This window comes from Bubalus bubalis, chromosome 22 (genome assembly GCF_019923935.1).
Source record: "Bubalus bubalis isolate 160015118507 breed Murrah chromosome 22, NDDB_SH_1, whole genome shotgun sequence".
Lineage (NCBI taxonomy): Eukaryota > Metazoa > Chordata > Mammalia > Artiodactyla > Bovidae > Bubalus > Bubalus bubalis.
The window spans coordinates 34,284,598-34,356,686 of record NC_059178.1 but is presented as its reverse complement, the minus strand read 5'-3'; positions in this window follow the sequence as shown (position 1 = coordinate 34,356,686).

Here is a 72,089-nt window from a genome sequence, read left to right as displayed (position 1 = left end):
TAAAATAAAATATAGCTGTACAGTAGCCAGGCTTCCCGGGTGACACAGTGGTAAAGAATTTGCTTGCCAGTGCAGGAGACGCAGGAGATGTGGGTTTGATTCCTGGGTGGGGAAGATCCCCTGGAGGAGGACATGGCAACCCACTCCAGTATTGTTGCCTGGAGAATCCCGTGGACAGAGGAGCCTGGTGGGCTACAGTCCATGGAATCACAAAGAATCAGACGCAGCTGAAGCGACTGAGTATACAGTACATACAGTAGCCAAGAAAAATGTATTGCTTCCTTTTTATGTAAACACAGTGACATGAAAGTTACTTTTAGTCATGGACAGCGGTTTTGATTTCCATCACACGAGAAAACTTTTTCTTCCGTGGAAGGAAAAAGATCACCATTCATTCTAAGTGTGTTCCCCTATCTTTTAGCATGTTAGGTGTCCCCTAGCACCTTCCTCATCCAACTAGCCATTCTGATTTTCTCACTTAGCAATTTTGTGCAGCCAAGAGAAAAATCTCTTTTTAGTTGATAAAAATCTTTTTTCTCATCTTTGATGTTTTCTATATTTTCGGATTTAACTGATAAAGGACTGTCCTTCTAAAATCCAAACAAAAAGCTCTGTCCAAGCGGATAAGTGATCATGAACCCTGAACACGAAACTGTACAAAAACCCATTTTAGAGTCATTCTGTTGTGAACCATTCTCAGGCACATCATCCCATTGCCAAGAGCTCTGACTATTCTCTAGCTGTTATCTAACTGTATTTGTGAATGACAGGAAAACCAGACTGAGAAGCTGTAGAAAAGGAGAGTCTTGGCAAGATTAGAACAGCCAACCAGATGACAGGGAAGTAAATTGCTCCAGTTAGGTCTACATGACTTAGACTCTTATTATATTGTTTCCCTTCTTAAGTTAATTGAGCCAACTTTTTCATGTAAGAAAAAGGAAATTGTAAATATTTTCATTTCAGTTAATCAGCTAAGAACTAGATTTCAGAGTCCCAGAGAGGAAAGGAAAAGGGCATCAGATTCATCTGGGAGTCTTTGTTTCTCTGAAATTTATTGTTCTTAGACTTATGTTGGCTGCAGAAATCTAGTATCTCCTTTTTCTTTTTGAGGAAGCTGAATTTTACCTTTCTTAGTTGGAAAGTATTCCCATTTGGTGTTGACTCTTCAGAATCATTAGAAACATCACATGGTCAATCTTTGAACAATAAAGAATCTCTTTATAAATATAAATGTATATTTAACATCTTGAGTACATCCCCCAAAACTTGGGAGGTATTATTTGCCCCTGTTAATATATAAAGGAAATATAGTTGAAAGAGATAACTTATAAAGAGGAAACATTTGATAAGCAGCATCACTGAATTTGAAATCTAGTTCTCATACCATATTATTCTTGGGAATCAAAAATAGAAGGCTGCCTCAAATTTTGTTTTTTTATGTATATACAGTTCATTCTCATTATTCACAGTAGTTATATTCTTTAAAGTCAACACAAACACTGAATTAGCAAATACCAGAAATCTTATTGCTAGGAGAAACATAGGAATGCTGCAAGCCTCTGGCCACATTTCATCAACTGATCAATGTTTTACATGTGTTTCTGCTTAAATATACCTTATTCATTGATTTCTTAACACTGAATGTACAGACACCACTATAACTCAAGCCTGAATAAATCTTATCTATCACATGCAATTTCTCTGTAAGGAGTGTCACTGCTTTCTTGTACTTAGGAGCATTAAACAGCACTTCAGCAAGCACCATAGTTGAGGGCCAGATTAAACAGCAAAACCACCCACAAAAGGTACCAAACCATGAAAATCTAAACATACCACAGAAAGGACACTTGTGTGCAGTTTGAGAGCAGACACCAGGAGGCAGAGCATCACCTTGTTCAACCTTAACTGGGAGCATGTGTGTCTGACGACTGTAGTTTTTTGCCCCTCTGCACATGTTCATGAATTACCAGGAAATCACTTGTAAGACTGTTGTCTTGGGGGTTACAAGTAAATTTTAGTGAGTAGGTGGTAAATTCTACAATTAGAAATGGTAGAAGCTGAATCTTTACAAAAATCTTTAAGACTCCAAAATCCATTGGCAGAACCTCATTGTAGACAGTCTGTGTAAAACTTCACTCACTCTCTGAAATCAAATGCAAATTCAATGAGATTTTTTTATATGAATATGATTTCTAGGGCCATTCAGTCTTCAGATGTCTGGCTCAGTTTATTCAAATTCCTCAGAGTGGTAGCTCTGGGCTCACTGATGTCATTTGATGTATTTCCACATCATTTTCTCACTTCATTCTGATTGACATTTATGTTTCTGTTTAGGCCAGAGAGACCAGAATTGGAATTTAAGTCCTATTTCTTCAAACACACTATTAAATATTATCTAACTTGGTAGTGATATGATATTCCCAGAATAATACAAGTCAAATTCAATTCCATTCAAGAAATAATTATTGTGCTTTTTGTTTTAGTACATTTCATCTTCCTGATAATTTTACTTCTTCATTGATGATTCTCCGAAATATATCCCCTAAGTAATTTGTAGGCCTGCACCTTTAAAATCCTTCCATATTATGAAGTGAACACATTTAAATGACTGTCATGATATTTTTCCTTACTTCCAAAAATATTCAGCCCTTCTATAAGTGGCTATTCTAAAAACGTGTATATATTCTAACTATCTATCTTTCTTTGGGTATGTGTTCAGCCACTTAGACATGTTCAACTCTTTGCGACCCCATGGACTATAGCCCACCAGGCTCCTTGTCCATGGGATTTCCTAGGCAAGAGTACTGGAGTGGGTTGCCATTTCTTCCTCCAGGGAATCTTCCTGACCCAGTGACTGAACTCCCGTCTCCTGCGTCTCTTGCCTTGGAAGGCAGATTTTTCACTAAGCCACCTGGAAAGATCCCCTCTTTACCTACATATAATGCATACATACCTGTATATCATATATTTCAGTAATTGTCTGAGCATTTATTACAGGTCATCCCTCTCATTGAAAATATTACAAGTTCCATTTTTTTTAAAAGCCATGCTTTATATTTATATGACTGTCACAGAGAAAATACAATGAAGAACTAAGTACAAGGGAGGGGAAAATGCCCAGGCTAGAGATCTGGAAACTGTACTACCAAGGCCAAATTATCCTTTGAGGAGTGTTAATTCCTTTCTCATAGATCCTTCCTGTCTCTGATGCCCAGGACACCATTATCAATAAAGAAAAATGTCTAAATGTGGGATCCAAAATATAAGAGCTAACCCCGGGGTGTAAGTGTGAACCACTATCACTGCGATCTTTGGCATACGGTCAACAGGTTTTTTATGACAACAGTGGATAAGTAGCTGTCCTTGACTGAAAAATTCACATGGCAGCCAAGAAAGAAAGGCAAAAGACATCCACCTTCCTGTCTACTTCTTGCTCCACATGTAGGAAGTTGGGGATGAGATGATAAGGCTGTCTTGTCAGATTGTGCTGCCATAACAAATTATCACAGATCAGGTGATTTAAACAACCACCTACTCACAGTCTGCTTTGTCACAGTTCTGAAGGACAGAAATCCAACATCAAGGTGCCAGCCAGCCAATTTGGCTTCTTGTGAGGGCTCTCTTTCTGGCTTCCAGATAGCCACTTTCCCTCTGTGTCCTCACATGGCAGTAAACAACCGTGAGCTATCTAGAATTTCATCTATAGGGACCCTAATTACCTCCATAAAATTTCCATCTCCAAACATAGTCCCATTGAGTGTGAGGGATTCAACGTATTAGTTTGTGGCAGTATTGGGTTGTATATTATCAACATTTAGTATATGATAGGAAGTAAGTTAATGGATCAGAAAGGAGACTTGAAGATGAAAAGTACAGAGCTTTGTAATCACTTGGAGAAGTTGTGGCAACAGCAGTTAATTGGAGAAATCAGTTCACTATTGTATTTGTATGGCAGGCTGGTAGTATAGGTCATAGTACTAATATATAAGAAGGAAACAAAGATTTAAATACTATTACTTTATAAGTTCATGAAATTAGACTAATATTGATATACAAAAGCCCATTTGTTCATATAGATACAGAATCTTCTGAGCAATAATCAAATATTTTGATTTGCATTGAACTTTTTTTCATAGATGCACTTAAAAAATGCATGTAAGCATTTTTTAATGCTCAATTTGCATTGAGCTAGAAATAGATTCTAAAAAGGGATAGTGTCATGCATGAATAAAATGTTTTAGCATTTACTTTAACAAAAACATAATAAAAGCCCAAGGTTTATAAACTTAGGCTACTTGTTATTTATTACAGAGAGTATCTAATACAGACATATTCCCCCAGTGTTAATCTTTTCAATATAGTGTGTAATAAACTGGTCTAATGTTAATAAAGAACAGCATCTTTACAAGATTTATGCCAGTGTGCTTACTAACTAATGAGTTTACCTATAGATTCTTGGCATTTTTTATTTCCTCCATACAAGCTTTCCAGTCCCAATTGCCACAAAACTTTCATCAACAATTGTATCCTTTGAAGAGACTTTTCTTTCAGTGGGATGTATGAAAATGTAGGATGACTTCTCCAAAAGGTGGCAACTCCCTGAAATCCAATAATGAAAATGAGGTCAATGAAGAGAAAGTGAATGAAAAAATACATTTTTTATAAAATAGCTAGCTTTTTCTAAAGTATATGCAATTTCAGTTCAGTTCAGTCGCTCAGTCGTGTCCAGCTCTCTGCGATCCCATGAATTGCAACACGCCAGGCCTCCCTGTCCATCACCAACTCCCGGAGTTCACTCAGACTCACGTCCATCGAGTCAGTGATGCCATCCAGCCATCCCATCCTCTGTCGTCACCTTCTCCTCCTGCCCCCAACCCCTCCCAGCATCAGAGTCTTTTCCAATGAGTCAACTCTACGCATGAGATGACCAAAGTACTGGAGTTTCAGCTTTAGCATCATTCCTTCCAAAGAAATCCCAGGGCTGATCTCCTTCAGAGTGGACTGGTTGGATCTCCTTGCAGTCCCAGGGACTCTCAAGAGTCTTCTCCAACACCACAGTTCAAAAGCATCAATTCTTCAGTGCCCAGTTTTCTTCATAGTCCAACTCTCACATCCATACATGACCACTGGAAAAACCATAGCCTTGACTAGATGGACCTTTGTTGGCAAAGTAATGTCTCTGCTTTTGAATATGCTATCTAGGTTGGTCATAACTTTTCTTCCAAGGAGTAAGCATCTTTTAATTTCATGGTTGCAGTCACAATCTGCAGTGATTTTGGAGTCCCAAAAAATAAAGTCTGCCACTGTTTCCACTGTTTCCCCATCTATTTCCCATGAAGTGATGGGACCAGATGCCATGATCTTCATTTTCTGAATGTTGAGTTTTAAGCCAACTTTTTCACTCTCCTCTTTCACCTTTATCCATACAAATTTTTAAAGTGTTAAATATGCACAAATACTGGAGAAGGAAGTGGCTACCCATGCCACTTCCCAAGAATACCCAAGTATTCTTGCCTGGGAAATCCCCTGGACAGAGGCCCCTGGTGGGCTACAGTCCATGGGGCAGCAAAAGGGTCAGACACAACTTAGCGCCTTAGCACATACACAAATATATTCCATAATATTTAAAGTTAGAAAATTTTTCATCAGGCTTCATGCATCCTATTATCTTCTACATGGTCATTAAAGAGTACCACAGAATTTATCTTTGAAAACTGAAAGGAAAGTGGTATAAATGCCACTAAACTGCTGATCATGTCAATTGTTTTACAAAAACCATCACCTTTATTTAGAGAAAGCACAGAATTTCCAGTCTGTGGAAATTGTCAGTGTATCTCATGGAATTAATAAAATGATTTTAAGAGAAGCAAATATTTTTTTTCTTTCAAATATTCAAAATCGATTCAAATTTTCTTTCAAAATTTCAAATTATATTTTAGAACTCGCTTATCCTAATTTCAGTAAATGGAGCAATAATTATAGAATTTGCCTTTTGTATGCTTCAGTTTAGCTAAGCTTCATGTGTGTATCCTGCTCTGGAGCTGTATTTATAAATATATATTTCCCATTCACACTCTAAGTAACACTTGATATATCTAAAGAGCTGCTGTGTATTCTGAGGCATGAACAAAAGCAAATTTAGAATGCAAGGTAAAATTTCCATTCTATCTAGTTTAGAATAAACTTAAAAATATTTTCTAGGTGGTTTTGCAATTTTTATAAGCTGACCACAATAATGCAAAAGCTTTATTTCTTTCACTTAGCTTTGATATTTTTGAATTAAAGGATGATCAAAAAAAAAAACACCCAAAAAACCCTTTACATCCATCTGTTAAAATACTTCATAGATCATAATTGAAATATGTCTAAATAGCTATAAAAACTGATCTTAAGAGTGTATAAGTTGACAACAGATTTTTCTTAGAAAAAAAAATTAAAATTTTTGAATACATCCATAATTAAGGTAGACAACTTCTAAAATGGCTCCCCATGGTCCCTGCATGTATGGATGTGAAAGTTGGACCATAAAGAAAGCTGAGCACCAAAGAATTGATGCTTTTGAACTGTTGTGTTGGAGAAGACTCTTGAGAGTCCCTTGGACTGCAAGGAGATCCAACCAGTCCATCCTAAAGGAAATCCATCCTGAATATTCATTGGAAGGACTGATACTGAAGCAGAAGCTCTAATACTCTGGCCACCTGACAGGAAGAGCCGACTCATTGGAAAAGACCCTACTCTTTCGAAAAGACCCTGATGCTGGGAAAGACTGAAGGCAAGAGGAGAAGAGCCCAACAGAGGGAGAGATAGTTGGATGGCATCACTGACTCAATGGACATGAATTTGAGTAAACTCTGGGAGAAGGTGAAAGACAGGGAAGCCTGGTGTGCTGCAGTTCATTAGGTCACGAAGAGTTGGACACAACTGAGTGACTGAACAATAATATAATTGCAGTAGTGTTAGTCACTCAGTCATGTCCAACTCTTTGCAGCCCCACCAGCTGTAGCCATCCAGGCTCCCTTTTCCATGGAATTTTCTAGGCAAGAATACTAGAATGGATTGCCATTCCTTTCTGCAGGGGAACTTCCCAACCCAGGGATTGAACCCAGGTCTCCTGAATTGCAAGCAGATTCTTTACTGTCTAAGCTACCAGGGAAGCCCTAATTGTGGTAGACAACTTTTAAAATGGCTCACCATTGTTCCCGCCCCCTGGGTATTTATACCCTTGAGGAACCTCCCTTTGAGAGTAGACTTGCTTCCAATGAATAAAATTCTGGAAAAGTGATTGGATGCCATTTCAGATACTAGATTACAAAAGATTGTGACTTCTATCTAGTTAGAGCCCTTTCTTGCTTGTCCTGATAAAGTCAGCTGTAGTCTTCTGAACCTCCCTGTGCAAAATCTCAAGGGCAAAAAAGTGATAGAAGCTTTCAGCAATAGCTGTCAAGGAATTTGGATTCTCAGTCCAACAGCCTGAAAGACACTGAATTCTATTAACAACCCCTGAGAGAGCATCTAACCAAGTTGAACTGTGAAATGACCATGGCAGGTCAAATCTCAATTACATCATTGTAGGAGACCCTGAACCTTCAGTTCAGTTCAGTGGCTCAGTCGTATCTGACTCTGTGACCCCATGGACTGCATCAAACCAGGCCTCCCTGTCCATCACCAACTCCCACACTTTACTCAAATTCATGTCCACTGAGTCAGTGATGCCATCCAACTATCTCATCCTCTGTCATTCTCTTCTCCTTCCACCTTCAATCTTTCCTAGCATCAGGGTCTTTTCCAATATGTCAGTTCTTCCCATCAGGTGGCCAAAGTATTGGAGTTTTAGCTTTAGCATCAGTCCTTCCAATGAGTATTCAGGACTGATTTCCTTTAGGGAGACTGGTTGGATCTCCTTGCAGTCCAAGGGACTCTCAAGAGTCTTCTCCAACACTACAGTTCAAAAGCATCAATTCTTCAGTGCTCAGCTTTCTTTATAGCCTAACTCTTATGTCCATACATGACTACTGGAAAAACCATAGCTTTGACTAGATGGACCTTTGTTGGTGATGCAAAATGTCTCTGCTTTTTAATATGTTGTCTAGGTTGGTCATAGCTTTTCTTCCAAGGAGTAAGTGTCTTTTAACTTCATAGCTGTAGTCACCATCTGCAGAGATTTTGGAGCCCCAAAAAATAAAGTCTGACACTGTTTCCACTGTTTCCCCATCTACTTGCCATAAAGTGATGGGACCAGATGCCATGATGTTTGTTTTCTGAATGTTGAGTTTTATACCAACTTTTTCACTCTTCTCTTTCACCTTTATCAAGAGGTTCTTTTGTTCTTCTTTGCTTTCTGCCATTAGGGTGGTGTCATCTGCATATCTGAGGTTATTGATATTTCTCTTGGTAATCTTGATTCCAGCTTGTGCTTCTTCCAGCCCAGCATTTCTCATGATGTACTCTGCATATAAGTTAAATAAGCAGGGTGACAATATATAGCCTTGACTCACTCCTTTCCCTATTTGGAACTGGTCTGTTGTTTTATGTCCAGTTCTAACTGTTGCTTCCTGTCCTGCATACAGATTTCTCAGCAGGAAGGTCAGGTGGCCTGGTGTTCCCATCTCTTTAAGAATTTTTCAGTTTGTTGTGATCCACATGGTCAAAGACTTTGGCATAGTCAATAAAGCAGAAGTAGATGTTTTTCTGGAACTCTCTTGCTTTTTCTATGATCCAACAGATGTTGACAATTTGATCTCTGGTTCCTCTGCCTTTTCTAAATCCAGCTTGAACATGTGAAAGTTCATGGTTCACGAACTGTTGAAGCCTGACTTGGAGAATTTTGAGGAGGGTCCCATATAAACTATGCCCAGATTCCTGATCCATGGAATCTGTGAACTAATACACATGTGATGTCTTAAGCTGCTAAATTTTAAAGAGCTTGTTGTGCTGCAATACATCATTAATATGATAATTGATATAAATAATTTTTAGTTTAGGTCACTAATGAGGTTCTATTACATAAAATGGTTACAAGGTGTTATGTTTCAATGCTCTCTACTCTCCATTCTTTGTTTCCATGTCTGTGAAATGAGAAATAATATCTTGACTATTGTTTCCAGATCTAAATTTTATCTTATCTACATAATCTCATTACTAAATTCACATCTAGTCTTGATGTCAAAATAAAAGATAAGAATTGTAAAGATTACATATTATGCATGGAAAATACCTAGCTCCATGCTGTTCACTGTGAAAGTGCTCAGAACATGTGAGAAAATAGATGTTTGCCACAGGATGAAATGAAGGGAAGTAAGCCTGGCTTCCAGCTTAGCTATTTCTTTGGTTCATTTGGGTTTATCTGATTTGGTAAGTAGGAATAGTTTTGGGCTAAAGTCTTCATAGGATCGGTGAAAAAAATTCAGTCCTTCAACATCTTTCAGAGATGTTTATGTTGCGTTCACTTTTTTTTAATTTTTTTTTAAGATCAATTCTTAGACTTTCTGTAGGAAAATGTTTAGAATGTCAGAATAAAAATAAAAGTGTGAAATACACATTCTCAGTCTTACATTTTCAAGTTTAATAAGAACATGATTCTAACAGGGATATAAGTTGAAAAGCTGAAAAGGGGTGGGGAGATGAGGAAGGAGTAGTTAGTCTGTTTGATTTTTATATTTTAAGATTCAAAAGTTTAGAAGCACTGGCCTCATGATTTGCATAATTTCTCAGATGCACACTGACCAGGATTCCTCTGTAGAATAGTTATATGAAAAATTCATTTTGCAGTATTATTGATTAAAGATGGCTGCAAATTATTTTAATTATTTGCTGCTCTTTCTGTTGAGAGGTATAGGAGAAATTCATCTCTCTTTAAACCAAGGATGGACCTACTAGCTTGCTTGGCAAAAAGAACTTGGCAGAAATGATGTGGGACTTTCAAAGCCAAGAAGCCTTTCAACTTCCATTCTGACATCTTATTATACATGCTGTAGGTGAAAACGACAGTCATGTAAGAAGTCTAGCTACCTTAGACCACCATCCTGGAGAGATCACACATAAGTCCTCAATATAAGCTGAGTTCAGCTTTCTAGCTGTTTCTATCAGTAACTAGACATGTAAGTTTACCAATCTGGACCCTACTATCATTAAAAATGGAAGAATTACCCAGCTGAATTCTTCCCTGATTTTTGGTGAACTGTGGTAAAATCACAGTTATTTTATGGCAATTAATTTTGGAGTAGTTAGATATTCAGCAATCATTACCTTGAAACATCATCATACTCATCTAGTTTTAATTAAGTGTTTAACGAGCAACTAAATGCATTAGTGGTCTCAAAGTGAAAAAATATTTTGTAACATTATTTAGAAGTGATAATTTAGATTCCAAATTACATGAGTGTTATTGGACACCCAGAGAAAAAATCATACAGAAAAAGAATCAGTAAAATTGAAGGATTTTCATATTATATGACTTTATAGAATTTGTATATTTCTACTTTGAGTCACCATGGAACACAATGTAAAAATAAATAGATATACACGCATATACATGGGTTTATACTTGCATGCATATTTATATATATGCTGTGCTGTGCTTAGCCACTCAGTCATGTCTGACTCTTTGAGACCCCTTGGACTGTAGCTCACCAGGCTCCTCTGTCCATGAGGATTCTCCAGGCAAGAATATTGAAGTGGGTTGCCATGTCCTCCTCCAGGGGGATCTTCCCAACTCAAGTATCTAACCCAGGTCCCCTGTATTGCAGGGGGGTTCTTTACCATCTGAGACATCAGGGAAGCCCAAGAACACTAGAGTGGGTAGCCCATCCCTTCTCCGGGGATCTTCCTGACCCAGGAATCAACTGGGGTCTCCTGCATTGCAGGCAGTTTCTTTATCAGCTGAGCTACCTGGGAAGCCCATATTTATATATATGTATATACAAATATCGGAGAAGGCAATGGCAACCCACTCCAGTGTTCTTGCCTGGAGAATCCCAGGGATGGAGGAGCCTGGTGGGCTGCCTGCCATCTATGGGTTCGCACAGAGTTGGACACGATTGAAGCAACTTAGCAGCAGCAGTAGCACATACAAATATACACACATATAGAAGCTCAGAGTTTAGAAAGACTTTCATTTATTATTCTATGTAGATAACTAGATTGAATGAAACATATCAATGTGTTGCAGTAAAGTTTCTGATATCCAAAATAGACAAAACTGGGTAAAGAACATCCCTGAAAGAATTGTTTTAAAAAGACTAGTAATTCTTTCTGTATCACATACTTTAACAGAGAATTAATTATTCATCTCCTTCAAGGGTGGAAAAAGTACAACCCACATCTTTATTCAGGTAAATATTGAAAATAAAGACAAATGGTAGCTTGACTAACAAATACTGAATATCCTTCTCAAAAGCCCCAAGCTTACAAAGGCTCAGTCTTATATATTAGGCAGGACCCATAGATATCCTCAACTGGTAAATCCCCACTGATGATTTTCCATAGTGATGCATAAACACAATTTTCAAAAAAAAAAAAATAAAATAAAGGAAAACCAAGGCATCAAAAAGAAAATTTAATGAAAAGCATTTATCACACAGCTGTCCCAAATATAGTTCTTTTTAGAAACAAGTACACTTATTTTTTCATTTGTTAAATTTCCTTATGTTTCTTTCCAAATCCTCAATATCAAGCTTATACTGGTACTTCATTTTTATACACATCAGATACTGATAAAATTTAGATATTTTCTGTTGACATTTTTTATTGACATTTAGGCATGAGGAATAATGATTTAGTTGGGCTTCCCTGTGCTCAGCTGATAGAAAATCCGCTTGCAATACAGGAGACCTGGGTTCGACCCCCATATTCAGGCAAGAATACTGAAGTGGTTTGCCATCCCTTCTTCGAGAGATCTTCCCGAACCAGGGATCGAACCCGGATTTCCTACATTGCAAGGAAGATTTTTTACTGTCTGAGCCACCAGGGAAGCCTTCTCCTTCCTTAGTTATTCTTAATTCTGCTTCTCAAATTCAAATACTGGAAGATCCCACCCCACTATTCTGGCCTGGAGAATTCCATGGACTGTATAGTCCATGGGGCTGCAAAGAGTTGAACACGACTGAACAACTTTCTCTTTCACTTTTCACTCTCGTACCGCCCGAGACACCTTACTCTCTCCGTGAGTTGGTGTGTGTGCTAGTTGCTCAGTCGTATCAGATTCTTTGGACCCCATGCACTGTAGCCTACCAGGCTCCTATGTCCAATGGCAAGAATACTGAAGTGGTTTGCCATCCCTTCTTCAAGAGATCTTCCCGAACCAGGGATTGAACCTGGATCTCCTACATTGCAAGGAAGATTTTTTTACTGTCTGAGCCACCAGGGAAGCCTTCTCTTTCCTTAGTTATTCTTAATTCTGCTTCTCAAATTCAAAGTGCACCTTTAATTTTGAACCCTTTACACAAATCATATGTTTTTAATGCAAAGTATTTATAAAATCAAATCTCAGTTAGCTCAGTTTTGATCATTGGACATAATATATCATTTTTTTAAAGATGTGTCAGTTTACACAGTAAAGAGTTTCACATGTACTTAAAAATATTCTAAACATGTTATGACATACAGTTTCAAAAATGTACTGATCAAATATGCCTATTTCATACAAACTGTTCCCTTTCAGCCCCAGGTGTAAGTTCTTCAGGGAGATGTTTGACATATACTTTTCAGAAGACTCATATAGAAAAAAAACAATAAAAGGGATTTTACACTGAAAAAAAGTTCCTTGATATGGCTTGTTAAGAATACGGTGTCTCCTCAAATCTCAGAGGCTGACGCATCCTGGTGTGATGCCTCTTCTCCAGTTCTATGAATCAGCATGATGTCTTAGTACAGGAAATCTATAATGACATAATGTTCACTAAATGTCATCAGAAAGGTAATTGTTAAGGAAAAGAAAATAGCACATTTTTGGGGGAAGAAAAATATTTTAAACATGCTTAAATATTTATTCATCAGTTTTTATGGTAATGAATAATAGATAAAAGGCTTAAGAATATCTTTGGACAACTAAGTAGAGATAGCAGTGACAGATTTTTGTTCTGCACTCCAATTTCCATGCTTGCTGCCCTGGAGAAGCTCCAGGGCACTCTGTCTGTAAAGAGGTATTTTGCTTTCTCTTTCATTTTAAGGACAGATATTTAACTTTTAGTAACTAAGGATCATGTCATACCCATATTCCATTCCATTTGTTTCCCTCTGTGGCAAAAGATAAAAGCAAATGTGTTTCTATTTATTCATCACAAAATGAAGATGATACTCTATTGCTAAATCTCCATTCTGCAGAGTTTAATGTTCCCCTGAAGCGATTGCCATTTTGGAGAAGTTAAATGTGCTTGAATATAAAACCATTCCTTGTTTCTCTTCTGTTTTAGCTTGTAGAGCATGACCTTCCCTTAATTGTTGTTGTTACATTACAGTTTTACATATGTTTTATTAAAAAAAAGTACAATTTCTAAATTGAGTGATGGGAACTTGGTGGTGGTGGCTCAGTTGCTACATTGGGTCTGACTCCAGTTACCCTATGGATCTTCCTGATCCAGGGATAAAACCTGTGCTGCTTGTATTTCAGATAGTCTCCTGCACTTCAGGTGGATTCTGTATCAACTGAGACACCAGGGAAACCCAACTTAGTTCCTTGCGATAACATAGACTAGATGTCCTGAAAATATTGTCAATAAAACACTTGTATCAGCTTCAAAACATACAATGAAAATACTCTAAATATGTAACCGAAATTATGTCATTAGAATAGTTCTATTTGGAGAGGAACCACCAAGAGTCCAAAGAATGAGAAATACCTACTCCTCAAGACATAGTCCTAAAACTATAAAACACAAAAGGTGACAAGGAGATCTGAAACACACTCAGAGAGAAAGGAGAAATAATGAGCACTAATAACAGTCTTCTAAACAGCCGTTTTAAACAGAGATTGAAATAATAACTTTCAAACTATGATAAACAGTGGCAAATTATAATTATAACAAATGACAATCTATACATTTATACATAACTAAGGTATTATTATATGCAGGTCAGGAAGCAACAGTTAGAACTGGACATGGAACAACAGACTGGTTCCAAATAGGAAAAGGAGTACGTCAAGGCTGTATATTGTCACCCTGCTTATTTAACTTCTATGCAGAGTACATCGTGAGAAACGCTGAGCTGGAAGAAGCACAAGCTGGAATCAAGAATCCCGGGAGAAATATTAATAACCTCAGATATGCAGATGACACCACCCTATGGCAGAAAGTGAAGAGGAACTAAAAAGCCTCTTGATGAAAGTCAAAGAGGAGACTGAAAAAGTTGGCTTAAAGCTCAACATTCAGAAAACTAAGACCATGGCATCTGGTCCCATCATTTCATGGGAAAAAGATGGGGAAACAGTGTCAGACTTTATTTTGGGGGGCTCCAAAGTCACTGCAGATGGTGATTGCAGCCATGAAATTAAAAGACTCTTACTCCTTGGAAGGAAAGTTATGACCAACCTAGATAGCATATTAAAAGGCAAAGATATTACTTTGCCAACAAAGGTCTGTCTAGTCAAGGCTATGGTTTTTCCAGTGGTCATGTATGGATGTGAGAGTTGGACTATGAAGAAAGCTGAGCGCTGAAGAACTGATTCTTCTGAACTGTGGTGCTGGAAAAGACTCTTGCAAGTCCCATGGACTGCAAGGAGATCCAAGCAGTCCATCCTAAAGGAGACCAGTCCTGGGTGTTCATTGGAAGGACTGATGCTGAAGCTGAAACTCCAGTACATTGGCCACCTCATGTGAAGAGTTGACTCATTGGAAAAGGCCCTGATGCTGGGAAGGATTGGGGGCAGGAGGAGAAGGGGATGACAGAGAATGAGATGATTGGATGGCATCCCTGACTCGATGCACATGAGTTTGGGTGAACTCCAGGAGTTGGAGATGGACAGGGAGGCCAGGCATGCTGTGATTCATGGGGTTGCAAAGAGTTGGACACAACTGACTGACTGAACTGAACTGAAGGTATTATAAAAAAGCTGAATAAAGACTTTGAAAGAGAAAAATTCAAATCTCAAACAAATTTCAACAGTATCTTCATATAGAAAGAAAATTAATTTAGAAGGATTAAAAAGAGATACAGGAAGCATAATCATCAAGGAAATTAGTAAAAAGTAGCTAAACATATGAAGTATTGATTTTAAAATAATAACAGTAATAATTAATTTAGAAGTAAATGTAAAAGGAATCTAAAAGATTAGGTAACAATAAAATGTAGAAATTAAGGGGATAAAATATTTCCAATGCTTTACCATTATTGCATAGTTTTGTTGGAGGTTACAGATATTGATTTACTCTATATTTTGTTAAGTATGTATTTAAAATGTTCAGTTCAGGTCAGTCTCTCAGTTGTGTCCGACTCTTTTCGACCCCATGAATCACAGCACGCCAGGCCTCCCTGTCCATCACCAACTCCCGGAGTTCACTCAGACTCATGTCCATCGAGTCAGTGATGCCATCCAGCCATCTCATCCTCTGTTGTCCCCTTCTCCTCCTGCCCCCAATCCCTCCCAGCATCAGTCTTTTCCAATGAGTCAATTCGTTAGGTGTGATATGAAAAATTCATACATCAAATGAATATTAGAAATAAAAATGTTATGGGATTTTCCAGGCAAATGTTCTCGAATGGGTAGCCATTTCCTTTTTCAATATATTTAAGCAATCAATTTTAAAAATGTAAAAGAATAGGGTAAACTGAAATAAAGAATAAAAATGAAAATAAAATAACAATAAAAGTTAACTAAATAAAAAAACAACTATAAAAAAACAAAAGTAGAATCTATATGAAACCTGCTAACACCTCTACTAGATTGATAAAGAAAAGACAAAAAAAATTGTTAATACTGAACATTTTGGTATGGGCCTAACAGAAGCAGAAGAGATTAAGAAGTGGTGGCAAGAATACACAGAAGAACTATGCAAAAAAGATCTTCATGACCCAAATAACCATGATGGTGTGATCTCTAGACTAGAACCAGACATACTGGAATGCGAAGTCAAGTGGGCCTTAGGGAGCATCACTAAGAACAAAGCCAATGGAGGTGATGGAATTCCAGTTGAGCTATTTTAAATCCTAAAAGATGATGCTGTGAAAGTGCTGCACTTGACATCACAGTCAATTTGGAAAACTCAGCAGTGGCCACAGGACTGGAAAACATCAGTTTTCATTCCAATCCTAAAGAAAGTCAATGCTAAAGAATGTTCAAGCTATCTCACAATTGCACTCATTTCCCACACCAGCAAAGTAATTCTCACAATTCTCCAAGCCAGGCTTCCACCGTACCTGAACTGTGAACTTCCAGATGTTCAAGCTGGGTTTAGAAAATGCACAGGACCAGAAATCAAATCGCCAACATCCACTGGATCATTGAAAAAGCAAGAGAGTTCCAGAAAAACATCTATTTCTGCTTTATTGACTATGCCAAAGCCTTTGACTGTGTGAAAGTGAAGGTGAAGTCACTCAATCGTGTCCAACTCTTTATGACCCCATGGACTGTAGCCTACCAGGCTCTCCCATCCACGGAATTTCCAGGCAAGAATACTGGAGTGGGTTGCCATTTCCTTCTCCAGGGCATCTTCCCGACCCAAGGATTGAACCCATGTCTCCCACATTGCAGGCAGATGCTTTACCAACTATGGAAAATTCTTCCAGAGACGGGAATACTAAACCACCTTACCTGTCTCCTGAGAAATCTGTATGCAGATTAAGAAGTAGCAGTTAGAACTGGACGTGGAACAACAGACTGGTTCCAAATAGGGAAAGGACTACATCAAGGCTGTATATTGTCACCCTGCTTATTTAACTTAAATGCAGAGTACATCATGAGAAATGCCAGGTTGGATGTAGCACAAGCTGGTATCAAGATTGCTGGGAGAAATATCAATAACCTCAAATACGCAGATGACACCACCCTTATGGCAGAAAGTGAAGAACTAAAGAGCCTCTTGATGAAAGTGAAAGAGGAGAGTGAAAAAGTTGGCTTAAAACTCAACATTCAGATAATTAAGATCATGGCATCTGGTCCCATCATTTTATAGCAAATACATCGGGAAACAGTGACAGGCTTTATTCTGGGGGGCTCCAAAATCACTGCAGATGGTGACTGCAGCCATGAACTTAAAAGACACTTTCTCCTTGGGGAAAAAAGCTATGACTAACCTAGACCTATCAAAAAACAGAGACATTACTTTGCCAACAAAGGTCTGTCTAGTCAAAGCTATGGTTTTTCCAGTAGTCATTTATGGATGTGAGAGTTGGACTATAAAGACAGCTGAGCAGCAAAGAATTGATGCTTTTAAACTGTGGTGTTGGAGAAAACTCTTGAGAGCCCTTGGACTGCAAGGAGATCAAACCAGTCCATCCTAAAGGAAATCAGTCCTGAATATTCATTGGAAGGACTGATGCTGAAACTGAAGCTCTAATACTTTGGCCACATGATGCAAAGAACTGACTCCTTAGGAAAGACCCTGATGCTGGGAAAGATTGAAAGCAGGAAATGAAGGGGACCACAGAGGATGAGATGGTTGGATGGCATTACTGACTCAATGGACATGAGTTTGAGTAAGCTCCGAGAATTGGTGACAGAGGAAGGCCTGGCCTGCTGCAGTCCATGGGGTCACAGAGTCAGACACAACTGAGCAACTAAACTGAACGAGTGAACATTTGGTATCCAGAAAGAGGAGACTATACAGGGGAAATAGAATAGACTTGAAATGATATAAAAAAACAATGAAAATGTTTTTTCCTAATGAATATAAAAGTTAAATGATTTGGAAATTTTTGAAGGATAATTTAACACCTCAAAGAATTTTAGTGTAATACTGACTATTAGAATGTTCCATCAGAAGTTTAAAATCTATCCCAAACAAACATACCAACTTACAAATCAACCCTCAAAAATATGATTTTAAATTTAATTGCTAAACCTTTAATAAACTACTCATTTCTTTTAAAAAGACTTATGGAAATTAAAAAAAAAATTCTACCTAATATATTTCTCAACTAATATACCCTAAAATGTTGTGGTTTAGTTGCTAAGTCTTGTCTAACTCTTTTGTGACCCCATGGACTGTAGTCTGCCAGGCTCCTCTGTCCATGCGATTTTCCAGGCAAGAATACTGGAGTGGGTTGCCATTTTCTCCTCCAGGGGATCTTCCTGACCCAGGGATGGAACTTGTATCTCTTTTGTCTCCTGCATTGAGTGTGTTTTTTTTGATTACTGAGCCACCAGGGAAGCCAATGCCCTAGTGTTACTCAATTAGCCAGTCAGCTGTTTGCTATTGATTAGCAATGAGATGAGGAGTTTGCACTGGAATATAAATTAATGTGTTGCTTTCTTCATTGAGAAAATACCATATCAAAAAATATCAGGTGGATTAAAATTGTCATCCCTAGTGATGTGGTTGATTTATATTCTGGCTCAAGGTCCTTATTTTATTGTGATCCAATTAAAAGCAACTCAAAACCAAAATCACAAAACTGGTACCAGTTTGTATATCACACTTTGAACAGCATTCTTCTGGAAACCAAAACAGGACAGGATAAAATGGAAAAAATTGAACCACATTTTGGCATGTGTAGGTAGTGTCCAAAGCAAGATATTTTCAAATTAAATTTATTAAGTAATTAAAACAAAAAAGCCAAAGTTAGGTTTATCCCAAGAATTTTATTAAAATTTGACACCAATACATAACAAATGAATAGGAAAAAGAAATAAGAAGATTATGAACTTTTCTCAATCTAATATAAAATACCCAAAAAAACAAACCAAACAAAAAGCAGAGCAACTACATTGTTGTATTTACCACTTCGTCGTAAAAATCATAACCCACCCTTTAAAATATGAAAATAAGCAAAAATGATAATCATTATGTTTTACATCTAGTATGTATACTGAATATAATAATCAAGTAAGAGAAAAAAATAATGTCAGTTTGGAAATAAAGAATGACTGTGACAAATTGCATAGAACATCTAACAAACTCTAGGGAAAAATTATAGGAATTAGCAAGATTGCGATTGTACAATAAGATTTCTGTATGTTATTTCCAGGAATCATTTCTACTAGAAATTTAATTTAAAAGAATTTTAATTGTTGCCCAATATAAAGGATTCATGTAGCTAAATCTAACAAATATAAGATCTTTATAAAAATACATAAAATTTGCAAAATTACTTTAATCAAGAATTTAAAAGATATAAATGAGTCTATTAATAGTAAAGCTCAAAATCTTAAAACATGCTGCTGCTTGCTTCTCTATTAATTTTAAATTTAGTTTTAAGGAATACAGTACATTAAAGTTGGTTAAAATATGCATATAGAAAGAAAGAGATGAAGGATAGCTAAGATGATTCTGATAGATAAAAACAATAATGAAGGTTTAATTATTAACAAATGAGATATCTTATGAATATCCTATACATAAAGATATATGAAGTTATTTAGAAATAATTCAGACCGTGTTTTATTTGCCTATCCAAAGAGATGAATAGGATAGGATGGACAAGGACAGGGAGGATTCTGAATAAGGCATGATTGCAAAGATTGTTAGGATAGATAAGAGTAGGATAAAATGTGATAAGATAGGAAAGGATAGAATTTAATTGAATAGACTCTGATAACAAAGCCTTTGGTGATGTATCCATCAGTGTATAAAAAGGTATTATTTGAAATGAGTGGCTTTGCTGAGAGGGGTTAAATAGTGTCCTATTTAACTAATGGTTCTGAAAAAATATTGTCTGTTATATAGATAAATGATCAAGTCTGATGTAAAGGGTTTAATCTGAAAATCAAAACTTAAAAATTCTAAGATAAACAGAATATATTTATGACACCTGGATCAGGTGCACTTCTTTAAAAATGCACGTAAAGTACAAATCATAAAATATATTTTGTAGAAGTATTTGTATAAAATCACGCACACACACACAAAACACAACCCAGTGACTGGGAGAAACACTGGCAAGGCATAAAACAGACAAAAAAAAAAAATTGTATGCCGAATACAAAATAAACTAAAATAAACTGTGGTAAATCTGGTAGTAAAACTTTTTAAAAAAAAAAAGGAGAAAGGGAAGGTAGGGAGGAAGTAAAAAAGGAAAAAGTAAAAAAAAAAAAAAAAAAGGAAATAAAAATCCAACAAAATGGACAAAATATAGCAACAAGCAATTCAAAGGAGAGGATATATGACTAGTGTTTAAAAATGTCTACCTTCAGTATTTAAAAGGAATGTAAGTTAAAATCAAAATAAAAAATTTCACACTCAGAAATTGGCAACATTTATTCTGAAAATAACATGTTTTGACAAGGATACTGTTCAGACATTATTTTTATAACCCACAGGTGGGAATTTACATGGGTACCACCAATTTGAATGGTAATTTAACAATATACATAAAAATTGAAGATGTGCGTACTCTTAGACTTAGTGGTTTCTCTCTAGAGAGGCAATCACATACAGATACACAAGGAGATAAATAGACAAAACTGCTTATAATGAAGACAAGTTAGCAATAACTTAAATTTCCATTAAATGAAAAGCAGATATATATATATATATATATATATATGTATTATATATATATAATACATACAGTATTTATTCACTGGCTATGAGATGGATTTATGTGAATTATATGATCCAGAGTGAATTATTCTCAAAAATACATTGAACATAAACAAGCAATTTGCAAAACTATCTAGACATATCATTTGAATAGACATCAATAAAATAAAACATAATACATATTATAGGGATAAAATATGTGTGCCATAAAATGTAATACTTGCTAAAAATATAAGAATGTCAAATTTATCATAGTGATGACTTAATATTTACTTATTTATTAAGTAGGTAACAGAAAAGCAAATGTTCAAAGGATTGTTTTCTCATATTTTTTAGGTCTGAGGATTTACACAGAAATAAGTATATTATATGGTCATCAAAGTTCGCCTAACTACATACCCAGAAGGCCATTCAGGTGAAATGGAAAAGATGGTCATCTTCTAACCAGGAAACTGTTGATATTAAATGGGCTGTGAGTGTGAAAGTATCTTTTGAGAGCTTCATCTGTTTAGTAACAAGAGTATAACTACTGTGAAATGCTGCAATCCAGAATTATAGTAGTAGGACACAACCTTCACCAAAATCTAGAATCTGTTTGTGACTGAAGCTATGAGATCCTCAGGTATTAAAATGAAACATGGCTGAGATAAGGAACAGGAATACAGACTTTCAAGCTCAAATTCAGCTTCATTTACTTCATTTAAAAATATGCTGAAGTCTTTACGTTGTTGTTGTTAAGCTGCTAAGTTATGTCTGACTTTTGTGACCCCATGGACACACCCTTCCAGGCTCCTCTGTTCAGGGAATTTGCCAGGCAAGAATACTGGAGTGGGTTGCCATTTTTTTCTCCAAGAAAATCTTTACCCAGGGATTAAACCTATGTCTCATACATTGGCAGGCGGATTCTTTACTGTTGAGCCACCTGGAAAGCCATTTCTATAATATGCTATACTCTTTTTAACTTTTTTGAATTGTTTTTTCACAAAAAAGTTCCAAAGGAAAATTTATTAGTATCTATATCTGTATCTCTATATACGTATGTATGTATATATGTGTGTGTATATACATGCATTATGTATGCATATATATAAGCGTAATATATGTATTAACTTTCTAAAAATGTATGAGGGAGCAGAGTGATGTCAAAATAATGACAGCAATTAAGTTTTTGAAAAAAGTCAGTAAAATCAACTATGCTAGAGATAGAGGAATAGAATTGAAAGAATGAAGCTGGGATATTCATCACTTCTCAAATAATTTCCCTCATTTTACTTGTGTCTTAAGAGGTGGGTATTTTCTCTCAGATAACGAGCCTATCATGGTAAACTCGGATGTATTTTCAACAATCTCTAGGTCTAACTGTACCTAAAGATTGAAGTGAAGCCCAATAACCTACTTTGGCCAATAACTTCCCAGGAATAGTACTATAGCAATTGGCAATGCCAGTTTTTAGAGTAGGCACATAAAATATAATAACTCCCATAGCAAGCCAATGGTGAAGACCACATCATTCCCATTTTACAAACAATAAGACAGAAATTCAGAAAGGGCACAACATTTTCATATAAACAAAAGTATATCAAATAATTTTTTTTCAAACAATGATATCAGAGCCAGAGGTCAAAACCAGCTGTATATGAGTATCTGATTGCATACGCCATATGTTAAGTTGTCAAGTTAAGTGGGATTATTAGAATCATTGCAGGACCTCCTAGGATAGGAGCTCTATTACTGGATACAGTGAACAGACCCAATGCTGATCTGTATCAACTCAGAGGGAACTGCCAAATTCCCTATTATTTGAAACCTTACTATGATTTAGATATGGTACCTCTAAGAGGTACATAAGACATAACTGGATGGGAACTAGAATTAAGACTTTAGCCTCTATTAAAGCAGAGACATTACTTTGCCAATAAAGGTCTTTTTAGTCAAAGCTATGGTTTTTCCAGTAGACATGTATGGATATAGATCATACATGCTAAGTCACTTCAGTCATGTCCGACTCTGTGCGACCCCATAGACAGCAGCCCACCAGGCCCCCCGTCCCTGGGATTCTCCAGGCAAGAAAACTAGAGTGGGTTGCCATTTCCGTCTCCAATGCATGAAAGTGAAAAGTGAAAGTGAAGTCGCTCAGTCGTGTCAGACTCTTAGTGATCCCAAGGACTGCAGCCTACCAGGCTTCTCCATCCATGGGATTTTCCAGGCAAGAGTACTGGAGTGGGGTGCCATTGCCTTCTCCAAGATCATACATGTTGGACCATAAATAAGGGTAAACACCACAGAATTGATGCTTTTGGACTGTGATGTTGGAGTTCCTTGCCTGCAAGGAGATCCAACCAGTCAATACCAAAGGAAATCAATCCAGAATATTCATTGGAAGGACTGATGCTGAAGCTTTAATACTTTGGCCACCTGATGCGAAGAACCATCTCATTGGAAAAGACCCTGATGCTGGGAAAGATAGAGGGCAGGAGGAGAAGGGGCGACAGAGGATGAGATGGTTGGATGGCATCACTGACTCAGTGGATTTGAGTTTGAGCAAGCTTCAGGAGATGGTGAAGGACAGGGAAGCCTGGCATGCTGCAGTCCATGGGGTCGCAAAAATTTTGACACAACTAAGAGATTGAACAACAATAAAATTAATAATAATTAACTTTTTAGATTAGTTTGCCATCATTAAAGGAAAACAAAAAGAGAGAGAAAAAAAAAAAAAAAAAACTCTGTGAAAGAGAAGGAATACAGAGACTCCTCTGGACAAGAAGTGTTTGCTTCTGGAAACAAATCTGAACAGACCCTGCAAAGAGGCCTGAGAGAATAGCAAAGAGGAAATGAATATCCTCGTTGCGTATTTAAGTGAAGTTTCCAAAATCACCTGATACACTACATATTGGTGAAGATTTTAAATTTGTATTTAAACATTATAAACCTGTTATGCAGTACTTAACAGACTTTGGGATTTTTAAACAAATTCTCTCTGATAGACACAAGCCCAGTGTTGAAATAAAATGGTATCACTTACTTTTGGGTAGAAGCTAGTGCATCCTGTTTTTTAGTTGGATGAGCTTAGTGGTCCCCCAGGCTTCCCTGCTGACTCAGATGGTAAAGAATCTGCCTGCAATGTGGGAGACCTGGGTTAAATCCTTGGGTTGGAAAGATCCCCTGTAAGGGGGCATCACAACTCACTCCAGTATTCTTGCCCAGAGAATCCCCATGGAAAGAGGAGCCTCACTGGCTACAGTCAGACATGTAGTCGCAAAGAGTTGGACATGACTGAATACCTAAGCATACAGTTCACCCGTCCAAACATTTAACTGAAACATTTTCTCATCACTGTCTTCATCATCACTACTACCATTAGCATTGCCAATATGATAAAGTTCATTTACAGTTCAGAAACTATTTACATATGCTTATACAAGGCTATGGTTTTTCCAGTGGTCATGTATGGATGTGAGAGTTGGACTGTGAAGAAGGCTGAGCCCCGAAGAATTGATGCTTTTGAACTGTGGTGTTGGAGAAGACTCTTGAGAGTCTCTTGGACTGCAAGGAGATCCAACCAGTCCATTCTGAAGGAGAGCAGCCCTGGGATTTCTTTGGAAGGAATGATGCTAAAGCTGAAACTCTAGTACTTTGGCCACCTCATTCGAAGAGTTGACTCATTGGAAAAGACTCTGATGCTGGGAGGGATTGGGGTCAGGAGGAGAAGGGGACGACAGAGGATGAGATGGCTGGATGGCATCACTGACTCCATGGACTTGAGTCTGAGTGAACTCCGGGAGTTGGTGATGGACAGGGAGGCCTGGGGTGCTGCAATTCATGGGGTCACAAAGAGACATGACTGAGTGACTGAACTGAACTGAACTGAAATACATGAACATTTTAATACCATTTGTTCTTATATTTAGCAATACTATTAAACTTTAGCAAATAATATCTATCTTTTTAAAGTCATATACATACACACAAGCATGCACACAAACAAACCAGTATTGCAATGTCAATGTGTTAGCAGACAAACCACATAGGAATGCTTTATTTTGCTTGATGCTGTATGTAAATTCATACAGCTCTGAGAGAGTATCTGTTATGTAGTTACAGTTGCACATCTCCTTCAACTCATCTGACACTTTCAAATATCACTACTGTGAAGGTTGTTGTATTGTTATTGTTTAGTCGATAAGTTGTGTCCAACTCTTTTGTGACGCCATGGACTGGCCCGCCAGGCTCCTCTGTCCATGGGATTTCCCAGGCAAGAATACTGGAGTGGGTTGTCATTTCCTTCTCCAGGGGATCTTCCTGATTGAGAGATCCAACACATTGGTAGGCAGGTTCTTTACCACTGAGCCACCAGGGAAAGCAACTATACTCCATTTTTTTTTTTTTTTAAAGAGAGAAATACAGATTCAAGCATAGCATATCAAGTCATAAAAGTAACATGGAATGGTTTTAAACTATACACCTATGAAAATCAGGTGGTGGTATGAAAGACAGCAGGAAGATAATATAAGTGAAATGAATTCCTCAGCAAATAAATATAAGGAAATGTTATTTTTAATGTTACAGTGAAAGAAAGTGAAAGTGAAAGTGAATTTGTGTCCGACTCTTTGTGACCCCATGGACTGTAGCCTAACACGTTCCTCTGTCCATGGGATTTTCCAAGCACGAGTCCAGGAGTGGGTTGCCATTTCCTTCTCAAGAGGATCTTCCCAACCCAGGGATCAAACCTGGTTCTCCCACATTGTAGGCAGAAGCTTTACCATCTGAGCCACCAGGGAAGATGTTACAGTGATGACCCACAAAGAAATAAGATTTGAAATTTAGAAGTCAAGATCTCTGTGAAGTAAGTTCAAACTTGGAGAAAATGAGAGAATTGCCTCACACTGCATGGATATTTTTCCTTGCTGCTGCTACTGCTAAGTCGCTTCAGTCGTGTCTGACTCTGTGCGACCCCATAGACAGGAGCCCACTAGGCTCCTCTGTCCCTGGGATTCTCCAGGCAAGAATACTGGAGTGGGTTGCCATTTCCTTCTCCAATGCATGAAAGCGAAAAATGAAAGGGAAGTCTCTCAGTAGTGTCCGACTCTTAGTGACCCCATGGACTGCAGCCTACCAGGCTCCTCTGTCCCTGGGATTCTCCAGGCAAGAATACTGGAGTGGGTTGCCATTTCCTTCTCCAATGCATGAAAGCGAAAAATGAAAGGGAAGTCTCTCAGTAGTGTCCGACTCTTAGTGACCCCATGGACTGCAGCCTACCAGGCTCCTCTGTCCATGGGATTTTCCAGGCAAGAGTACTGGAGTGGGGTGCCATTGCCTTTTCCTATTTTTCCTTATACATGTATTAATATTGTTTACATATAACTCAGTTCAGTTCAGTCGCTCAGTCATGTCTGACTCTTTGTGACCCCATGGACTGCAGCACCCCAGAGCCTCCCTATCCTTCACCAACTCCCGGAGTTTACTCAAACTCATGTCCATTGCATCAGTGATACCATCCCACCATTTCATCCTCTGTTGCCCTCTTCTCCTCCAGTCTTTGATCTTTCCCAGCAATAGAGCATTTTCCAATGAGTTAGTTCTTCACATCAGATGGCCAAAGTATTGGAGTTTCAGCCTCAGCATCAGTCCTTCCAATGAAGATTCAGGACTGATTTCCATTAGGAGGGACTGATTGGATCTTCTTGCAGTCCAAGGGACTCTCAAGGCCTAGAGCATGCCAAAGTCAAAGCCTTTAACTGCATGGATCACAACAAACTGTGGAAAATTCTTCAAGAGATGGTATTACCAGACCACCTGACCTGCCTCTTGAGAAATCTGTATGCAGGTCAGGAAGCAACAGTTAGAACTGGACATGGAACAACAGACTGGTTCCAAATAGGGAAAGGAGTACGTCAAGGCTGTATATTGTCACCCTGCTTATTTAACTTATATGAAGAGTACATCTTGAGAAATGCTGGGCTGGATGAAGCACAAGCTGGAATCAAGATTGCTGGGAGAAATTTCAATAACCTCAGATACGCAGATGACACCACCCTTATGGCAGAAAGTGAAGAAGAACTAAAGAGTCTCTTGATGAAAGTGAAAGAGGAGAGTAAAAAAGTTGGCTTAAAACTCAACATTCAGAAAACTAAGATCATGGCATCTGGTCCCATCACTTTATGGCAAATAGACCAGGAAACAGTCGAAACAGTGACAAAATTTATTTCGGAGGGCTCCAAAATCACTGCGGATGGAGACTGCAGCAATGAAATTAAAAGATGCTTGCTCCTTGGAAGAAAAGTTATGACCAACCTAGACAGCACATTAAAAAGCAGAGACATTACTTTGCCAACAAAGGTCTGTCTAGTGAAAGCTATGGTTTTTCCAGTAGTCATGTATGGATGTGAGAGTTGGATAAAAAGAAAGCTGAGCACCGAAAATTGATTCTTTTGAACATATAGTTAATAATACATTTTATAATTTGGTAAATAGTTTTAAAGACCAGCTAAGCTTTTTCTTTAATATCAAAAGACAAAGCTCATAAGCAATAAACCGAAATGAAAAATCAGCATCTTTGGTGCACATTCTTCTCCCTCCAGATTGATAATAGTAAGCAATTCTACTCAAAGATTTAATTATCAGAGGGTGTGTTCTGTGGCTAATTCATCCTGGTGGACTCATTGGGTTGCAAGTTTGCATAGAAGTGTTCTTTAGGAACTGTATTAGGGTTTCTTTATGTGAGATGCAAGCAATTAGCTACTCCCACCTAAAATATCTCTCAGGCTAAGCAGCATCTTATATGTTTGTGATACAGAATTTTAGACTTTCATCAAAGTACTGTTTTGAAAAATAAGTATGTATCACAAAATACTTTTTAATACAAAGTCAGAAGATACTGACTAGTCCTATAGGCGTTCTTGCATTTAACCTCTATAAATCGAGTAGCTGGTGTGGACTTGAAAATATTTTTTTTAATCATATTAACAAAATATTACATTTCATAACTATATGGCTTTTATGTAAAATACACTTGCCTTTTAAACAATTACACAGAATTTTTCTAGTTTAAGATGTCTACCACCAGTTTAACCATTAATTGTGATCAGTTCATTTCTCATCAAGAATCTCCACTGAATCAAAGAATATTGGGGGGGGCACAGTATAAGATGAGACAAAGTAAACATTTATTTCTCAATTTTCTCTCCACTCATGCTTTGTACCTCACCAAATTGCTAGCAAAATGCATTGGTGATATTTTTACATGTGTATATGCGATGGAAAATACAGAACCATAGAATTTTGATTCACAGTGAATATCCTTGGTAAAGGAAACAGGTGAGGCTTAAATAACATGGGGGCTTTCCTGGTGGCTTAGACTGTAAAGATTCTGCCTGCAACACTGGAGATCCAGGTTCAATCCCTGGGTCAGGAAGATTCCCTGGAATAGGAAATGGCGCCCCACTCCAGTATTCTTGCCTGGAGAAGCCCATAGACAGTGGAGCCTGGTGGACTACAGTCCATGGAGTTGCAGAGTCAGACATGACTGAATGACTAACACATGAAACAACATAATGCAATGTCATCTTTTCAAAGTTATTTTCCCAAATAAAGACAAATATTATTCAGAAAGTCAATTTTGAAAATATAAAATTTTAAGTCATGTTTCAGACAATGGGAGAGTTAGTATAAAATGTTTTATTATTAATAAGTAAAGTTTCAAAATCCTCCCTCCTCTTTATTATTTTTCAAAAAAGAAAGAAGACACAATAACTGTCATTCTGTTATGATTTTGCATAAGTCTTGTTGATTGAAAACACCAAAACAAATTATATTCACTTAAAGTCAACTTCCCTGCCTAGTTTTTTGAACACTTCATAATCTGCCCCACCCTACCTAGTCTTTAAGTCCCCATATACACAGTTGATGAAGTCCATTTGTTCCTGGAAACCTCTTCTAATTTTCTGGTCCTGTTGCATATTTTGTTTCCAAAACTCCTATTGCATTTAAAGCCACCAATACAGTATATTAAACTAATGATCTAAAATTACATTAAAAAAAAAAAAACTTTGTTGTTGTTGTTGTTTATCCAGTGAGTATTTTTGTTACAGGAAGAATTCCATTTACTTGATAAATAAAGAAAATCTCTTAGTCTTGTCCAACTCTTTGCAACCTCGTGGACTGTAGCTTACCAGGCTCCTCTGTCCGTGAGATTTTCCAGGCAAGAGTACTCTAGTGGGTTGCCAGTTCCTTCTCCAGAGAATCTTCCCAACACAGGGATTGAACCCAGATCTCCTGCACTGTAGGCAGACGCTTTACCATCTGAGCCACCAGGGAAGTCCTAGATGTATCTATTAAAATTGACCCAGTGTCCCTACAGTGACAAGGGATTCATAAAAATCAGTGAGAAAATTCTTAAATACATATACGGGAAACAAAGAACCATTAGCATAGTAAGTTTTTCCAAGAAAAAATTAGTCCTTTTAATGTATTTACTTAGAGATGTCTGAGGCAGTCTCCAAAACATACTTTTTCTACAATGTATGTAGAAGCATTAGTTACGCAATGGGAAATCATCTTGGTTTTGGATTCTATTTATGTTATCCACTGTTAGTTACACATTTCACATAGTGTCCTAAATTACCAATCAACAATGTATCATATGTTCATATTTCCAGATTTTATTTTCATTATGCATGGCAATCCACTCTAGTACTCTTGCCTGGAGAATCCCATAAACAGAGGAGCCTGGTGGGCTACAGTCCATGGGGGTCACAAAGAGTTGGCTATGACTGAAGCAACTTAGCATGAACGCATGCATAAATATCACATAAAATTTCACAAAGTAAACACACCAAGGTAAACACCACCCCGATTAAGAAACTGAATGTTTCCCAAGCCCCAGAAGCTCCCTGTGTTCCCTTTTTTGTCACCACCTCCCTAATCACTGACTTCATATGGCAGACATGGCTTTTGTCTTTTCTGTTTTACTAAATAATGGGGTAACTCTGTAAGTACTCTCCTATGTCTGGTTATTTTTGTTGAACATTGTTTATGAGACTCATCCATATTCTTGTATATTGTTTTAGATCACCAATAGCATTGCTGTATGATATTCCATTGTGCAGATAATTTCATTTATTCATTCACTGGTTCATAGGGCATTTGGGAAATTTCAAGCTTGTGGTTACTGTAAATTGTGATGCTGAACATTTTAGAACACATTTTTACGGTAAACCTGCACACACTTCTGATATGTGCACTGACACATTTCCAGGAGTGGAGGGTATGTGATCTGTATATATTCAGCTTCAGTAGTGGTGGTGGTGGTGTAGTCGCTACATCACGTCTGACTGCGAACCCATGGACTGTAGCCCTCCAGGCTCCTCTGTCTGGGATTTCCCAGGCAAGAATACTGGAGTGGGTTGCCATTTCCTTCTCCAGGAGGTGTTCCTGACCCAGAGATCTTACCCAGGTTTCCTGCGCTGCAGGCGGTCTCTGAATTACAGGTGGATTCTTTACCAACTGAGCCACCATTCAACTTTATCAGACACTGCCTAAAAGATTCCCAAAGTGGTTGTTCTAGTATAGACTCATACCAGCAATGTATGGGAATTCCGTTTCTTCTATATTTTCACAAATATCTCATATTTTTTGTCTTTTGGATTTTAGCCATTTTAGTTAGTGTGTAATCATATTTCCATTTGTTTAGTCTGTATTTCTCTGTGATCTAGTACCTTTCACAGATTTATTAGCCATTGGGCACCTCACTTTGTAGTGTCTTTTGCCTTGTTTTATTTTTTTTCTCTATATTGTCTTTTTTTATTTATACTTCTACAAATATTCTGAATATAAACTTTTCATGGATAGGTATATTTTGATTATTTTCTTCCTGTTGGTGGATTTCCTAGTCTCTCTTTTCTTTTTCTTGATAAACAGAAATCCTCAAATTTAATACAGTACAAGTTGATAATAAAAAATTAACAGTATATCTAGAACACATAACCTCTCTACTGGAAATTATCTGTAAAAACAATGGTTACAATAAAATTATCTGTGAACAAGTTAATGATCATACAGCAAAGCCCTCATGTTAGTAGCATTCAACAGCAGAAAGATATAGGTGAGTCCTATTCACAAAATGACTTTCAGTAGGATATACTGGTTTCTCTGCATAATGAAAAAACCTGGCTTGTAGTAACTCTGGGCACCAACAAGGGGATATTCAGCCAATGCATTATGATTTACTTCAACATCTAATGTTATTTTGTTTTCACTCTTGTAGCCTGAAGAGTCACAATGACCCTGTTCCAAACAAACAGACAAACTCATATCTGTAAGACAATTCAGAACTGAGCTTAGGCATAATTTTCATAAAAACCTGACTGCAGACACATTATTACATTTCCAACTGAAGTATTCCTTTGAAATTGCTGGTTGAGAGCCAATAGAATCTCAACTGAATGACACCCAAGCCTGCTAAAAATTAAGAGTTTGGAGATTAACATATACACATTATATAACATTATATATATATAAAGTTACAACATAACATTATATATACATAATAGGTAAACACAAGGACCTACTATATAGCACAAGAAACTATTCTTGATATCCTATAATAATTTATAATGGAAAAGAATCTGAAAAAGAATATATATGTATATACATGTACATATGTATATTATAACTGAAACACTTTGCTGTACACTTGAAACTAACACACAATTGTAAATTATCTATGCTTCCCACATAGCTCAGTAGATAAAGCATCTGCCTGCGATGTGGGAGCTCTGGGTTCAATTCCTGGGTCGGGAAGTTCCCCTGGAGAAGGCAATGGCAACCCACTCCAGTATTCTTGCCTGGAGAATCCCATGGACAGAGGAACCTGGTGGGCTACAGTTCATGGGGTCTCAAGACCCGGACACGAATTAGTGCTCTTTCTTCTTTCTTTCCTCATACTTCAATTTTAAAAATTAAATAAAGTGACTGGAAAAAATTAGCTTTAATCAGAATGTCAATAGAGCTCTTAATAATCTTCCAGAAGCTCCTTCATACTTATGCAGGTAACCAGTTAGCTTCTGTAAAAAAGAGGAGTAAACTATCCCTTCTTCCCACTTCTTTGCTGTGAGGGTGTCATTCGAGTCTCGTTAATCTGCAATATCTTCGTTTGTCAGCATGCATGACAGAACTGGTTTTGTTTCCCACCCGTTTTCATTGAGCTTTATTTGTAGCACTGCTATCCACACAATCAAAGGCTTGGCCATCTTTTTAATAGGAGAAATGTAAGGACCTTCCATCAGCGGCAAAAGCAGGAAGTTGATGTCATATATCAAGCGTCACTTAGCACTTGCACTTTTCAGATAGATCAATTATTACAATATTTATTTTAAACTGCCCGAGTTGTATCTGCAATAGTAAGACATCTATCTTACCAGTTACAGTGCCTTTAATTCCTAACATTCTTAACTGGATATTGCTTACTATACAGCCAGCCAGTCTCTGAATTCTGAGAAAGCAATAATTTTAATTTCTACTTAGACATTTCTCAATTTATCTTCATCATCCTTTTCTTTGAATCCAATAAATTCTTGTTTTATGAATCTATTCTGTAAGCCCTGGCTGACTAAACTGTAATAACTGCAAAATGTTAAGTGAGAAATGGCTGTGCTGTCTCGTTTCTTAAAACTGTGCAGCAAAGATTGGGTAGAATAATCTCCATTATCTAGAACTTGAACTTCCAGAATCTCCACAGAAACTGTGTTCTATGTAACAGTCTTGTGAATAAGAACCAGTGAGGATAGGGAATGCATTTGTAAACAAAGATTAAATTTCTAGTGACCATGCTTCCAATTGAATTCCTTAATCTACTTAACCCTCCCCAAGTTTTCCTCTTTCTGTGGAAGGCTGAAATTGTGTGCCAGGGAACCGCTGGCTTTGATGTTAATAATTTATAGATGTTGGCAATAGATATAATCACTTTAAGTGTTATGGGAATAGCAGCTGTGAATAACTTAAATGTCTAGAATGAGGACTGAGGAAAGAGAAGTAACATTCCTATTATATATTCAAAGTATCTTTATTTACAGTGCAGAATTAAATTTGCTCCCCTAAATCAAACCAGAGGATGGTGATGGATTTGCATTTAACTATGCTGAGAAAATGGACAACATATGGGTTTTAAGATTAAATATCTAAATAGGGAGGAGGGGAAAGGGAAATTACAAGTATTTTGAAAAAAATAACAATCACTCATAAAATAAGGAGAGGGAAGCTATTCTGGAATTGCAATGTTCTTTGTGTTGTTATATATTACTATTAAAATGCAGTAAGGAACCTTTTGCAAGATTGCTGATTTCACAAAATTTATGTTTTATCAGTGTTCACAGCTCTTTTTCATAGCTCCTAAAAACATTAAGAGAAGATAATAATGTTTAACTTCCATCATTGAGTTTCAATTTACTTTCAAGATATTTCTATTACTAATATATAAAGTCCTCTTTGCCAAGAATAAACACTTTCTCTCCTTTAAAATATTCAAGGTGGTATCAACAACTAGATGAATTCATGTATTAATAACATAATGGCTAGCTTTATGTCACTAACCCCACCTGGCAGACTTCTTTCTCTCCTTTCTATAGCAGTGAGACATGCGTGCTCAGTCATGTCTGACCCTTGTGACCCCCTGGACTATAGCCCATCAGGCTCCTCTGTCCATGGAATTTTTTAGGCAAGAATACTGGAGTGAGCTGCCATTGCCAACTCAATCCAGGAGCTATAGAGAAGATGCCTGAAAAGTCTGAAAAGGTCTTCTATCCTAACCCAAATCTTCAATATTTTTTATTACCTGATTGTCACACCTCTATTGCTCAAATCGTTTACTTTGGTGATTGAGTATTAGTTGTGAGACCAGACTGCCTAGGCTCAAATCTTGCCTATTTGGTGTGCTGCCTTGAACAAATTACTTAAGCTGTCTGTACCTCATGTCTCCATTTATAAAATAAAGTATGAGAGAAGAGATGATACCCGTGACATTCCTAGAAAAGTGCATGCACACAGAAATCAAACAATAACAGTAATAAAATGATTTTACAACAGTCCACATTTGAGGAATTCTCTCTGCCAGGCATATTTCTAAGTTCTTTACATTTTTAACATATTTAATTCCAATGACAACCCCCTGAAACAGATAATGTTATTTCCATGCAAGAGCACTGGATTCTATGATACTTGCACAAGTCACAGGATGTTGGCTGGTCTTAGGCTTACTATAAATTCCTCTAGAGCCAGGTCTTTGGTTTCTTCTTTTGTATCTTGACAACTTGGAGATGAATTATTAATGTGATTGATGGGAAACAATTCTAACGTGTCTACATTCAAAGTGAATTAGTCTACAAAGTTTCAAGTATAAGATAGGATGTTTGGAAAAGTTCTCATAGTCATTTATTATCACTCCGTTAGGTGCAAATTACTGCCCTAAGTAACTCTTCAGTTAGTAAAGTTAGGAAGTGATCCTTACAGAAATTAAATAATTTTCCCCATTCACTAGGACAGCAAGATAGCATAATCAAGATTTTACCCCAGGAAATTCTGGCCTTTACACCCCTGACATGTCTTCCAGAAATGAATATTTAGGGCGTATGCAGAGGCATGACAATAATATGAAACCTAATGTTACTATTTCCCGGCAAAAGGCTCAGTTATACAACATGGGAATTTTGTATAGCTGGGAAAATATATATTTTATTCAAACATACTTAACTTGCAAATAGTTTTATTTGTTCTTTTTTTTTTTACTTTTTCATGCATTTCTTTGTTTATTACACAAAATCCCAAGCATGTTCTAAAATGCAGCTCACAGCTAGAAAGCAGAGAAGACCTTAGAGTGTTCAGATATGGAGACAGACCAGAATGGCATTACTGAGAAGACTGTGAGAAGGGAACTCATTCTGAAAATAATCATTATTCACATACATTTACCCCCACTTCTGAGAAGGCATAAATATGACAACACAGAAACTAGGAGAGAGGGAAAAGAGAGGGGGAAAAGTAAGACTGAATAAGCCTGCTGAAGGAATCCAAAATCCTGTAAGAGGTAGCTAAGAGTGATGAGAAAAAAAAATATGTAACTCGGCTGGCAGAAGACTAAGGTCTTCAGTTGTGCAAATCCAGTGGACAGAAAAAAGGAAAGGTTAAATTACACTGTGAAAGACAACTAAGCTGCCCAGAACAATACACACACTCTTACACAGACATATATCCACACTTACATACACTCTTATACATAGGCTCCAGCTTATGTGCAGAACTCTGAATAAATCTATGTGTGCACTTAGTCACTCAGTCCTGTCTGACTCTTTGTGACACCATGGACTGTAGCCTGTCAGGATTCTTCATCCATGGGAATTTCCAGCCAAGAATGTTGCAGTATGTTGCCATTCCCTTGCAGAATATCCCCCATTTAAAAAGGAAAGTAACAAAATAATGAATTTTTTCTGGAATATGAATGGGTCACTTCTCTGGTATATAGGACTTCCCAAGAAAGATCATCCCCTGTTGAAACACACACACACACACACACACACACACACAAACAAAGCCCAGCTGTTCATAAGTTCCACCATATAAACCCTTGCCAAGTTATTAATATTAGTTTTTTCCACACAGTAGCGTATGTGAATTAACAAGACACCCAAGATATTTGGGGAGTTCTTTGTCCGACTCTTTGCAACTCCATGGACTGTATAGTCCATGGAATTCTCCAGGGCCAGAATACTGGAGTGGGTAGCTGTTCCCTTCTCCATGGGATGTTCTCAACCCAGGGATTGAACCCAGGTCTCCCACATTGCAGGTGAATTCTTTAGGAGCTCAGCCACCAGGAAAGCCCTTTAAGTAAAAGAGACAAAGATAAACAGATACAATTACTTCCAAAGAAAGAAATGAGTGAGTGGGAAAAAAAAGTACATCCTTAAAACAAGATACACTGTAAAAGAAACAATTAAAGCATAAGTCTTTTTGTAAAAAAATATCAAATTTTTAAAATTCAATAAATAGAGTTTAGGTAGTTGGGAAACAGGTTTCACTACAAATTTATTTCAATTTCTCTATGTTAGAAATTTTTATAATAAAATATAGGTGAAAAATCAAAAGAAACATTTGAGAATAAAGTTTGATAAATTTCCCCCGAAGAGCTGAAAATGAAGAAAAAGAAATTTAAAAGTTGTGAAAAATTAAGGAACATGAAGAAACAGTTCAGCCCCGATATACAACTGATAGGTGTTTAAGAAAGTCCAGAGAAACTGTAATAAGGAATAAAGAAATATGTAAAAAGAGAAAAAAAATTCTCCCAAATAAGACATGTTTCTCTAGATTGAAAGAGTGGGGAAAATATGCACTTCTTTACAACATGGTAAACTTTCTGAATTGTAAATATGAAGAGATTTTATAAATTGAGGCCAAGAAAAGAACAGGAAAGATGCAGACCAGAATAAGACCAGATCAGCGTGACTCTCAACAGCCACGCTGAATGCCAGAAGACAAAAGAGCAATTCCCTCCAAGTTCCCAAGGGAAATTATTTTTTTGCCTCAGAATTCTATTCACACCCAAACTATCAATCATATAAAGAAGAAAAAAATTCAGCTATTTTCAAACATGTAAATTAAAAAAAAAAATCACCTCCAACACATCCTTTAGACAGTTACTTGAAAAAGGAGCTTCTTTGCTCTGGCTTCCTGGGTGGCTCAGATAGTAAAGCATCTGCCTAGAATGCAGGAGACCCGGGTTCAATCCCTGAGTCGGGAAGATCCTCCGGAGAAGGAAATGGCAACCCACTCCAGTATTCTTGCCTGGAAAATCCCATGGCAACCCACTCCAGTATTCTTGCCTGGAAAATCCCATGGACGGAAGAGCCTGTACAGTCCATGTGGTCACAAAGAGTCGGACACGACTGAGCGACTTCACTTTCTTTCTTTCTTATAGCTTTTCATTACTAAGCTGCTCTGCTTAACTCAATGACTTCCATGTTCAATAAGCACACTGGCAGAACAAACAAATAGAGCAGCTTCCCAATTTCTATTTGTTTTACACGTGGCTATTCAGCACAGGGTGCTCAGCTCTGTGCTCTGTGATGACATAGGCGGGTGGGATGAACGGATTGGTAGGAAGGAGATCCAAAAGGGAGGGGATATATGTACTTATTCACTTCATTGTACAGCAGAAACCAACACAGCATTGTAAAGAAAATGAAAAAAAAAAAAAAGGTGAAAGTCACTCAGTCATGTCTGACTCTTTTGCAACCCCATGGACTGTAGCCCACCATGCTCCTCTGCCCATGGGGTTTTCCAGGCAAGAATACTGGAGTGGATTGCCATTTCTTCCTCCAGGGGATCCTCTCAACCCAGGTATGGAACCCACTTCTCCTATGTCTCCTGCCTTGCAGGTGGATTCTTTTACCCACTGAGCCTTCAGAGATTCAGCCATATGCATACATCAGATCAGATCAGATCAGTTACTCAGTCGTGTCCGACTCTTTGCGACTCCATGAATCGCAGCACACCAGGCCTCCCTGTCCATCACCAACTCCTGGAGTTCACTCAGACTCATGTCCATCGAGTCAGTGATGCCATCCAGCCATCTCATCCTCTGTCGTCCCCTTCTCCTCCTGCCCCCAATCCCTCCCAGCATCAGAGTCTTTTCCAATGAGTCAACTCTTCACATGAGGTGGCCAAAGTACTGGAGTTTCAGCTTTAGCATCATTCCTTCCAAAGAAATCCCAGGGCTGATCTCCTTCAGAATGGACTGGTTGGATCTCCTTGCAGTCCAAGGGACTCTCAAGAGTCTTCTCCAACACCACAGTTCAAAATTCTTCGGCGCTCAGCCTTCTTCACAGTCCAACTCTCACATCCATACATGACCACAGGAAAAACCATAGCCTTGACTAGATGGACCTTTGTTGGCAAAGTAATGTCTCTGCTTTTAAATATGCTATCTAGGTTGGTCATAACTTTCCTTCCAAGGAGTAAGCGTCTTTTAATTTCATGGCTGCAGCCACCATCTGTGGTGATTTTGGAGCCCAGAAAAATAAAGTCTGACACTATTTCCACTGTTTCCCCATCTATTTCCCATGAAGCGGTGGGACCGGAGGCCATGATCTTCGTTTTCTGAATGTTGAGCTTTAAGCCAACTTTTTCACTCTCCACTTTCACTTTCATCAAGAGGCTTTTGAGTTCCTCTTCACTTTCTGCCATAAGGGTGGTGTCATCTGCATATCTGAGGTTATTGATATTTCTCCCTGCAATCTTGATTCCAGTTTGTGTTTCTTCCAGTCCAGCGTTTCTCCTGATGTACTCTGCATATAAGTTAAATAAACAGGGTGACAATATACAGCCTTGACGTACTCCTTTTCCTATTTGGAACCAGTCTGTTGTTCCATGTCCAGTTCTAACTGTTGCTTCCTGACCTGCATACAAATTTCTCAAGAGGCAGATCAGATGGTCTGGTATTCCCATCTCTTGTCCCCTCATTCTTTTTGGATATTTTGGATTTATGTCATCACAGACCATTGGGTAGAGTTCCTGGTGCTATATAGTAGGTTCTCATTAGTTATCTATTTTATACGTAGTAGTATATGTATGTCAATCCCGATCTCCCAATTCATCCCACCCCCCACTTCCGCTCCTGTTATCCATTCTTCCTAACAGTGAAATCGCTTTATAGTAAAACTGTGAGCAATGATAGATTAGAAATGAGAATAGTTACTACCAAGAATCCTCAAATTAGTAAATGACTAATCAGAGTATACAGGTATGCAAAAATAGTGTGGGACATAGAACTAGACAAGCATAGATTTAATTAAAAAAATAATATAGCATTCCTTGAGCTGTATATGGCAACCATTGACCATGTTGCTACAGAACATAAAACATGGGTGCATGGATATTATTATTATTAGATGGATTTCTTGTAATAAGTACACACTGGCTTGCCCGGTGGCTCAATGGTAAAGAATCTGCCTGCAGTGCAGGAGATCCAGGATTGATCCTTGGATCAGGAAGATCCCCTAGAGAAGAAAATGGTTACCCACTCCAGTATTCTTGCCTGGAGAATTCGAGGGACAGAGGAGCCTAGCAGGCTATGATCCATGGGGTCACAAAGAGTACAACATGACTAAGCACTAATGCTTTCACTTTTTTTTTTTTTTTTTAACATTTTTTGTCATCATTACCTAGTGCAGGACTCCAAAATGTTCTTTAGTCCTGAAGGAACATTCTTTCAGACGTCATAGGCAAATATACCTTGACCTAGAGGATCCTGTCTGAAAGCTGAGGGTAAGAATCTTGATGTCTAGGATAGATAAACCAGGGAGGAGGTGCCAGTTAGTAAACTGGCTTTATCAGGGTTATATTTGAGATATTTGTAGGAGATAAAAATTAGAAAAGTCTCCCTGCTGGTTTCATTAATAACCCAACAAAAAGAACATTCTCAGCAATAAGAAGTGTGCTACTGCTGTGTGTACTCTAAGATCTTGGAGTCTAAGAGGAAAAGAAAAAAAAAAAAGATTGCAGAATCAACCTAAAGTTTAGAAATTTTGCATTACTTTAGTAATACAAGCAGATCTGTTTTCAAACCAACATAGGGCGAAATGATTTCCAATACTCACTTTGCCATGTCTTTCATTTGTATACTACATCATTGATTTGGGGTGTAGTAATGGCCAACATCTGCAAGGTGAGAAGTACATATTCATGACTACTCTTTCTTCTTCCATGGCCTTATCGGATTATATGTAACCAGAGAAAAATTTCCAAGGGTAATGATTACTGAAACTCAGGAAACTTCTAGAGAAACAGGAATGATATGTATTCTTTCAATGCTGTTTTCTTCAAATTGTTGTTGTTGTTGTTCAGTCGCTAAGTTGTGTCCAACTCTTTGTGACCCCATGGACTGCAGCACGCCAGGCTTCCCTGTCCTTCACTATCTCCCATAGTTTGCTCAAACTCATGTCCATAGAGTGGGTGATGTCATCCAACCATCTCATCCTCTGTCATCCCCTTCTCCTCCTGCCCTCAATCTTTCCCAGCAGCAGGATCTTTTCCAATGAATCAGCTATTCGCATCAGGTGGTCAAAGTATTGGAGCTTCAGCTTTAGCATCAGTCCTTCCTATGGATATTCAGGGCTGATTTTCTTTAGGATTGATTGGTTTGATTTCCTTTTGGTCCAAGGGACTCTCAAGAGTCTTCTCCAGTACCACAGTTTGAAACCATTAATTCTTCATGTCTCAGCCTTCTTTATGGTTCCACTCTCATATCCATACATGACTACTATTCCAGCATTACTCCTAAATAGGCTTATAATTCACAATTCATGCTGCATGTCCACATTTCCAGAATATAGAAGTGATGCTATTTCAACATCGTCCTGTACAACACCAGGGCCACCCACAAGGTAGATGATAGGATATTAGGGGCAAGTTTATGTTATTTCCACAGAATATCAGAGAAAAGTAAATAAGAAATTTTAAGGAGAGTTAGCTAGAAAACATTTGTGTGCCTTTTTTAGAATTCTCCAATGTAAGTTCAACCATGTTACACCTTAGAGGAAGTCTTCCCTTAAAATATATTAATTATTTAAAGACAGTTAAGAAAATAGCCACAGTTTTCTAAGATCAGAGAGAATCATGTGATTATTAAATAAGACAAAGAAATTTTAAAAGAAAGAGTAGCTATATAACCACTTTGGAAAACAGTTTTTTTTTTTTCTGGCAGTTTTTTAAAAAAATGAAATTAAGTATAAATGTTCTATAAGACCCAACAATCCCACTCTCAGATATTTATCCAAAAGAAATGAAAATGTATTTCACAAAAAATACTTGTATGCAAAAGTTTATAGCAGCTTTATTCTCAGTAGACAAAAACTGGAAACAATTTACATGTCCTTCAATAGACATATGGATTTCCTTGTGCACATCCACAAAATGGAATATTATTCAGCAATAAAACAGAAAGGACTATTGATTCACCCAACTTATATGTGAATGTAACTCAAACATATTGCTCTAAGTGAAAGAATCAGTTTCTAAAGGTCACATACTGTGTGATTCCATTTATTCTGAAAAAGATAAAAATATAGAAACAGAGAGCAGAACAGAGGTTTCTAGGGTTTGGGATAGAGCAGGGGCTGAATATAAAGGGGCAAGAGGAGGGAGTTTGTTGGGATAATGGGATTATTCGGTATTCTGTCTGTGCTGGCTGTTACAAAAAGTCTGTTTACATCTAAGTACTCATAGACCTATATTCCAAAAGTGATGAACTTTATAGCATGCAAATTTTGAGAACAAAAGTACAATAACAAATTCTGAATGGCTACATGTATATGTGTGGCTGAGTGCCTTTGCTATTCTCCTGAAGCTGTCACAACATTGTTAATTGAGTACACCCCAACACAAAATACAAAGTTTAAAAAAAAAAAAACCTCGATCAAGTTGGAATGAGATTTCAAAGGAGATAAAGGAGCAGAGGTAAAAATTGTCAAATGCCAAGCAAAATCATGTTTATGTAAATCTAACCAAAACATGTCTGAACCCAAGGAAACAGCTGATCCTAACTGAAGATATATATATATTTAATGTAGTAGTGATACACATGTATATATAGGCTTTGTACTGGTTACCAACCACACTAAAATAGAAAACCCAGTCCTTCAACACCTCCAATGAGAAGGAAGCATGGCCTACATATTGCCTACTTTATCTGCATCCATGAGTTGCTTTCTAAAATGTTGCTAAAATTCTGTGCTGTGTGCTCTGTTGTGTCTGACTCTGTGACCCCATGGACTGTAGCCCACCCGACTCCTCTGTCCATGGAATGTTCCAGACAAGAATATTGGAGTGGGTTGGCATTTCCTACTCCAGGGGATTTTCCCTCCCCAAAGATCAAAATTGAGTCTCTTGAGTCTCCTGCATTGGCCGTCAGATTCTGTTTCACTAGCACCACTTGGGAAGCCCAATGCTAAAATTCCGAAAGCAGACGATTAAACATATACAACAAAAAGAACCCTATTTTAACCAGAAAGAGAACTATGGATATTATTTAATATACTGTCTTAGTTATCTGAAAGTGAAGACAGGAACACGTAACTAACTTCTCCTTACAAAAATTCAGGAGAAAGCTGGGATGGTGTGGGGTAGTCGAAAACTAATATATTCAATAGTTAATGTAATAATTTAGGGAACAAAATTTATATTCTTTGCCCCTGGATTAAATAATTTTTTAATTTAATTATTAAAAAAAAAAAAACTTCTGTTTTTGAGATGGATACCTATGCCAGATAAATGCAAGAGTCAAGTGGCAGGAGTTGAAGAGGGAATCCCATTTTCCTAAGGAAAACAGAAGTTAATCTTCAAGATGTGTGGGAGACAACCTTGATATTTCAAAAGGGATATGTGAGATGAAGGTAGAATATAGGAGCATTGTTCAACAGTTACCAGAGAGAAGAGTTAGGGAAGAAAGCACCACTTCTTGGCTATAGGGTCTAAGGAAACTTTAATGAGAGAGAGGGAAAAAAAGTGTGTATGTGTGTGTGTGTGTGTGTGTGTGTGTGTGTGTATGTGTGTGTGTGTATTGTATGTGTATAAAAAAGAAATATCTGGTAGGAGATATGTAATATTACCACCAACACTATCTCCATCCACAACCTCCTCCTCAACACATTTCCCCTGCAAATCATTCACCACATCCGCAAATATACAGCACACTGAAAAGCAGACAAGAAGACAAGACTAGATCCACACACAGGTTGGCACGAGGTTAGACAGAGTTGGTCCATGAAGGCTAGGCTACGGCTGATATTCTGGGTTCCCTAAATATTTGCATGGTCTCAGCTAAAGCTTTAAGGAAAATCAATAAATAAATGACTGCTACAACATTTCTGTAAATTACTTTCTGCAGCTGTCTTGAGGGATTGCTGACTGAAACATGTAACCTCTATCTTCCGTGGGAGGTGGGAGTGGAGGTGTTTTATAGGATAAATTTCAAGTGGAAGTTTCTCCTGTTCTATTTAGAAACTGTTTTGTTTTTTCAGGAAAAATTATCCTTCACTACCAAATGCCTTCTGCTGCAGCTTGAGAGGTTAAAAGGATTTTGCTTACTGCCTTGTACAAGGTATTAATACGTGTTTTTTTTTCTTCATATTGTTTGCCCTTTTTATATTATATTGCCTCATTTGATACCAACATGAATAAAAATAAATTAGTAGAGCAGGCCTTCTTATTACCAATTAAAATTTGAGAAAATGGAGGGTCAAGTATCAAAGTATTTAGGATAACACTGCTTGTAATTGGCAGAGAGAAATTAAATTCAGGAACTTTTTTTTTCTTTTCTGTTTTCTTTAATGTTCTTCTTTGCTGTGATGGTTTTATTTTATTCACATCAGAATAACATTGAGTTACCAGAACAAGTCTTAAACTATTTAGAAAACAAGTTCAAAGAGATACCAAAGTTTCTAAAAGTGGAAAACATTTCAGGAGATTTTAAAAGTAATCTCTGATATAAGAACAGCATCATATCCTTATCCAAATGTATCTAGGAGATAAAAAAAGAAAATAACAATATATACATATTATATTCTTGGGTTAAGAATGAATAACTACCAGGATAAACTATTGCTTTAAAATAAAAGAAAATGTTATGCTTGTATTTTACTTCAAAAAGTGGATATTTTTGATATCACTTTAACTATTAATGACTTTATTTTTTTTACACAGTTTTTAGGTTCACTGCAAAATTGAGAGAAAATAATAGAAAAGGGACTTCCAATGTATGCCCTGCCCCCACACATGCATAGTCACCACTCCCACCCCATCTCCATTATGAAGTTCACCCAACATAGTGTTACATTTGTTCAATAGGTAGACACATCATTATCATCTGAGGTCCGTAGTTTGCTTTAGTGTTCACTCTTGGTGTGCATTCTATGGGTTTCTACAAATGTGTAGTGACATGTATCTCTATTATAATCATACAAAATACTTTCACTTCCCTGTAAACCCTCTGTGTTCTGCCTATTCCTCCCTTTCCCCAAACACTTACCTTTTAATGTCTCCATAGTTTCCTTTTCCAGAATGTCGTATAATTAGAATCACACAGTATGGAGCATTTTCAGGTTGGCTTCTTTCACCTAAAAATAGGCATTCAAGATCCCTCTATGTTTTTTCATGGCTTGGTACTTACTTTTAATGCTGAATAATATTCCATTGACAGGATGTATCATAGTTCATTTATCCATTCACCTACTGAAGGACATCTTGGTTCTTTCCAAGTTTTGACAGTTATAAATGGAGGTGCTATAATAAACATCCATGAGCAGGTTTTTGCATTGACATAAGTGTTGAACTTTGTGTAAGTTTTAAGAGGTGCAATTGCTGGATTGCATGCTAAGAGTGTGTTTAGATTTGTAAGAGACAGCAGAACTATCTTCCAAACTGTATTTTGAATTCTCACCTGCAATAATTGAGAATTCCTGTTGTTCAACATAATAACCAGCAGTTGATGTTGTCATTGTTTTACATGTCAACCCATCTAATAGCTGAATAGTGGTGTCTTTTGCATTTCCCTGATGACATATCACATAGAGTATCTTTCATCTGCTTACTTGCAATCTGTTTATAATCACGATGGTGTGATCACTCACCTAGAGCCAGACATCCTGGAATGTGAAGTCAAGTAGGCCTTAGGAAGCATCAGTATGAACAAAGCTAGTGGAGGTGATGGAATTCCAGTTGAGCTATTTCAAATCCTAAAAGATGATGCTGTGAAAGTGCTGCACTCAATATGCCAGCAAATTTGGAAAACTCAGCAGTGGCCACAGGACTGGAAATAGGTCAGTTTTCATTCCAATCCCAAAGCAAGGCAATGCCAAAGAATGCTCAAACTACCACACAATTGCATTCATCTTAAACACTAGTAAAGCAATGCTCAAAATTCTCCAAGCCAGGCTTCAGCAATACATGAACGGTGAACTTCCAGATGTTTCAGCTGGTTTTAGAAAAGGCAGAAGAACCAGAGATCAAATTGCCAACATCCACTGGATCATAAAAAAACCAAGAGAATTCCAAAAAAACACCTATTTCTGCTTTATTGACTATGCCAAAGCCTTTGACTGTGTGGATCACAATAAACTGTGGAAAATTCTGAAAGAGATGGGAATACCAGACCAACTGACCTGCCTCTTGAGAAATCTGTATGCAGGTCAGGAAGCAACAGTTAGAACTGGACATGGAACAACAGACTGGATCCAAATAGGAAAAGGAGTACGTCAAGGTTGTATATTGTCACCCTGCTTATTTAACTTATACGTGGAGTACATCATGAGAATCTCTGGGTTGGATGAAGTACAAGCTGGAATCAAGATTGCCAGGAGAAATATCAATAACCTTAGATATGCAGATGATACCACTCTTATGGCACAAAGTGAAGGAGAATTAAAGAGCCTCTTGAAAGTGAAAGAGGAGAGTGAAACGGTTGGCTTAAAGCTCAACATTCAGAAAACTAAGATCATGGCATTCAGTCCCATCAATTTATGGCAAATAGATGGGGAAACAGTGGCCGACTTTATTTTTTGGGGCTCCAAAATCACCACAGATGGTAACTACAGCCATGAAATTAAATGGCACTTACTCCTTGGAAGGAAAGTTATGACCAACCTAGACAGCATATCCAAAAGCAGAGACATCACTTTGCCAACAAAGGTCCGTCTAGTCAAGGCTGTGGTTTTTCCAGTAATCATGTATGGATGTGAGAGTTGGACTATAAAGAAAGCTGGGTGCTGAGGAATTGATGCTTTGAACTGTGGTGTTGGAGAAGACTCTTGAGAGTCCCTTGGACTGCAAGGAGATCCAACCAGTCCATCCTAAAGGAGATCAGTCCTGGGTATTCATTGGAGGGACTGATGCTGAAGCTTGAAACTCCAATACCTTGGACACCTTATGCGAAGAGCTGACATATTTGAAAAGACCCTGATACTGGGAAAGATTGAAGGCAGGAGGAGAGGGGGTTGACAGAGGATGAGATGGTTGGATGGCATGGTCCACCTACTCAATGGACATGGGTTTTGGTGGATCCTAGGAATTGGTGATGGACAGGGAGGCCTGGTGTGCTGTGGTTCATGGGGTCGCAAAGAGCTGGACACAACTGAATGACTAAACTGAACTGAAATGAACTATCTTCTTTGGCAAGGAGTCTGTTAAGGTTTTTGCCTCATTGATTAATAGGGTTTGCTTTCTTTCTGTTGAATTTTAAAAGTTCTTCATCTATTTTAAATACCAGTCTTTTGTCAGACGTGTCTTTTTGAAATATTTTCTACCAGTCTGTGGCTTGGCTTTCCATTCTCTTAGTAATGTCTGCCACAGAGCAGTTCAAGGGGTCACAAAGAGTCAGACACGACTGAGCAACTGAACTGAACTGAATTGATTCTGACCCAGATAACCACTATGGGGATATCACTCACCTATAGCTAGACATCCTGGAGTATGAAGTCAACTGGGTCTTAGGAAGCTTCACCATGAACAAAGCTAGTGGAGGTGATGGAATTCCAGCTAAGCTATTTCAAGTCCTATTAGTTGATGCTGTTAAAGTGCTGCACTCAATATGCCACCAAATTTGGAAAACTCAGCAGTGACCACAGGACTGGAAAAGGTCAGTTTTCATTCCAATCCCAAAGAAACACAAGGCCAAAGAATGTTCAGACTACAACACAATTGCATTTATCTCACATGCTAGCAAAGTAACACTCAAAATTCTCCAAGCAAGGCTTCAACAGTATGTGAACTGAGAACTTCCAGATGTTCAAACTGGATTTAGAAAAGGCCAAGGAACCAAAGATGAAGTTGCCAAGTTGTTAGATCAAAGAAAATGCAAGAAAAATATCTACTTCTGCTTCATTGACTACGCCAAAGCTTTTGACTATGTGGATCACAACAAACTGTGGAAAATTTTTCAAGAGAGGGGAACACCAGACCACCTTACCTGCCTCCTGAGAAATCTGTATGCAGGTCAAGAAACAAGTTAGATCTGGTTATGGAACAAGGGACTGGTTCCAAATTGGGAAAGGAGTACATCATGGCTGTATATTGTCACCTTGCTTATTTAACTTATATGCAGAGTACATCATGCGAAATGCTAGATTGGATGAAGCACAAGATGGAATAAGATTTCAGGGTGAAATATCAATTACCTCAGATATGCAGATGACACCAACCTTAAAAAAAGGTTGAGGGAAAAAAAAGTGAAGAGGAACGAAAGACCCTCTTGATGAAAGTGAAACAGGAGAGCAATGGAAACAGCGAGAGACTTTTCTTTCTTGGGCTCCAAAATCACTGCAGATGGTGACTGCAGTCATGAAATTAGAAGACACTTGCTCTTTGGAAGAAAAGCTGCAACAAACTTGGACAGCATATTAAAAAGCAGGGACATTACTTTACAGACAGACCTGTCTATTCAAAGCTATGGTTTTTCCAGTAGTCATGTACGGATATGAAGTTAGACTATAAAGAAAGCTGAGTGCTGAAGAATTGGTGCATTTGAACTGTGGTGTTGGAGAAGACTCTTGAGAGTCCCTTGGACAGCAAGGAAATCAAACCAGTCAATCCTAAAGGAAATCAATCTTTAATATTCATTGGAAGGACTGATGCTGAAGCGTCAATATTTTGGCCACCTGAAGCAAACAGCTGACTCATTGGAAAAGACCCTGATGATGGGAGAGATTGAAGGCAGGAAGAAAAAGTGACAACAGAGGATAAGATGGTTGGATGGCATCATTGACTCAATGCATATGAGTTTGAGCAAGCTCCAGGGGTTGGTGATGTACAGGAAAGCCTGGAATGCTGCAGTCCATGGTCTCACAAAGAATTGGACACTACTGAGCAACTGAACTGAACTGATTATGTGGTCAGACTAGACAAGTGACTGTGAAAAATATAAGAAGACAAATATCTTTGGAAAAAGTAATCCAAATTGTTTTTTGATATAGATAATATACATTCACAAATCAATAAATCATAAAAAATGAAAACACTGTGTGTGATTAAACTGCACACTTTAAATGGTTGAATTTTATGGTATATGGATTATAAATCTGTTAAAAGTGCTATGTGCAAATTAATAGTTAACAGAAATATAGCTGCTCAAAACAAATTCTTCAAAGGCTAGTACTGACTGGTAGGCACAGGCACAACTATAATGTTCTTTAATGTTGACATCTATTCTGTTTGGGTTGGCCTCTGTTCTGATTGGTTTGTGCAGATGGTTCACTAGTAATAAAGCACTTGACATCACCCTACTTACAAAGGGAGGTTTTGAATAGACAAATATCCTTGAAAGATGGACAAAATATGGAAAAACGAGCTATGACTCCAAGGAAAATCCAAATGGAAGAAATTTGAAAGTAATAGCCTACTGGGATAAATGTTTAGGAAAGAGATTCTCAGAGCATGGGAAAGGGAAAACACTTTGTATCAGAATATTAGAGAAGCTTATTAAAAATGCCACTTTCCTAGCTTCACCTCAAATCTAGGAAATCTGATTTCCTGTGGGTAAACTAAGCAAATTTCTTTTTAATAAGAACTCTCAAATATTTTTTTTTAAGGATTGAAATGATAAGTTGGAGAGCCATTAGTTTAGAGGATGCATTTACTACTTAGCCAAGTTTGCATGAAGAAATTATTGAAACAGAATAATAACTATCAAAACTAGACAGAGAGGTTTGTTTCAACTTTGTAGATGGTGGTAAAACAGTTTACAAACAGCTGGGCAAGTTGAGATTGCTAGAGTTTTGCTTAATTTAGTTAAATCATTTGGATTTTCCTAATCATTAGGAAATTGTTAGAAAATTAAAAATAATTATTTAGAAAAGACTGATGTATACTTTTTTCTAGTTTCTCCTGAGGATAAAGAGAACTGGAAATTCCATCACCTCCACACTTCACATGAAAAAAGTTGAACAGACTACAACTTCATTAATTATTTTGGGCCTCTCAGAGGGTGGGGCTCACAGTGCAGTATACAAAGGTAAACCATCACAAGAATTTTCCCTACCCCAACCCAAGCACCATCAGCAGCCTAACAAGCATCAAGTAACAAGTAAAGTGAATACTCCCAGCAGAGTTTAAGAGCATAAAGGCAGACCAAACCTAAGGCACAGTGAAAAGGGATCACTTAAAGTTAAGGGCAGAATAAATATGAAGAAAAACTCTCGTGAATCTACTTCCACTTTATGTAAATGGTTGTCCTAGAGGAATGTGAAGAGAATGGTTCTATGAGGTTGATTGTAGCAACAAGAAATCACAAACACAGACCATCTCTACATTAAGTCAAATTCTCATACGAAAGGCCTAACAGATGTAAAACTGTATATTTCCAGGCATACTAAGATAAAATAAATTAAACAAAAAGCCCTATTTACTTCTGTCTTTATTATTTTCTGCTGAAAGCCTTTCCTTCCACCAAAAAAATTACTAGACATATAAGAGAGATGAAAAATATGACATATTTCTAAGAGAATAGAGAGAATAAAACTGTAAGAAGGAATCAAACAGAAATTTGAGAATTTCTTTAAAAAAAACAAACAACAAAACTAAGATTATTTTCTATGAACTCAGTAGTTGACTCCAGGCAGCTGAGTGAACAGTCAGTCAATGCTCTTGAGGACAGAAACTTAATGTAAAATCATAAAGAGAAATATAGACAAGCAAAACCAACCAGAGAATCCAAGAGCATGGGATAGTCAAGACCCACAACCTCAGGTAGGTGAACCACAAATTGGAAGATAATCACAATTGCAGAGGTTCTCGCCAAGGACTGAGGGTCCAAACTCCATGACAGGCTCCCCAGCCCAGGGGTCCTACACTGGGAAGATGAAGCACCAGAACACCTGGCTTTGAAGACCAGTAAGACGTACTTATGGGAGAACTAAAGGACTGTAAGAAAAAGAGACTCTGCTCTTAAAGTGCACATGCAAAATCTCATACTCTGAGATCAATTCATTTGAAAAAAGCTTGGGTCAAACCCACTTGCTGATCTTGAAGTGCCTATTGGTGAGGCAGGGGACAACTGGACTCCCCCTGGGGACACAGATGCTGGGGCCCTTTGGGGAAGTTTGTTCTGCCAGGATGATATTAGTGTTGGCTAGCTCCATCTTGGAATCTCCCCTCTATCCTATAAGCACTGGGATTTTCCTGCCATCTAGCTGATTGACACCAGTCCTAGAACACACCAACCCAAATAGCCAGTTATGCAAGGGCCCAATTTGCTAGCATCATGAATGAAACAGTGGCTATCACTACAGACCCCACAGACATTGCAAGAATAGTAAGGAAATACTGTGAATACTATGAACATACACTAAACACCTAAATGAAAGAGGCTAATTCCTAGAAAGACAAAAGCTACTAAAATCACTCAAGAAATAAATAGCATGAATTATATTTATTAAGAAAATTGAAATCACAGTAAAGAAAAATTATTAAAAGAGCCTAAATGGTTTCACTGAAGAATTTTACTACATATTTATAACAAAGAATTCCAAAGGAAAGAACTTTTTTCTCAACTTATTATATAAGGATGAAATTACCCAAATGTCAGATAATGATAATACAAGAAAAGAAAACTACAGATCAGTATTTCGCATGAACATAAGCACTAAAATTCTCAAAAAAGTTAGCAGCATAGCATATTCAACAATATATCATAAATCAAATACATTTATTTGAGGAAATTCAAAGCTGCTTTAACATTCAAAATAGGTTAATATAATTCACCAAATTAAAAGTCTAGAAAACAAATAAAACCTAACATCATATTAATAAATGTGAAAAATGTTTTAATAAATTTTAAAATCTATGACTTTTTTTAAAACTGTGTACTCTAGGAATATAATATTTGTAGGAAACAGCTGTTTTACAGCTGGACTGAGTCAGCTCTATGTTTATCTCCAGACGTGCCTGGATATCTGACTCGATTCTTAGCTAAGATAAAGTTCATGGGTCCACTAAACAATTACCTAGTGATTTATGAGGTGCTATTCAAGGCTGAAACTCCCCTGGTGTCACCCAGAGCCAGTGTGTTTGTTCATGGCTTTTAACTTGCATAATCCTTTAGACAACCTGACTTGATCACATGGCCATTAGAGACTCTATTGGGAAACTCTACTTGAGCTCTCCTGAGGCCAAGATCCATTGCACAAATTTTGGTCTGGAGACAAACGCACCTTGAATGAACAAGAAGGACCCTGTGGAACTACACCTTGATGCCTCTGTAACCCTGGATGCATGCCTGCATTCTCTTCCTCTTGCTGTAACCTATAGTCTGTTATTTATTTTTTTTTTTTACCAAAAGCTTTACCTGAATATAGATACAAAATAGGTATAGCATAGTATTAAATACTAATAATAGTATGTATAAAATACCAAAACATAATTTTTATAGGCAAAAACTTCTTTAGCCTCATAGTGGACATTTACAAAATCTCTAACATCATACTTAACAGTGACAGACTGAATTCCGTTAAGATTAAGAACAAAACAAGTGTGCACTTATCAATCTAATCCAACATTCTATTGGAATTCCTAACCAGTGCAGTTAGGCAAGGAAAAAATTGATGCATATGGAAAGTAAGAAAACTATCTTTATTTGGCAGACAGACAAATGTGATCGACATTTGTAGAAAATCCCAAAGTACAAGAAAGCCCCAAGAAATAATTAATGAGTTTAGCAATGTTGTAGGATGTAAGATTGTAGGATACAAAGTCAACACACCACAACAATTTTGGAAAATAGTGTTTTGGCTACATACTCTATGGATAAAGACATAAATTTTATAACAGACAAATACTACTCTCTAGTTAATAAACTTGTATTAGCAATTCCATAATTATTTTATATTTGCATAAGGGTTGAAAAAAATAAGTAAAAGTATCAGTGATATTGAGATCCAAATTTGTCATTGTCAGAGAAAGAAGTTACAAGTAAGGAATCTTGAAGACTACAGTAAATCCTGTTGAGTTCATTGGAGGTTTAATTGAAGTATTAGTAATAAGTCATTCTTTAAATATACAAATAAGTGTATGGACAGCATACATATAGATACAGAAGTAAATTCTAGTCCTGTATGGTGAGAAACTTCAATATCAAAGAAATGGTGCCCAGATCTTATTTTTAAAAACCAATTTCCAAAAAAAGAAACTAGGGATCTTTAGAGAAGTCATTATTTTCAGGGATGAAATAGGAAAAACTAAAATAAGAGACTGAGGCTTCTTGTATTCTAAGAAAGTAAAACAAAACTCTTAAAATGATGGGAACATTGTTGAAAAGGCATAGGAACCAACCTGGAAGGCACTGCCCATGGCCAAATCTCTGATAATTTTAGTGCCAAACTAAATAATGATACTATTGAATTCAGTTCAGTTCAGTTCAGTCGCTCAGTTGTGTCTGACTCTTTGCGACCCCATGAATCGCAGCACGCCAGGCCTCCCTGTCCATCACCAACTCCTGGAGTTCACTCAGACTCACGTCCATCGAGTCAGTGATGCCATCCAGCCATCTCATCCTCTGTTGTCCCCTTCTCCTCCTGCCCCCAATCCCTCCCAGCATCAGAGTCTTTTCCAGTGAGTCAACTCTTCGCATGAGGTAGCCAGAGTACTGGAGTTTCAGCTTTAGCATCATTCCTTCCAAAGAAATCCCAGGGCTGATCTCCTTCAGAATGGACTGGTTGGATCTCCTTGCAGTCCAAGGGACTCTCAAGAGTCTTCTCCAACACCACAGTTCAAAAGCATCTATTCTTCTGCGCTAGTGCTACACAATAGTTATAATGAATGAATATCTATGAGTCAATAGTAATATGAAAAAGTTAGTAAATAGATTAAGTGGGAGAAGGGGCAGCTCTTTCTTACAGAAAAGTCCAGTTAATAAATGTAAATGGAATGAGGGAAAAACAAAATGACTCCTAGAGAATCACAGAAATAACTATTGCAGGCATGAAACATTTATGGATGCTACATTTTATGGATAAAAATTAAGTTAGGAAAAGTATATTTGCACAGTATATATTAGCACACTCTACCTTCAAATAATTATTCATTGCAAAAGGAAACATAACTTTACAGTGGAGAACCTTGGAAAACACTTTTTTAACCATTTGATTGAAGTTAACCTCACCGATTGATAAGACATAGTTATATCACATAACTTTTGATGGTGCAGTAAGAGGGGATATCTCTTCTGCAGTATTGCTGCCCATGTATAAACTGAATGAAATTATAAGGTGATCTAAATAAAGCCAGTAGAGGGACATTATCTAAAAATATTGATAATAATCTTCAAAAGTGTCACACTCCTGAAAGTACAGAGAAGACAGAGGAACTATCACAGATTGGAGGAAAGTAAGGAGACATGAAGCCAAATGGAATGCAAACTAAATGCATAGGGTGTTGGGAAAACAAACCAAAAGATATTAGTGGAAAATCTAGTGAAATAAAGATAAAATCAGTATTTTACTCAATAATATTTTGTTAACATTGTTTCCTTAGTTTGACACTCAGATTATGTAGTGGAAGCTATGTCAAGCTTATATAAGCATTCTCTGCAATATTTTCCAGTTTACATTTAAAATTATTGCAAAATAAAAATGGTAAACAAAGAAGTCTAACAATCCTGGAAGCAGATATTGTATGTTAAAGTGGTGATTATTATTTTACAAATAAAAGTATAAAATCAAACATAACCCCAAAACTTGTATAAAAAGCCACAGATTGAGAAAATTGACTGTTTCACATGTTCTTACCAGTGTGAATATATGTGCATGTATGTGTGTGTTGGAAAGTCTGGTTTGTGTACTATACTTGTGTGCATGTTGGTTCTTGTATGGATGCTAATGACTCAGCTCAGAATTGAAGCAAATAGGAAGCCAGATTTTCAACTAGAATGAAGACCTGTGACAGCATCAGGATGTGTTGCTATCTTTTGTCTCTAATTCATTCTGGAAAAGGGTGAGACTTTAACAAAGTAGCCAATGTCACATCTATGCAAAGATGGCTTCTAATAGAACTTGGCTCATACCGCGTTAGAGATATGTGTTTAGAGTGGGAGAGGAGCAATTCCCCGAAAGAAAGATGCAATTGCTGCAAGAAAGATAGCATATGGGACAGACAAAATCGTTCACATCTTCACACTTAAACAAGATGTATTTTAATATAACACTCAAGAACAGTAAAAGTAGAGGCAATGAAATAGCACAAAGCAATTTGAAATATAATTTTTGTGACAGTTTAATCATGGCATCTTATAAGTAATAAAAGAATAATAAAATTAAAAGTCACAAGTACTATCTGAAAGAAATATTCATTTACAAAATTAAATATTGCTTCAAAATGTCCATGGAACAATTTAAACTGTTGTATTAATAATATTGATTTCAGGAAGGGTTTATGTATGAAAACAGATTATTTGTTCAACTGCAAAATGTAAAGCATACTGAAACTAACAAGTTATTATGGCAAGATTACAGGACACAAGGTTAATATATCAAAATCAATTGCTTTCTGATATTTCTGCAATGAAAAAATAGAATCTGAAATTGAAAATATAATATCATTCATATTATCATTCCAAAAAATATAATAGGTGTAAATTTATGTAAAGTTTTATAAGGAAATCTATAAAATTCTGATGAGTGAAATCAAAGAACTAAATAAATGGAGGGATATTCCATATTTGTGAAACCTCAGTATTGTAAAGATGTCGGTTCTTCCCAACTTAACCTATAGATTCAGTGCAATCTCAATCAAAATGTCAGCAAGTTATTTTATGGATATTGACAAATTGAGTCTAAAATTCATACAAAAAGGGAAAAGACCCAGAATAATCAACACAATATTGAAAAAGAAGATAAATTTTAGGAGGGCTGACACTACCCAACTTCAAGACTTACTCTGTAACTATAATAATCAAGACAGTGTGACACTGGACAAATAATAGACAAATAGGTCCCTAGAACAGAATGGAAAGTTCAGAAATAGACTCACATAAATATAGTCAACTGATATTTGACAAGGGTCAAAGACAATTCAATGAAGCACAAATAGTCTTTTCAACAAATAATTCTGGAAAAATGGACATCCACATGTAAAAAGAAACCAGACCCTACACACTTTATAAATTGTGTAGGGATAACTCAACATGGATCATAGATCTAAAAGCAAAAGGCAGAAACATAGAACTCCTAGAAGACAGCATGAGACAACCTAGATGACCTTGGGTATGGGGATGACTTTTCAGATACAACACTGAAACATGATCCATTAAAGAAATAATGGATTAGGTGGACTTGTTGAAATTAAAAAAATGTATGCTCTGTGCAGACATTACTAAGAGAATGGAAATCCAAGCCACAGACTGGTAGAAAAAATTTTAAAAAGACACATCTGACAAAAGACTGGTATTTAAAATAGATGAAGAACTTTTAAAATTCAACAGAATTTTATTGTGATCCACACAGTCAAAGGCTTTGGCATAGTCAATAATGCAGATATAGATGTTTTTCTGGAAGTCTCTTGCTTTTTCGATGATGTTCAATAAACGCAACTTTGTTCAATAAGTGAGTAAATAATGTTGATTCTTAAATATCCCATCTACTTGAGTGTAGGTTTATATTCTGATGACTGCAGCATTCAGCAGTCTGAATCTATAAAAACAACAGCTACAACAATTTACAAAGAAATAAGCACTTTAACTACCAAGTAAGTAATGTGGTTATACAAAAATTTAAATGAGTCCAGGAGCAGGATATTATCATTCCAATAAAAGAAAACATTCAAAAATAAAAGCACTGAAATATAAATATTGTATATACGCATCTACAAATAGTATGTAATAGGTATATAAAGAATTCTGTATTGCACAAACAAGAATTCAGCTAAGCAAGATGTATGCTCTACCTACTAAGTGTCTAAGATAAACTCTTTGCAGACATTTTGATATGTGGCAAATCTTCTAAATGTCAATATTCCAACATACACAATTTCAATTACACCATTTTTTCCAATCCCCACAAAACATTAAAAAAAAAAAAAACCCTGATAAGTAACACTGAGAGAAGATAGCATGCTTTACAGTTTAACAAGTTATTTTCTTTTCTCTACCAATTCTCTAAGGTAATTATAAGACTGAATGATTTGGTATACACTCTTTTAAATCTAGAACACATTCTTTAATCTCCATAACTGTTCTTACCAGTCCTTCTAGTTATAACTCTGCTGTCAAGTATACTTTATTCCACTGAGGCTGAAATCCTTTACACAATCTGTGTTAAAAAATATTCATAAATCATCTAAAACATAGCTGCCTGTATTTTCAGTCAGGAATGACAAAAATACTCCAGACTTAGCTCATATTTTTGTCTCTGCCAAGTTATAAGATAATAGGGTTAATCAAAGCAAGTCAACAAAATTTGTCTTCTGCGTCACTAAATTCACATTCCTCTTATGTTTCTCCTCTCAATATTTACTTCATTCCATCATTCAGGTCTTCAGTTTTCCTTAACTTTTGTCATTTCCCCTTTGTCATACTTGGTAGAGATAATATCAGTCATTTAGATGTTACAGAAAATTAATTTTAAATGAAAATAATTGCTTCCTCTTTGGCTCCATAGACATCCCTGAAGTCACACCTGACCTGCATACCCCAAAGATGAATGCTTTAATCCTTTTAGTATAATGTTGCTGCTGCTGCTGCTGCTAAGCCGCTTCAGTCGTGTCCAACTCTGTGCGACCCCAGAGACGGCAGCCCACCAAGCTCCCCCGTCCCTGGGATTCCCCAGGCAAGAACACTGGAGTGGGTTGCCATTTCCTTCTCCAATGCATGAAAGTGAAAAGTGAAAGTGAAGTCGCTCAGTCGTGTCCGACTCTTCACGACCCCATGGACAGCAGCCTTCCAGGCTCCTCCGTCCATGGGATTTTCCAGGCAAGAGTACTGGAGTGGGGTGCCATCGCCTTCTCCGACTATAATGTTAAACAACAGTATAAGGACTCTCATCAGGAAAAGAACCTTTAGGAGGATGAGCTGTGGAATTGTTGGGGTTCTGCTCATCACTGAAAGCTGCCAAGGATATGGGGAAAGCCCTGTGTTATTTTTCATGGATTTTCCCAGGATTTGAAGCATGCCATTTCTTACTTCAACAGATACTGTGTCAAGCACTGGCCATTCATTAAGAATGTAGTGGTGACTATGATAGATAAGTTCTCTACTGTTGTTTGGTTTAAAAGGGTGATGAGGAAATAGATCTTATAAAAATAAATGAGCATGCATGGTAATTTCAAATACTGATAAGTATTATGTTGACATCACTCCCGTAGCTTCCACCCCAATGATGATGTGATAAAAATTGCCTTTGGGAAGGACCCAGGAAAAAATTTTGTCTACCTTACAGAAAATAATCAAGATTTTTTGTTTGTTTTGTTTTCTGTGAAAATGACATTGGCAATGAGTCTCCATGACAGAGAGTCAAGTACTGTGAGAGGGAAGAATCTCCCTTTCAGAAGTCCTGTCTCCGGGGATGGCAAATAAGGGCTTTTAAGGTGGGAAAAACCTCAGTGTATTGGAGAAACAATGAATAGGCCAGTGTTGCTCAAGAAACCTGGGCAGGATATAATGATGTTTCTATGGGGAGCAAGAAAAGTGGAATGTCTTATAAATCAAGATAAGAAGTTTGGATTTTTATTTTCTAGATAGGACTTAATGAGTTAGTGGCAAGACATTGGAAGGTTTTAATTAGGGAAATAGTATAATTTGATTAATAGTATAATTTGAATTGATGCTTTTGAATTGCAGAGCTGGAGAAGGCTCTTGAAAGTCCCTTGCACTGCAAGGAGCTCAAACCAGTCAATCCTAATGGAAATCAACCCTGAGTATTCATTGGAAGGGTTGATGCTGAAGCTGAAGCTCCAATACTTGGGCCACCTGATGTGGAAAACTGACTCATTGGAAAAGACCTGATGCTGGGAAAGATTGAAGGCAAAAGTAGAAGTTGTTGACAGAGGATGAGATGGTTAGATAGTATCACCGACTCAATGGACATGAGTTTGAGCAAACTCTGGGAGATGGTGAAGGACAGGGAAGTCTGGCACGCTACAGTCCATGGAGTCACAAAGAGTTGGACATGACTTAGTGACTGAATAACAGCATAATTTGATTTACATTGTAAAATGTCACTCAAATTGCACATGAAAAGTGTATTTCAGAGAGAAATTTGGAAACTGGAAGATCAATTAGAAGATTTTATCCAGGTCAGAAATGATGGTTTGCCTTCAGGTAATTCAGTAGAGATAAAAGAAAGAAGATGTAAGCTGGATTTAGGAACTTTTATAAGATGAATTCAATAACTTTGGAATCAAACATATCCTGGCATGAATCTTTCTTTAAAACTGATGAGGCATGAGTCTTTGATCAAGTCATTTTCTGACATTCTATTCAAGTAGTCATGAGCAGTATCATATGATAGACTATAAAAATGATAACAAATTCTTCTCATCCCTGCATCTCAGCTCTTGTGATATGATTTTGCAGGTCTCCGCATTGAGAGAGGAGCCTGTTAATTTGCCCTTCACCCTTTGAATCTGGGTTGGTCCTGTCACTTTATTGGTCAATAGAACATTAGTGTCATAATGTAAGCGGAGACCTAAAAGTTGCACAGTGAGGATTCCCCTCTACTTAGACTCTTTGGGTATTTGCCAAAGCATCATATGACAAAGCTCTGGCTGGCCTCCTACTTGAGGGGCAACATGTGGTCCAGTCGCTTTTGTCATCATAGCCTACAGTGAGCCAATGCCCACAATCAGTGCCTTTCAACTGCCTGGCAGGTGACTATATTTACGTAATGATCATGGTTGAGATCAACAGAAAAACAATCCAGCCAAGGCCAGCCCAAGTCACTAACCTACAGAATCATGAGCTAAATAAATGGTTGTCTCAAGCCACTAGGCACTTGGGTGGTTGTAAAACAATGGTAACTCATACACAGAGTCAGAAAGAATTAGAGTTGAAGCTAATTAAATACTAACTAGAGTTTGTGAATGGAAACACTGGAAGTATAAAAATTTATAATATGTATTAGAAGACAGCAAAGAGTCATTATATTTGGTTTGAAAATCAAGGAAACTAGCTCATCTGGATTATAATGGAAATAATAAAGCAATAATTAAATAATAAAAATTCCCTTTTAAGACCATGAAGTGTCTTAAGGATGCTGAGGTTAAAACACAATTCCAGTCCCTTCCTCACTTACTGAATTTGAAATTTTGCTACAGTGAGAAGTATAAATGCATACTGTAGAATGTAAACCTATAAAACATATTATAAATGTTATTCGTTGGAACTATTTAAATTTATAAGAAAATGCATTCGATTTCAACTTTTTCTTCTTAAAGTTCCATGAATCAAAAAGTTTTTCTGGTTCTCTTTCCATTGCAGAAGGAAAGATGAGTTTTGGCATAAGAACTTTTATGGACTCCTCTAAAAATCTAGCTTTCATAAGTAAAATTCTATTTCTAGTAAAATAGAATCAAATTCCAGAAAATAACTCATAAAATGTCTTTTGCAATAGAAATATTAACTGTGTTTAATTCCTAAATGATACATACATACATCAGAAATGGAAAGAGTATTGTCATGACTTAAAGATCTAGCTTTTGCCTATTGTTTTGGTTTGATGGAATCACGTATCTGCTCTGCATCTTTGTTTCTTCCTCTGTAAAATAAGAGTGTTGAATTAGAGTCTTTAAGGTAATTTCAGCTTCCAAGATTCTCTGATTGATGACATGGCTTTGTATTTTCAATTTCATATAATCCAACATGTACTAATCATTTAAGTTAACAATGCCACTATTCTCACTAGAGTATTTCTTATTTGTTCATGTAATTATGTACACATAAAAGGACTAACTCATTAAGTCTCAATCTTTTTGTGGCTGTTAGTGGTGAATGGCCCAGACATCAGCTTAGCCCATCTATGTGATATAAGCCTTTTTCCAATCAATATTATGTGGTCACCTGTCAGGAAAACGCAGCCAAGACTGATCACCACAGATGCACCTTCAACCTTATTATCGATTTGCCATCTTTGATTTATAAAATATATCATGATTTCCAATTATTGTTACCCAGCTCTGTTTGATTGCTTCAGTGTTTAAAGGCTTTCATTATTGATTTATTTTAATAAAAATCACATTAAGCATCCAATCTATATTATGTAAATTTTTAGGACATGTGAATATATTTTTTTGCATTCAATTTTTTTTAACAATTGTTTTAAAGGAAAAAAAATGACTGTGAAATAATTTTCATTCATCCATAAGAATTTGATTCTTGTATTGCTTGGTAGTATTTTTTAAAGTAAAGATTAAATTACCCCAAGGGGAGGAGAATTATAATACCAAATTGAGGTAGACTTCTTAAAGGATGTGATCCCTGAAAATGATAATAGGTTAGCCATGCAAAGAGACAATTTCTGGATCTGATCTGATGGATCCAAAAATTCTAATCAAGAGAAAACTATTATTTCAATAGTCTAGTTCACAATTTAGAATTCTCTCTCTTTTTTTTAATTGGAGGATAATTGCTTTACAATATTGTGTTAGCTTCTGTCATTCATCAACATGAACCAGCCATAGGTATATATATTCCCTCCCTCTTGAATGTCCCCCCCACCTCCCACTCCATCCCACCTGACTAGTTTGTCATGGAGCACGGGATTTGAGCTCCCTGTGTCAGGCAGCAAATTCCCACTGGCTATCTATTTTACATATGGTAATATACAGGTTTCAGTCTTTCCTTCACCCACTGTGCCCACAAGTTTGTCCTCTATTCTGTGTCTCCATTGCTGCCCTGCCAATAGATTCATCAGGACCATCTCTCTAGTGTCATCTCTCTGAGCACCTTTCTATGCTGTGCTTCATCTCTCTAGATTACATTTTGCTGCTGTTGTTTAGTCACTAAGTCGTGTCTGATTCTTTTGCAACCCCATGGATTGTACTGCACCAGGCTCCCCTGTCTATGGGATTTCCTAGGCAAGAATAATGGAGTGGATTGCCATTTCCCTCCCCAGGTAGAATTCTCTTACTAATATAATCCTTTGTTTAAAGCATTTTTTCAGGAAAAAGTTAAACATACCCACCTAATCTATAAATGATATATCAACTAACTCACACCTATAATTAGATTCCTCCATTGGAAATTCTGTGTGATTTAATGATTATCAAGGTAGAGCAAATAAACTCTGAATTAATGGCAATGTACATGTTTAAACGTTAGGAATAGAAATTTGAACTGGCAGTATTAAGTCTATCAAAAAGCCAAAGTTAAATTTGTCACAGCCAGGAGCAACAAAATTTGTGTGAAGATTCCCTTGTTCACCCTGGATTTTCCTGAAGAACCACTCTGGGCTTCCCATGCCTAGATCCCATTCAGAATGACTCAGAAATTAAGATATGTTTGTAGCAGCTGTGTTTTTAAGAAGTTCCACACAAAAATTCAAATATTCACTAGATTTTGAGAATGTCTTATTTGGACTAATTATCAAAAACTAGGGTCAGGGGAGCCTGGTGGGCTGCCGTCTATGGGGTCGCACAGAGTCGGACACGACTGGAGTGATTCAGCAGCAGCAGAGGAATGCAATCCATGAAAGTCCGGACCCTGAGATTAAATAAAAATAAGAGTTATTCACACAGCACCTTTCTATGCTATGCTTCAGAGGAGTAACCACAAGAGCAAACATTCAAACCATAAAAAAAGGATGTTAGGTAGGAGTTCAAATGAATAATGGAAACCCAACCAGAGACAGACAATGAATATGAAGGAGAGTACTGTTAAGAAGTAAATAAAATGATTTGGTTTTAAAAAAAAGTAATATTTTTCTTTTAGTTATAGCTTAAAACAGACAAACACATAAGCTTGTACAAATGGAGTACCATTTCTTTCTTTTTTTTTTTATTCTTCAACTTAGATTATTCTTTATTTTTTTCTATTTTTTATAAATTTATTTATTTTAATTGGAGGTTAATTACCTTACAATATTGTATTGGTTTTGCCATACATCAACATGAACCCGCCACAGGTGTACACGTGTTCCCCATCCTGAACCCCGTTCCCTCCTCCCTCCCCGTACCATCCCTCTGGGTCGTCCCAGTGCACCAGCCTCAAGCATCCTGTATCATGCATTGAAACTGGACTGGCATACCATTTCTAAGTGTTTATGATTCTCTCAGTTGACTTTTTTCCTAGCTGGGAAATAGTCTGATTGGGGCAATAATAATTTATATTAAATAAATCAATATAATGTAATAATATAATAACATAATCTGAATTCATCAATTGTTTGTGTCTCTTTTTGGTATTTTTGCTATTTTGTTTGTTTTACATTTTAGTACAATGAAAATTCACCTAACACTAATGGTGTCGTTGTATCTCACAACTGCTATAGGCCAGGTGGCAATTTTGATTTAGTTGCTAAAAATTTTCTTTTGATGCCTTTTGGTAAGATCAAGAAAGCATAGAATCGATGACTCTAAAATTTGATATATTAAATACTTTGCAACAATTATTGCCACTCCTTAGCAGAAAGCCAAGACCATAAGCCATACCCCACTTAACCTATACATGGCAATTCCATTAGTGTGATTTTAACTATTACTTATGTGAAAAGGCTGAGACTCTGATAGATCATTTCAATTAAAACTCTGGATTCAAATGGACCTTATGAAAATCTTGAGTCAACTATCTTATTTTCTTTTATTTATCATTTTCCAAATTCTCAAAGTTTTGGAGAACTGTTAAGACCCAGAACTTGTCTAATTATAAAAAGCATCATAGAACAATTGATAAGAATATATACTTTCAGGACCTTTCCCTAGAAATTATGACCTATATTTTAAGAGAAATCTTTTTTTTTTTTTCCCAAATAAGATCTCTAAGTGATTTTATGATCAGGCAAATCTGATCAGATTTGTTTATAATTTTCCAGGTTAATAGGGAAATCAGAAACAGAGAAGATTTTGACGGTGAAAAAAGAGAGAAGAAAACAGTTTAGTAAAGGTCTGTATTGTTTTATCTCCACCAGGACAATTGACATCAGATACTGGGAGTAGGGGGCATGTGAAAACTTAGAGAAATTGATGGACAGGTTAAAGTGTTTTTCAGTAATCTGATCCATGTGCAAGAGTATGAGACGATCAAGCATTCAGGCTGTCCAGCTTCACAGGGTAAAGGGACCAGTCTGTTCCAACTTCAGAATGATTGACATTCAACCATCCATTTCAGTCTGACACCATATGACAATAGGTATTCAGGGTATCTGAAAATGTTCAGGGGCCAGTGTAATAGAGCAGACATTGACTCTTTCAATTTTTTATATCCACAACTAGGTAGGAAGTACTTTTATGACAAGAACTTTGACACTTTTATTTCTCAGAATATATGAGGAACTCAACAAATAGTCTATCCTCGTTATTTGTGGATTTCATTTTTGCAAATTGCCTACTTGATAAAATGTATTTTTAATCTCAAAACCAGTACTCAAGACACTTTTGCAGTCACTTGTGGATGTGTGCACAGTCCACTAAACATAAGGAAAATACATGTTAGATAAGCTGTATTCAGCATGAATTGCAGCGGTGTTACTTGCGAGTTCAGTGTTAATGAATCAATAGTGTATATCAAATAAAGTATTATTAAACATAAGACAAGGTTATATGTTGATCAGTTAATGAGAATGTGATCAGAAGCTTCCAGGAACCAAGCTTTCTGTTTCCCCTAGGAGCAATGGTCCAGTATTTGCTAATTCAGTGTCTACAGTGACTTTATAGAACATAAATAAAAATCGACTATATCTGTGGAATTAGTCTTTGCAGTGATAGGAAGGCAGGAGAAAAACAGCTTCTGACCCAAATCAAACAGGCTAACTTGGTTGTACAGCTATACTCTACTCTCCTCAAATACTCCAACTCTCTATTAAGAAGGCTGTGTAAGTGTGAGGCCCAGGAGATGTAAGAGATGTGTGTTCAATCCCTGGGTTGGGAAGATCCCCTGATGGTGGGCATGGCAACCCACTCCAGTAGTCTTGCCTGGATAATCCCATGGACAGAGGAGCCTGGCAGGCTATAGTCCATAGAGTCCCACAGAGTTGGACACTATTGAAGCAACTTAGCACACACAGCTTTGGAGGCTAGTCTGGAACAACATAATTCAGCTTTTCTTCCCCTAAGATGGAGATGAAAGCAGAAGCTCAGCCCCACATTCTGGGCAAATATGAAAGGAAGAGAAAAGTACTACTCGGTTTTGTGAAAACCCAAGTTTCAACCCCAGAGTATTGAATCCAAGATGTAGGAAGTATGTCTTAACTCCAAGTTCTCAAAAGAAAGGAAAGCAGAGTGGTGGGATAGTATTAGATAAACACATTCTGCTTGTATTTGTTCTCTGCATACATGCTCAGTCATGTCCGACTCTTTGCAACCCACCAGGCTCCTCTGTCTGTGGAATTTCCCAGGCAAGAATACTGGAGTGGGTTGCCACTTCCTTCTCCAGGGGATCTTCCCGACCCAGGGATTGAACCCAAGTCTCCTTCATTGGCAGGATGATTCTTCATTACTGCACCATCTGGGAATTTTCATTCACTACTGCTGTCTAAATTACCCTAAAAATGTAGCAGCTTATATGAACTAACATTTATTATCTCACAGAGTTTCTGAGAGTCAGAAATTCAGGAACAGCTTAGTTGAGTGATTCTGGCTCAGAGCCTCTCACAAGAGTATAGTCAAAAGTGTAGGCAAAGACTTCAGTTGTCTCAAGACTTGCCTGAGGCTGTAGAATTAACTTTCAAGTTTCCTCAAGTTGTTGTTGATATGCTTTCATTCTTTGCTGGGTTTTGGCCAGAGACCACGATTCTTTGCCTTGTAGTCCTCTCCACAGGCTGCTTGAAATGACCATATACATGACAGCTAACCTCCCTTAGAACAAGTGAAAACACATTCACACACATACACACACAGAATCAAGTTAAATCAAGGTAGAACTAGTAGTCTCTGGAATCAAAACCAGGTAATAATATACCACCACTTCTGCCATATTCCATTGATCACACAATCCAGGAAGAAACAACACGAAGGTGAGAATACCCGAGGGTGGAGCTGGTAATATTTCTCTGAGGCTGGCTACTACAATGCAACTTTGTGAATGTTTTAATAAGGTCAGATTTGTAGCTGAAAGCAGGGGAGGGGGACGGTGATGACCATCTGTAGCAAAATGTAGTAACATGTAGAGGAGGCAATATCAGATCAGAAATAGGCTAAAGAGGAGAAATTATTTAGTCAGTGACCTGATGAGCCCATTACCAGTTGGAGCCAGAACTGAACTCAAGCTCCACTGCTTATAGCTCAAAAGTCCAAGACACAAGATTTGGTGGGAAAAGAAAGATGCATTATTCAGGAAGCTGGCAACCTGGGAAGAAGGTAGATGAGCATCCTCCAACTCATTCTCCAGTTGCCAGTTAGAGAAAACAGGATTTCATAGGGAAAAACTGGGAAGTTTCAGGGTGTGCAGGTGGGTACTATGTTTAGAACTGCACAGTTCCAACAATCACCTTGAAACTGACCATGCAGTGGTCTGATCAGCATCATCTGGCTTGTTTTAATGAGTTTGTTCTCATTTCCTTGACACCTGTTCCTGGCATTCTGCAAGCCACAGGTTTAGTACTGCTCAAGATGGAGTCATGACTACAACCTTTTAGCTTTTTCCCTCTGGTGCTGGTTTTAGTATCTGCAAAACAACTCAGAAATGTGCATCAGACATTGTTATCTATGTCCTTCAGGGAGGAACTAGAGATTCTCTAAGGGCTATCCAACCCATCTGTTGTTTAAATTGTTACTAAGTTCTCCTTGCCCAATTGCTATTGTTTGTTGTTACTATTTATTCACATTCTTTCAGTCATTAATTCATGAGCCATACTTTTATGACTCTGAGGAGACCTGGCAGACTAATGCTTTTTTGCAAATAAGAAGCAAGTAGAGGACATGCGGGAGGCGTCTGTCCCAGGAAGGAGCCGCAGGGTCCTGCTCAGTTACAAGCCTGAAGAAATAAGCTGCCTAACTTCTAGTTGAAATGGGAAGGGGAAGATAGAAAAAGTGAACAAAAATATATAATATTGGCACTTTACTTAGATACATGGCACTTGGATACATCGCTTGTCCCCACCAAGCTCAATTAAAACAAAATAAATCAAAGAAGAGAGGTTTGTTTAAAAGAAAAATAATCAGTGAGTACACAATGACAAGACTTAAATCAATGAAAAAATTTTTGGCCAAGTGTTTCTACTTTTTATTCAAGAAAACATTATATGGTTACTATATTTACCCAAACTAGTCATACAATGCTTAGGTAAAGAGATTTCTTCTTTAATTTCTGGACTCTTTCAATTATCTGCACAGACATTTGATACTGTTCCATGTTCTCATGGGGGATTATAAGATTTCTTTGACTTTGACAGAACATGTTGGACATTATTTTGTTCCTATTGCCTTACCTGAACTTCCCTACCTTCCTCTTTTATACTAGAGATGCTATCCAATTGTACTTTCTTTTCTCATTTGGGAATTTGAAGGAGTGCTTCCTGAATTTTTTATTACAAAAATAACTACATAAAGAAAATATAACCTATAAAGAGCTAGAAAATACCCCATGCTTCGTTCTACTGTCTCCTAATTTATAACTTACATGATTTTCCTGAAGTAATGCCTTGTTCTACAGTGGCTTCCTAGGTTGTTTTCTAAATTCATGTTCATAAGGAAGCATTACTACTATCAGATGGCCAAGAAGCCCCCACTCTGGTTGGCAAGATGGTTCATTGTTGAGCTTTTAGTAAATGGCAAGCATTATGCTAAGTGATAGGTGAACATTTATATGCATGACAACTCTGCCAGGGAGGTATAATTGGTCTAATTTGCCAAGAACAGCCTTGGCTTGAAACATGGTTTGAAACTTGGCTATTATGTTGCCTAGGGCACAGTAATAGTTTGCTTGGCTATCACTCATAGCTATACATTTGAAAGAAAGGCAGTATTTCTCGCTGTCATTCATTGCAAGACTGGAAGCTTTTGGAGGTCAGAGATGTTGTTAGTTTCACTCTCTTTCGCAGCATACTAGTATACAGTAGGTGATCCACAAATGTTGGATAATTACTACAAACATCCTCTTCCCTGTCATAATGCTAATTGCATCTAGTGATGTTCTATTCAAATCTATTCAATTCAGCAAACATGTATTGACAACTTCTCATTTGGCAGGCATGAAACTAGTGATAACTTAAGCTTTCTGCCCAAAGGCAAATTCTAAAATATTTCCCCATATTGAGAGTAAAAGAGTATCAAATCCGTTTGCCAAATCAGTATGAGCCAAGTTAGAATTAGCAGTAACAATGAGAGCAGCTCTGAGGGTCAAGAAAGCACTGCTTTCTCTCAGCCGAGGTTTCCACTTCTGGTGTCTTTTTGTCACACTGCTTGTCCAGGCAAACATAAGTGAGCCAAGGTGTAAGATGAACTAAAACTGCAACATCTGGCCAGACTCTGGTGAAATGTCTCCATTACATGTAAGTAACAGCCACTCACATGGTGAGATCTCTGATCATTTACTACTTTACCAGGTTTGTCTTTAGTAATTGGTATCCTCTCAGACAGACCTTACATATGCAAACGCCTGCATGCTAAGTTGCTTTAGTCACGTCTGACCGCCTGCAACACTATGGACTGGAGCCTGCCAGGCTCCTTTGTCCATGAGAGTCTCCAGGCAAGAATACTGGAGTGGGTTGCCATGCCCTCCTCCAGGGAAGTTGCCCAACCCAGCGATCAAACCCACATCTCTTATATCTCCTGAGTTCACAGGCAGGTTCTTTACTATTAGCACCACCTGGGAACCCCACATTCAAATAAATATTCCTAAATAATGACTCAGATTCTGGTCATGGATTATTCTGAATATACCACTTTTTGAAAGCTCTTCTAAAATTGCTTTTAGAACCAGTTTACAAGCAGCAAAGCAAGAGCAACACAAATACATCCTTTGTTATCAATCATATAAGCAAATCAGTTTTCCTGTTCCGCTATCATAGCTAATTTATTTTCCTTGATGAATGTTGTCACCCACGATTCACAACCTCATTCATCCACCTTGGTAGTTTAGTCGCTAAGTCGTGTCTGACCCTTGCAATCCCATGGACTGTAGCCTGCCAGGCTCTTCTGTCTATGGGATTCTCCAGGCGCGAATACTGGAGTGGGTTGCCATTTCCTTCTCCAGAGGATCTTCCCCACCCAGGAATCGAACCCGGGTCTCCTGCATTACAGGCAGATTCTTTACTGACTGAGCTATGAGGCAAGCCCCACCTTAGATAATAAAATTTGGCTATTAAAAAACAACAATAACAACAGAAAAACTGTTCTCAAAAGACATAGATTTGGGACATATCGTTGTGTGATTTTTATTTCATGGACATTTATTTACCACTTGACCCTCATAAATATAGCTGGTCCCACCAGGATAGACAGAAGTGGTTAGAACTTGTTCAAGCATTATACAAAAAAGAAAACTATGCATTTGTGATTTATGATTTGTGACAAAAATTAGAGAAAATGAAAATTTTGTCTATTTAGCATAAGCCAGTAAATACAGAAAACCATAAACTAATGATTTTCAGAATCCATATAATTAGAACCTTAAATCCTTGACCAGTAGACTCTTAAGAAAAAACTCAGTCTGAGACTGGAGTTTAGAGCAGGGTGGAAATAGAAATACTTTCTCAAGGACTCAAGGAAAGATGACCCACTGCAGGTAACAGGTTAGATATGTGTCAATATAAGGCTAATCAGTACAAAAATGTACATGTTGTTAGAAGGCTCCAGATGAAAAGATAAGGTCAAAGTGAAACAAGTCCACTTTGTAATGGAGTCTAACAGGAGTTGTTACAGAAAGAATGGGATGAATTAACAGAAGGCGCGGAGATCAAATACTTCTGGTCCTGTTCTCTCCTTCTGTGTTTGTAACTCATGTAACCACACCACCCTATTTTCACCACTGCTTGAAGCCAATATTTCTTTTCCATTCCCAGCATCACGGCCTGTCATATCCAAACTGGATAACAGTAATCTCCTCTCCCCTTGACTACCTAGTGTGATCAGATGCTGTGATGTCTCAAATTGTTACTGTTAAAATCAGAAAAAAATATAGTTATGAACTACACTTTGCTAAGGGGAAATAAATTCCAGACCTGTTTCTTTGCCAACTGAAGAATTATATGAAAGCTGGGGCCACTAGAAAGTCTTCCTTGAGAAGACTGCTGATAAAACCTCATATATGAAGATGATAAACAACCTTAATTACAGAAAGAATAGAAATAGACATAACCCATACATAAATGTTCACAGGGATGATGAATCAGAGAGGGAGTAAAAAGAAGTAACATTATGAAAATATTTAGGGAGATTCTACCATTTACATAGAGAAACAACAAAGTAAATGAAACATCATTACTACCATCAATAAACAGGCATCAACTTGAAAAAGATATCTTAAAAAGTCCAAAGTGACACATGATTTTAGATAATAGTTAATGAAAATTTTATAAGGAAATGTCCAGGAAAAAAAAGCAGAAGATTTTGACTTCTTCAGTTGCCTTTCAAAATAGGGCAATAGCAACCAAAATATCACAGTGCTATATGAATCTACATTTGAAGAAAATTCTCTCAAGTACCTAGAATAGGTGTTACCAGAACAGGGGATGGTCTGGAGCTGGCTCTGATGTGAGGCTGAAACACGTGCGAGAGACAAGGGTAACCTAGAAAAACAAACAAATCAGTAAAAAAAAAAAAAAAAAAAAAAATAACTTTTGAAAAGGTGCTATGTGGTCACATAAGTCTAAAAATGCTACAGACTTTGTTTCACCTTCCTTTTGGAAATGTGATATGTACAGCAAATTAAAATCTTAAGAAATCTTAGTAAAGAAACCAGCAGATATCTTGGATTCAACATATTTTTCAAACTTAGAGCAGAATGGTTTTCCCCTTTTTTTGTCTATTTTTAACCGACGAAACTAATCCATATAGAGCATGTATTTTACATATAATACTCTGGCAATTGTTAGGAGGAAAGGTTTGTTGTGAGTCAGAACAAGGATGGGATCCCAGGCCTGTCACTTAGTAGCAGTTTGATATGAGAAAGTGTCAAAGTCTCAAGCCTTTGTTCCTTTTATTTCAAATGGTAAAAGTAGCATCCATTTGGATTGAGAAGGGGTCCTGAGCTCAGTTTCTGTTACAATGAACATCAATTATCATATCAATTGCACATGAAGCACTATTATGCTGAAAAAGTATACAAAAATCTTGGAGAAGAATGGCTCTCTGAAAATCACCTTACCTTTTTCACCTGTGTGGAGCAGTAATGAGGAAATCTGGGCAATCATAAGCAAGATATTGAGTGGTCTTCTCTGAGAGTCCAGTGGTTAAGACATCTCTTCCACTGTAGGATGTGGTAGATCCCTGGTCAATCCCTGGGCAAGGAACTAAGCTTTTTCATGGTGCATGGTGGTCTTCCCTGTGGCTCAACAGTAAAAGAATCTGCCTGCAATGCAGAAGACAAGGAGACTCCGGTTCAATCCCTGGGTTGGGAAGATCCCCTGGAGGAGGACATGACAACCCACTCTAGTATTCTTGCCTGGAAAATCCCATGCACAGAAGAGCCTGGTGGGCTATGGTCTATGGGGTCGCAAAGAGTTGAAAATGATTGAAGCGACTGAGCATACAAGCAGGCATGCACACATGATGCATGGTGTGGCAAAAAAAGAAAAAAAGGAAGAAAGAAGACTCTGGGCTGCTCTAGGCCAGGAGTCTTCAACCTCCAGGATCTAATGCCTGATGGTGTGAATGGAACTGATGCAATAATAATAGAAATAAAATATACAATAAGTGTAAAACACTTTAATCATCCTGAAACCACTCCCCACACCATCTGTGAAAAAATTGTCTTTCATGAAAGCAGCTCATGGTGCAAAAAGTTTGGGGACCCCTGCAGGCAGGCTGTATCAGTCTCATAGAGCCCCTTACCATGCCCACTTTCCTATTTTCACGCTTCCTTCTCAGTTTTATAATATATCCCCATATCAATTCTTGCCTGAAAGTTTGTTCATTTTTCTCTTCTCAGCTCAAACACTTTTAAACAAATTCTGACCATGTGCCAGCCACTGTATTCACATGTGTTGTGTTAGTTGCTCAGTTGTGTCCTACTCTCTGTGACTCCATAGACTGTAGCCTGCCAGTCTCCTCCTCCATGGAATTCTCCTGGCAAAAATACTGGAGAGGGTAACCATTCGCTTCTTCAGGGGATCTTCCCAGCCCAGGAATAGAACCCAGGTCTTCTGCATTACAGACAGATTCTTTACCATCTAAGCTACCATGACTGAAGATTAAAGCAGTACAGAATTAAACTGACTGAACCAAACCTTCCAGACTGCATGAAGTCTGGACTCACTAGACTACAGTGTAGTGAACCCACCCCTAGATCCAGGATCCTTGAGCCAGCCATTGTGATATCATACCTGAATCTTGAGAAAGCTATTTAGTGTGTGTGATTTGTAGCTTATACACAGGTAAAGCTATCTATGTTCACCTTTCAAATTCAGCAAAAATGTCAATTTCTCTCATTTTCTCTTATCAGAAAAATAGCTGACTTTTCCTGAAAAACGTGTGCCTTGATTACTGAGAAATTTCACCCCTGAGAATTCTATACTTAGAATATGAAATTATTCTCTTTTAGTCATAATTGTAAAAACCATATTATATATCTGGTTCTCTATGATGATTATATGCATTTGTGGATGTCACATACTATATTATCTTTTTGAGACTTTAAGGTTATGAAAAGCAGAGGAAATGATTGCTTTTCTTTGAATGTCATAGTACCTGAACTAGCGTCACACATTTTGGAGAGTCTTTAATACAGGCACAGGAAAATTTTAGCAAAATAGAGACTATCTAGAAGGGTCTTTAAAATTCAAAACATTTTGCAGTGCTTTTTTGTATTTATCCGGCCATAAAGCTTTTATCTCCTATTAAGGTTGAAAATCATAGCAACTTAAGGAAGATCAATACTGTAATTCAACTTTTATTGAAGGTACCATATATGACAAAGTATATTATTATTTTTAGAAGGTATTTGGAATATGTTAATACTATAAAATTTTAGGTTATCTAAGAAATATCTATCTCTGCCATTGCCCACTATAACAAACACAATTGTATGTTTAATTATGAATTAAAATAACCTCTATCCAGTATAATTATTCCTTTAATTCTTAGATAAATAAAATTCATTAAGTATTTGATTAAAAATATTTGAAGGTGCTGAAAAAA